Below are 66,014 nucleotides of genomic sequence, written 5' to 3'. Positions count from 1 at the left end.
GACAGGCAGCTCCCAGAAAAGAGGGGAAAAGGGACCTGAACACATTATGGTAAAATTGTAAATGTGGCAAGGCCCCGCCGCACCCTGGCTCAGCTCCCTGCATACTCTGCAAGCCGCTCTTGAACAGGTAACTCCATAATTCGGTCAAAACCACAACTGTTACGTATTCAAGGGCCGGGAAACGAGAGGTCTGGGCGCACGCTATAAATACCCCAGCTACAGAAATAGACAGCACTTGTGGGCAGCGAGCGGCAACCGAGCACAGGCTCTGAGGGAGCCCAAAAAGCAGGACTGGGGCTGAGCCCCTTGCCCAGGAGCGCGGCCCAGGCCAGGCCCCGGGCGGCCGTGCCCGCCGGTACGGTGCCGGCTGGGAAATGCAGCCTGGCCCGGGCACCGCGCCAACCCGCCGGGCTGCCTACAAATCCCAGCACGCCGGGGAGCGGAGCTGCACCCCAGTCTGGTTCCTGCCCGCTTCCTGCCAGCACGGGGCGGGGGAAGACATAAACAGCAGCATCTCGGGCAAGGTTTGGATGCTGCCGCTGGACAGGCTGCGCCGGGGAGCGGAGGAAGCACTCGTGGTGAGCTGGGGTTTTTCTCTCTAGCAAGATGCTGGCTGTGGGCGGCGGGGTTAATCGCTGCTCCGTGCTACGCAGCTGTAGGATGAGCTGCGGGTACCAGCCAGCATCCGTCTGAAACGCTTTCCTGCGTGTCCGGCGTTGCGTGCGTGGGGGGTGCTGGCAGCGGAGACGTGTGTATGTGCATATATGCATATCTGTATGTAAGCGATACTGCAGTTATTAGGGGCAGGTAGATGGAAAGGAGAAGTCAGGCTGGGTTTGCAGCACTTGGAACGGCAGAGTAGAAATTCAAGGTGGTGTTCTCCCCCCGGGAAGGGTTGCTCAGCTCCGTTGTCTCCTCTCATTTCATTTTCACTTTTAGAAAAGCGCTTGGCTGAAATTCGGTCAGAGGACAGCTTCTCCCTGCTCGGCAGACGTGGGCTGGTTGTTGCCACGCTCTGCCCTGCTCTGTGAGAGGAGACCCCTTCCCAGCACGCATTATGACTGGAAGAAGCAGAGGGGTGCTGAGCATCTCTAGGCTTTCCAGGCACCCCCTGGCTGGGGGGCAGCTGGGGAGTACATACGAAAGCATTGAACCCCCATGGCAAGGCTCAGGCTCTTGGGGCTGGCATCAACCAAGTGCATTTCCTACCAGCCCAGACAACACTTTGCACAGCCCCTGAATAATAAAAGTGAATTAAAGAAAACTGAGGCAAAAGGAAGGTCTCCCTGGTGACCCTGACTTCCCCTTCACTCTGCATGCTGGCTTTGGTCTATGCTTGCACAGCCCCTCAACCCAGTAATCAGGTAGGGTATGAACTGGTAAATGAGGTTTTAACCCCCCTGCCTGTCTGTGCAGAGACCTCATTGCTGCCTCTGCTCTCCAGAGAAACTCCACAGCATACTTGTAGGAGCTGCTGTGTGGAAACAACCCCCATGGGATGCCTCTCAGTGGGAATGGGAACAGTTCCCATCCCACAAGCTGAATCCCAAAAGTCCATTTCTAACACTGACTAGTGCATAGAAATGAAGTGTACAATGTGGTAGCTACAGAAACCACAGGACCTGGGGTACAAAAATAAATGTGATTTCTTATGCAGCTGCTGGGCACAGCAGCTGTGTAACCCCCTCAGACTTTCATCTGCCAGACCTAGGTAAGCACAGCCTACACCGAGACCTTTAGTGCAGGGTCTGTCTGGTTCATGGGGCTGTGGCGGAGCAGACCAGCCCCATCAGCAGGATCCTGTCCTGCACCCAAGCCTTCACCACATATCTCTACTTTTTCAGGCCTTTTGCAACCACAAATGAGCTGCTCACACAGTGAAACTGCTTACTTGTGGATACAAATTCACCATTCAAACAAAAAAAAAGTAGCAAGAAAAGCAATAAGGATGTGAACTGGAAGCCTACCCATAAGATCTTACCTATTTTGGCTTTTTAGCTCCAATCAATCTCCTAAGCCCTAGTTAAGATGTAAAAAGACAGACTTATTTGCTGGAAAGAGCTTCACAACTACTATCAGTAGTTCCCCCTGGAGAAAAATACTCTTTGGGGGAAAAAAAAAAAAAAAGCACCACTTCATCATATTTAATTGGAACTATTAAACAAGGCTTTCTCAGAGCAGAGCCATGGTCAGCAGAAGCAGGTTTACTTGGGTTGCTCCACTTGATGGGTAGGATGACCCCTTTCTTTTCCACTCTTCCTCCTCTCTAGATTGGCTGTATTATAACATATCAATTTAATTGTATATTTTCTCTTTGAGGCTGAAAGTGGAAGATGGCAGAGCCTGAAAGCACAATCATAAACACCGATGTGAAACAGGTAAAAAGTTGTTCATTACAAAACACGCATCCTGTATTTCCAAAGCAAGTTTTGAAATGCCACCACAGGAGAGGACACACCACAGCCCAGAGCTGTGGTGGCCTGAATTGCTTGTGCCTATGTTTCAGTAGAAGTGGCCTGTGCCAGGGCTGCTGGCGACCTGCTCGCAATGGGGTCCATGTGATTTCCACATGGGAAGAGGTTACAGGACTGAACCTTCAGTTGCATGGACAGGATGGGTGCATTTGCTTACACGAATTTTGGAGCAGCCAGAGAGAAAACAGCAGCTTCTGTACATATATAGAGACTTCATTAGACTCTCTGGAGCTGAAGGGTAAAACCACCAGTATGTGCAGAGAAACAGCAGTGCCCAGCTCAGCACGAACAGGCAACCATGGCTGTGCTGTGCCCACAAACACCAAGAGTATGAAGCAATCCCCTGTGGTATGTGCTGTCCTCAAAACATATGGCACTTAGCAGACAGGTTAGGGTTTCATAACTGCCTGCCTCATCCTTGATGGCCTGAAAAAGAAGATTGGGCTTGGTACCTCTCCTCCAAAGGCCCTCTGGCATCAGGAACCGTGACACACAGATCATGCCTCCAACACCCAATCTCACCACCCCAGTCAGTGGAGCCCCTCACCCTACCTTCCCTGTCTCCTTTGCTGGCCCCTAACCCCTCTTTCTTCCCTTTTCCTGCAGAAAGACCCCAGTGAGGCACTGGTCATTGCAGTGACCACCAGAGCCATCTTCAACCTGGAGAAGGAGCACAAGCTCTACCTGGAGAAGGGCAAGGAGGAGTACACAAGGCACCAGCAGGCCAACCAGGATAAGCCCCTGCCACCGGGCACGGCTTTTGCCTTCATCCAGGTGAGCCCCACACCTGGCCAGGGGCACATGCAGACACTCACAGGATGGGGTGAAAGCTCAGCTTCCCCAGATTTAGGTTTCAGCTCCCATCACAGGGTGCAGATATGCCTGTCCTGGCCTCTTGGCCTCGTTGCAAGGCATCAAGACCTGTGCTCCTCACCAGTCCCACATGTCCACCTTCTCCCTGGTGGATATCCTGCTCTCTGCCCTCCTGGTCATGGCTCTTATGGTATGGTTGCTCTGTCTGGCTCTTCATAACATGCTAGCCTTGCCATAGCTGACAGATGCAGCACAAACCTCTAACCTTAACTGCAAAAGAACCCCAGCAAAGCCATCACAATCATGCCCCTCTAGAAGAGTCTCATTTCTCGCAGGCCGTGCAGTATGTGAACAAGAAGATCTTGGAGTGCAACCCAGCAGAGAAGGACCTCTTCGACATCCTGGTGCTCTCCAACAACAGCCCAGAGAGTGGAATGCGCATCATCAACAGTGCCAAGCACTACGGTAAGGGGAACATCATCCCCAGAGGTGTCTGCTTCCCCCTGGGAGGCTGCAAAGCAGATAAGGCACCACAGTGGAGAATCACTGGCAAATACAGAGCCAGGGGACACAAGGGGAAGGGGTTATTTTGGAAACAAGCCCAATTCCTGCCCACCCAATGCTGTTTGCCCAGGGTGCTGGAGCATACTGAGCATACAGGCTCTTTGGCAGAGCCCAGCTCCCTTCAGCCATATCCTTTGCACCAGGGGGTCTGGCAGTATTTTGCACAGCTGAGGCATCCTTAGGCAGCTACTAAAGAAACAGAGTTCTTAAAAAAAAAAAAAAAAACACACCAAAAAAACACCCACCACCACCACAAACAAGCCACAAACTAAATCTGGGATTTAGCCTCATTTAAGGGAGGGATGAAGGGGATATTTAACTGCACTCTGCAGCTTTGTAGGAGCAACAGGGGAAGAAGATGCAGCAAGAACATGGGCAGGTTCCCCACACAGCACTGGGAAATGAAATGTCCCGAGCTCTGCAGCAAGGCACGCTGAGACCCTGGGGAGGGAAGGGGAGGCTGCGAGGAGGGTGTTGCCCCATAACAGACTTTGCTCACATTCCCTGACCCAAAGGCCTGGAGATCTCAAAGTTCTGCTTTGTCAGCGACGAGGACTCCACGCAGTACCTGAAGTCCCACAGGGTCAAGCTCTTCCTCTCGGCTGACAGGACAGATGTCTGCAATGCCCTCCGGAGAGGTGTGTTCTCCCCTCCATCCCACATCCCCAGACCCACCACACTTTTTCCAAGCAGCTCAGTACTAAGAGGCAATGCCAGAGCCGTGCTTTTACAGGGGCAAGGGGGTGAACGGCACATTGATTACTAGTACAGTCCTGGAAAGTTCAGTCTCCTCAACAGTAGTCTGCAAACACACCAGGATTTATCAGATGCCTTCACAAGTCACTGAGTGTTTTATGCGTAATTCTGGCCATAGGTCTGCCATGGGCTGGTCATTCCCTGCCTGACATTTAAACCTTTCTACCCAAGATGCTGCCCATTGCTGCTCCCTGGATCAATGAGAACACATTGCTGGTCCCCAGGGCTTTGTGAGGATGCTATAGAAATTTGCTTTTCTGGTACATGCAGAGTTACTATGTGCTCAGTGATAGATGTAAGCACATGCTTGACCTGGATCGGAGGGAATGCAGTCTCCCCAACAGCTCTAATGGGGTTAATCGCCTCCGTATTAATTTGCTTGGGTATGAGCACATCAGCTGGCCAAGGCCCTTCAAGGTCAGGAGCAAGCCATCTGCAGCCTGGGCTTTCCTTCGCTACACAGCACATTCCTTGAGCCTCCTTGAAGGGCATCGTCGCTCTGACAAGTCTCTCATCAGTGGGCATCTGTCCACAGATGAGGGCAGGCAGGGAGCAGCCCATCGGAAGAGACCTATAATTGAGCCAATTACCCCAATCAAGTGGAGATGCCAGTACCTATTACTCACAGCACAGAGTGCTAATCTGGGCATTAAAGCCAGGCTTAGCAGGGTGAGCAAGCACCAGGAGGAGGGCTGCTCATGCCTACACAACCACCCATCATCTCTTAGTAAACCGAGTGTCTCTCCTGATATCAGTGTCTGATCAGCAGTGCTGTCTTGTCCGTCTCCATGGGGGATAACACAGCCCTAGAAAGGCTGGGCTAACACACACCCCGAGAAAGCCCCCTGTTTTGGAGACCCCAATGTTTGTGGTGTGGGATGGGGCCGCAGCAGACGCACAGGGAGGAGCTGGCCATGCACGAGCTGCCCCCAGGAGAGGGTGGCCCTCCTGAGCCCCACCTTGCTCTCTGTCACAGGGGTCTCGTCAGCGCTCATCTTCCAGCAGGAGGTGCAGGCCCCCAGCACTCCACTCCGCGTGGTATTCGATGGGGACGCAGTGCTCTTCTCCGATGAGACAGACCAGGTCTTCCGGGAGCACGGGCTGGAGCGGGCAGTGCAGTATGAGCGGGCGATGGAGACCGTGCCCATGGGAGAGGTGAGCAAGCCACCCCACTTTGATGGGCATCCACAGACTCTGCATGCACCATGAGCATCTCTCCCACTAGGGCTTTGCCATGAGTAGCCAAAAAAGCACAAATGCTTACAGGATCCCTTTGCATCCACCGCTCGGTCCTTGGTGTGGGCCTGATCTGGAATCCCACTGGAGATGGATCTGGCCCGATATCTCCTGTTAAGTGAGCATCAGCTCCCAAATATCCAGGGTTGTGGATTTGTAGGCTGGGATCTCTTGCTGTGCAAGTCCCTGCAGGACTCAGGCCCAGAGGCACTGCTCACCAGGATGTACCTTCCTGGTCACTTTGGGATTAGGATGAGCACCACAATGCTCACCTTCCTCCCAAGCATGTGAGTGGACAGCACCAGTCCCAGCACTGCCCAGTCCTGCACCACACAGGTGTTCCCATGCTCTGCAGAGCCCTAAGAAACCCTGGAAGAGGAACAAGTGGCTTGTGCAGGCAGAGAAGATGTCTCCTTTTCACTTCCAAGTGTCTTGCTGTGCTTCCAGGGTCCCCTGAAGGCTTTTGCCATGCACCTTGGGAAGATGCGCAAGAAATTCAGCCAGGAAAAATCACCCATCCGCACCTACCTGGTAACTGCCCGCAGTGGCCGGGACATGGGCATCCGAGCCATCAAGACGCTCCGGGAGTGGGGTCTGGCCATTGATGAGGCTTTCTTCATGGACGGTGCTCCCAAGGGCCCCATCCTCTCCCAGATCCAGCCCCATATTTTCTTTGATGACGGCCTTGATAATATCCAGGGTGCTCAAGACATGGGCATACCCTCTGCCTGGGTCCCTTCCTGCTGCTGATGGGCTGCAGGCCGGCAGATCTCCCTCTCAGCAGTACAGAGGACTAGGCCAGTCAAAGACAAACCTTCTGGTGGAGAGGGAAGGATTCCCTAACCTGCAGCAAGCAAGCCTCAGGGAATGGGGGTAAGAGCATTGCATGAGAGCACAGGCAACCTGGCAAGACTTGATGCTCATTTCTGCTCCTGATATGAAGTCCTTTAGGTCTTAAGATAAAGCCAAAAAAATGCAACTACTCCAGAAAGAAAGGATACCTTTGCTGTGACTCTAATGGCTATCACCTGCATACCCAGGAGGACCTGGGGACTTTTCTCTTTTGCAGAGAAATAAATGAAGCTGTTGCTCCACACATGAGCTAAGGAAGCATGAAACCAAGCTCTAAAAGTGCTAGCTTTGGCTGTGCTCAGACAGTCTGCAAGATTTATTCCCAGGACCTCTGCCCAAAGGAAGCCCTCAAGACCCTGCCTCACCAGACACACTCAGCTTGGTTTCCTGAGAAAGACTGATGTGTTAGCAAGTCCTTCAGGTAGCCCCAGCCAAACTCAGCAGAGGGAGGAAGACTTCAAAGCTGTAAAGAACTTACAAACTTTTTAGAAATGGGTGACCAGGTTGAAGAAAGAAAGTCCAAGCTGTTCCCCTTAATAGAAAAGATTATAGCACAAGTCACCTTTCACTAGGCATGCAGGCAGCTCACCAAGTGCCCGTAGGAGACCCAGGCCTGTAGGACACTCAACTCCTGGAGCTGCAGGAGATGGGACAGGGACAAGGCTGCAAGCTAGGTCTGAGGTCCATCCAGGGGACAGAGCTGCCACATAGCTCCAAAGTCCCACCAGGAGAGGGCACTGGAGATGGGCTGCCTAAAGCACAAGCCGTGCAGGGATCAGGACTGCAGACCAGCACCCCAGGCACCAGAACAGAACTAGGTGCCCAGGCCTGAGCTTAAATGGGTCTCCCTCCAGTGCTGTGGGTGGAGGGAGTAGGTGGGTGTCCCAGGTGTGGCAGTTCAGGGCAGGTGGGGCCTGTGGGAGTGCTTGGGACCCTGCCTGGGACCAAGTAACCCGCTGCACAGGGATGCTTCTCCACCAGCAGTTTGGACTCTGCTCCTCATTTTCCCAGGGAGCAGGCAGCCCCCCAAGATTCATTTGCAGATTTCTTTCCCCAGGGCTGGATATGAGGAGTTGCCACTAGAGGCCACTGTGCTGCCTGGGTATATGGCACCCCAAAAACCCCAGGAGCTCCCCAAAGCCACCTCATAATAAAATGCAAACTGGCTGCTCAGGGCAGTGCCTGCCTGGTGGCAGTGGGATTATGGACGGAGGAGATAAAGATGATAGTGGCTTAGTTTTAGGTTTTTTAATCTCAATGTAATCAGAAAGTATTTTTTTTTTTAAAAGCATCACAAGCATCACTCTCACCGATGCCTTTTTCCCCCCAATAAAGAAATAAATGAGCATCCCAGTGTGAGCGCTTGTCCCTCATGCCCATGTTCAGTGGCATAGGAGGAGGGCTGGGATAATTCCATGTTCTTTTACAGGCTTTTGATTCTTTTATCCAGTCTTATATGTGCTCATTGAGTTGGGTTCAAGAAACCTTCAGTTGACTTTGTATTAGTCCTCTGCCAAACTTCTTGCATCCCCTATCCTGTGCCCTTCTGCTACCCTGGGCTTGGGGGCTCTGCAAATCTCGCCCTGACAAGGGGAGCTGCTGACCCCACTGTGCCACTGGCATGGGTCCTGGGCCTGCCAGGGCACAGCAGGGCAGCCTTGTTCACGTGCAGGGCTTTGCGAGGAAGCCACCTCCAAAGATACAACGCCCAGCAGGGTTTTAGCACCAGCAGTCTGTCCCCTGGCCTTTTCACTCAGTTCAGATGCTGAAATTAGATGTCTCGAGGTATCAACATCAACAACATCAGCTACTCATCACTCACTAATAAAGCTAAGCACCCGTCACCCTCAGTCACTGAGGAAACATTAATTACAGGATGCTCAAAACATGCCCAGTGAGCAGGTACAGATGCTCGTCCCACTTTTATGCAGGTCAGATACCACGAGGCTTGGTGTAGGGATCCAAGCACCCATCTCCAGCCCCCCTCACCGTGTACAGCCAGGTGCTTCGGTGGCAGCTGGCACTGGGGACCTGGACATGGCAGTGTTGGCAATGGAGGTGGTCCCGGATATCCTCCACCACTCTGACCCATCGCCTTTGCCAATGCCTGGACAGTGCCAGCCTGAGCTCGGTCAATGCCTTGGCCGAGGGGGAATTAGCTGAGTCACGGGTGGTGGGGACAGGCCCACGTGAGCCTTCGCAGGGTGCAAGCTGCTGAGGCAAGGGGAAAGCGCCACGTGCCTTCCTCCAGCTCTGTCAGCATGGTGGGGGATGACAGGGCGAAATGTGCCCAAAGTGGGAAAAAAGGAAGGAAACTCGGGGTTTGCAGGGTTGCATCATATGGGGCTAAGTGCAGCTGCTTCAGGCCATGGCTCAAAAGTGTACCATCAAAACTGCCCTTTATTGCTGTGCTCCAAAGATGGAGCATCAAAAGCACCCTGTGGCAAGGACTGCTGCAGCTTCACCCCCTGCTGCAAAGGCAAACTTCTTGCTTCTGTCTTAGAGGCATCTGTAACAAGTTCATTAATGCTTGGGATGTTCCTCAGGTCTTGGCTTTCAGAGGCATTTTAATCTCCTTCCTTCAAGGGGTTGCTGGTGCCCAGGGATCTCCTGCTGCTGCTACAGCCCAAAGGGGGTTTAGCCACTGGGGCTAGTTGCGGGATACTTCTCTGATACTTATCTCAGGTTTGGGGGGTCAGGGCAAGGAAGGAGGAGGTCACACAACCATGCCACCCACAGGGACAAGCTCTCTTTGAGCCCTGCTGGGTTTCACACTTTTCCACTCCAGGAAAAGAAATGAAGGGGCGCAAAGGGGGCTCCGAGGACCTGCACTTGATTCTGGCCATCCCTTATCAACAACCCCGTGCCATCCCAGCTGAAGCTGCCCAGTGTCAAGGTCCCCCCTGGCACTGACCCACCAGTGCTTGGGACACCCTCATGACACCATCCCAGTGCGGGGTGGGAAGCAGGCAATGCCCCAGCTCTGCTCAGCCACAGGCGGGCCAGCTGCCTCCTCTGCCGAGGCCAGCTCTGCCAGCGGTGCCGAACAAGCAGCCCTTGTTTTGGGGGGAGCGCGTGACCCCAGTTATTGGAGACTGTGGCCAGCTGGCCCCAAGGAGTTTGCAGGAGACCTTTGCCCAGGAGTGTGCCCTTAATCCCCCACTTACTGCACCAGTGAATTTAGGATTGCACTGCTAAAAAAAAATGCAATTTAGTGCTATGAGAGAAAAAGAGATTTTTTATGAAATGGTGGCACTGCAGGGAGGGAAGATTGGCAGGTGTTTAGCTGCTAACAGACATCTGCATAGGCAGTGTCCAAGCAGTTCAGCTTTATTGACTCCTGATTGCAGCAGGATTGGATGCTGGAGGCTGCAGGACCCAGGCGCAGCTGCAGTGTCTGCCAGGGATGGCCCCACACTTCCCTCCACCCACAACCTACAAGGACCCTTGACCACAAGCACAGGGCAATCATCTTCACATTTTTGACCTAACCCTAAGCCACACGGGTGACAGAGCTCCTTGGGAAACACTCAAGGGTTCCCAGCCACAGAGGCTGAGACGCCAAGTTCCACGCTGCAAATAATTATAAACAGGGTGTTTTCCGTGCAGAAGCTCAGAAAGAGGGTGTACAAAGCTGCAGACTGTGTTTGCCAAGGTGCTTAAACGTGGGTTCAAGATCTTAACCCCAGGCAGGCACGTTGGAAAATGCTGGCTGCGCAGCAGCAAGTGAAGCGGGTGCTTAGGAGAAAGGTGACAATAAACAGGAGGGAATTAAGAGCCTTCATGGGCCTATTCACACAGCAACACCCGCCCCAGGAGGTCAGGATTGATTCACCGAAGAGGAGCTGGGTGGTTGCTCCTACTCCAAAGAAACACATTGCAATTTTAAGCCGATCCTTGGGTTGCCATGGGGTGTTGACCCTCATCTTTCCGAGCCCACCCTCCTCCAGAAGGCTCAATTGCTTTGGTGCTTTGTCACACAGAGAAGATGTAATCGCATAAATGATGGTCTTCTTGAGGCAGCTTTGGCTGGAAATTAAAGGAAATAATTAAACAGCATCTAGTGCTGGCAAAGAAAATGAGATGGATGGCATGCTCGGATGAGGCTGGAGGCACATCTCTGCATCAAGCATGGAGATCCCACCTGTGAGCTGATACCCCCACCCCAAGCTGAGCTCACGTGGCCCCAGGGACCACAGCAGGGATTGCTCAAGGCAGGCGACGAGGTGAATCGGGTCCCAGTGCTCCCCATCACATCCTGGCGTGGGAGGCGATGAATGGATGCCATCATTGCCACTTACCACCTCATCCCATCAGCCGTGGGTCACGCTGCCTGCTGCCAGCACCTGCCAGGGTTGTTGTTGCCTGTCTCCAGCAATTTCAGCCTGCTGCAAAATAACTTGGATGAGGCAAACACCATGAGATCCCTGCCCCGAAGAGCAGACAGGGCCGGCAGGGGTGAGGCTGGTCCCCTCCTCCTCGAGATGGGTACCAGGTGTGTCCCCGGCTGTGGGGGAGGATGGGCCGGAGTAAGCGGAAGGACGTCCGATGCTGAGTGGGGTCAGGTGCAGGCAGGCGGAAAGGGGGCAGCAAGGATTTGGGCAGGGCCACAGAGAGTGTGGGATGCAGGGATGGGTGATACCAAGTTTGGCAGCAGTCTGGTGAGACACGGTGGTGTACGAGTAAATCCTAGTGAGGAGACACGAGCACATCTCATAGGCTTAAAGACCATAAGCATTTTGCTCTACAAGGCCTTTTTTTTTTTTAAATACCTAGGGGAAAGGCTGGAAGAGCAGGGTCTGATATAGAAGGTCCACTAGGGTGAAAGCACCCCATGTTCAAGGCCCTGATGGGGATGGAGCCACACTCAGGGTTCCTGCCCATCATGACACCCAGCCGTGACACCTAGCTGCTGGTGAGCCACTCTCACCTGCCACCGGGACCAGGGTTTGCGGTGTGAGAGACACCAAAGGAACAATTACCACCCAGCCTAAGTCTTTTGCAACTCCACTTAGCATCTCCCCAAGGTCACAGCAGCCCATGCTGGCAGCCAAAAATTGTTTAAGCAGGCTGCCTGTCAGCTCTGCCTCCAAACCAGCCCCAGCCAGCCGGCACCAACAGACCAGGGATTGCCACCACCCACGATGTCCAGGATATCTCCCTCAGCACCTGCAGTACTGAGATGTGGCAGCCAGAGCCCGTATGAGTCCCTTTGCTGTGCTCAGAGCAGCCCCTCCCCTGCTCCCATGTTTCCCATCAGCCAGAGCTGCTACTAAAGCACCTTCAGGTTTGCTTTTGCGGGTGTCACCCAGAAAGAGGGTGTAATTTGGGATGTGCCGGTGCCGCTGAAAAACGCGCCTTCACCTTGTGAATTGTACATCAGTTTAGGAAACGGCGTGGGGAGTGGGTGAGGTCCTGGCACCGCGCCGGGAAAAAGTTACCACTGCTTTGCTCCAGGGCTCGGGGCCGGTGAATCAGGCTCTGCTAATTAACTGCATCCAGCAGCTTCACACCGGCATTGTGAGCTTGAGTTGGAGTTAGGATGTTTGCAACCAGACCTGCCTGGACTTGTGTGCCTGTAGGCTCTGCTCGGCTCAGACAGAGGAATATTTTCCTTTTTTTCCTTTAGCAACAAGCTGCAAAATCCCAAACGCATTTTTCTGAATTTGAAGAACACATTCATCCTCTAAAAAACCCACCCACAGCTTTGTGTTTAACACCTCTTGGCCAAAAAGTAATCAGTGCTTCTGAACTGAAGTTTTCCTTGCCCCTTAGGTCATTGCAATTCAGGGCATTGGCTACCACTGCAATAAATAAATTTTTAAAAAAGTATCAAGGAAAGGGCGAAGGCAAATACATGGGCACACCACAGGGAGAAAGAGGCCACCATATCATCCCTGCCAGAGAAACTAAGCAGCATCAGGTCCCTGGCTGTATGGCAAAGGGCAGATGGGACACCCCCGTGTCACCTGCAGAGAGGACCCCAGCCTCCCAGGGCTGGGGCTGGTGCACCTCCCCGCAGGAGCCGCTGGGGCTGAGTCATTCCACCTCCCCTTGGGAATCCTCTCTGGCAGAGATCAAGGTTGCGAAAGTGTGTCCCGCTCCCAGGGGTGCGTCACCCCACGCCCACAGCCATAGCCGCTGGGGACAGTGCTCCGGCTCACCCCCAGAACCAGGGAGATGCGTGGGTCTGGGGAGACAGACCAGCAAGGAAAGGGCTTCATTCACCGTGCCGAAAATACGAGTGAGGAGAGACAGGTCCTTCAGCCATCTCTTGCACATCTCTGCCTGCTCTGGATGCCTTGGCCACAGCATTCCAGGTCTTGCTCCAAACACAGGGAAAAAATGCCTAAAAACCTCTGTGCCCAGGCTCATTCCAGCCTAGCTTTTGAAGATAACACCATGCAACTCTCATGGTGCCAGCCTACAAATACCCACACGTGCTCCCAGCTCCTGGTTAAACATCCTCGCTGCACCTCGCAAGGCTTTGACATCAGGGCAAATATCCCACAGGGGTGCTGAGGGAGCCCGAATGCAAAAATCCAGACTCCTTGCCAGGGCCACTGGTCCCCAGAACACAGGTGCAGCCATGGCAGCTCCAAGACCATCAGTACCAAGGGCTGGAGACAAATTAAATGCTCTGGGGATACCCCCCACCCCAGTCTCTTCCTATCCTGAGAGCACCCAGGAGAGGATCATTATCATAACGTTCCCCGACACGGTCCCATCCTCCCTTTTTTGCCATAAACCATTGGGCAGTGAATGGGCTCACCCATGCAGTGGACACCTAACTTGCTTAGAGAAGCACATCTAAAAGCAGCGACCCTCTCATGTTGGTAGGAGAGCAGCTCTGAACGCAGATGCAAGCCTTGCTACCACAAAGCCCAAGCAAAGGCTCGCTCATAACAGCTTTCCTAACAGCGAAATTTGCCCTTAATCCCTTGGGAATTAAAAAAACAGACACAGGCTGCGTCCAGACTGCCTGACCCTGCTGAAAGACTTTGCTCTGCAGTGCGTGATGGTACGGGGCTAGCACAGCATGCCGCCCTCACCAGCCCAGCTCAGCACACCGGAGCCCGCTCCAGACCCACGGGATGCTGGGAGAGACTGGCCAGACTGGAAATGCTTGTGGAGGAGCTGCTGTAGGTGCTCCAGCCTGGAGGGCACGGGCGCGTCGCCTGGCCTGCCATGGTTTCCCGACCACTTCAAAGAGGAGGGAGGAGGGCTGGTACCTCACCGGCTCCACCACTGGCTCTGTGAGAGCCTGCAAGGGTGTAAGGAAGCTCCGGGCCTGGCATCAGCACTATCCCTGTTTTTTGCAAAGCACATTTGCAAAGGGGTTTGGAGCCCTTGGGGAGGGTGGGTTTGCTTAAGGTGGGACAGCAGTTGTGGCAGGTTATGCCTGACGTGCAGAGCTCAGTGCTGGGGCAGGGGGGACAAGAGGAGGATACCCCCAAGATGGAGCCCAGGGCAACAGGGATGCCTCCGGGGCCAGGCTACAGATGCTGGGGACCTGCCATGCCTTGGCCAAAAAGAGCCGCATGGGGTTTTGCTGAGTCATGCAGTGCTGTGAGGCAGGATTTGCTGACTCAAGGTCAGTGGTGCTGGCCCTGACCAGGCGCCCGCAGGGCAGGAGGGAAGTGGGGGCTGGCCGGCCTCCAGGGAGGCACTGCCGAGCCTGGCTGAAGTAACGGGACCCGGCGGTCCCAGCCAATGCCTCCGGCCATCACTCCAGAAAACCTCTTCCCAGCGGGTGCCATGTCCCGTGGGGAAGCGGCATGTTTCCCCGTACCCCCAGCTCAACAGAGGCATGGAGATTTGGACAGCTGGTGGGACAAGGCACAGCCCGGAGCAGACGTAGCCCTAAAAACACTCGGCACAGAGCGCAGTCGGGGGGCGTCGGGCACAGACCCAGGGCAGCAGGAGGATGGAAGAGGCTCAGGGAGGGCAGGGAGGAGATGGTGTGAGCGAGGTGCCAGTGACATGGCCCAGTGATTTTCCAGAAGTTGCACGAACACGAAGGTGGCGAGACAGGAACCCCACCACGAAGCCAGGGGTCCCCCACTCCAGCAGTGCCCAGCTTGTCCCACCGGCCACTACTCTCCTATGCCCAAGGCTGGGCACAAGCAGGAGGAGAAAACAAACACACTGAGCCCTCAGGACTTGAAAGGGAAAGCATCTGTAAATCCGATTTTATTTGTATTTTTTTCTCCTCTGGTCTCGTGGCTCTGTAAGAGCTTGATCAGGGCAAACTGGGCAGAGATTAACTCCATCCCAAGCCAGCAGGGTGGCACCTCTGAGCCCTGTCGTGACACCTTGGGGTGGCAAAGAGCCCATCGTGGTGCTCCCCTATGCTCAGCCCTGTGGGGGAGGGCACCTCTCAGGATCTGCTGGTGGATGGTGCCCACCGGGGCTCTGCCCAGCACCAGCATCACCCTCGATGGCTGTAGGTGGCCTGATACCACCATGGTGGCACCCTGAGGGGGAGAACATTCTGCTTGGCACCCCCCACTCCCCTGCAAACAAGCTACGGTCCAGGATATGGCCATCCCCCAAAAAAACCCTCAGCTTGCAAGGATGGGTTCCCCCCAAACTGGGGTTGTCCTGGGCCCAGGGAGAAGCTGGGGGACTGCCGTGGCCGCCCTGCCTGTGGTGTGGTGACAGTGGGTGCGTGGCTGAGGTCCGTGGGCTTCTGGCAGGGATGGGGCGGGGGGAGGCTGGGGGGGGGGGGCGGGGCGGGACCCCCCTCGACCTTCGCAGGGAAGGGAGAAAAGCCAGAAAACCTGGAAAGAACAAAAAAAAAAAACACCAACAAAAGGAAGTTGAAGACACAACACAAGCAAGCACGCGCGGGCGGCCGGGCGCCTCGTGATCGATTTAATGGTGTTGATTCCCCTTTTCCCGGAGGCTGAGTCACGGGGCCCAGGGCCGGGGGTCAGGCCGGAGGGGAGGGGGGGGTACGTGGGGCGGCACCCCCGGCCCCGCACCCCACGCCGGTGCCCCCGCCCCGGCCCGGCCCGCCCTCACGTGACGCCGCCGGTTGCAATTTTAGCCCGTCAGCTGACTCGAAAAATCCCTGGAGAGGGGCCGCCGCGCCTACAAAAACAGGGAAGGCGGCCGGGCGCGGCGTCGCGGCCTCCCAGTGGCGGGACCCTCCGGCCTGTATCGTTCCCGCCATCGCCGCCATGGGGCTCCGCGGCCTCCTCCTACTGCTCGCCCTGGCGGGGCCCTGCGCGGCCCTCATCAGGTGAGCCCGTGGGGTGGGGGTGGGGGTCCCTCGGGGTCTGGGTGAGCCGCTCGGGAGGGGTGCGGGTGGCGGGGGGGAGGTGGGACATGCGCACCGGGTGCTGGTGCAGTGGTGGCCTCCGGGGTCTTCTCGCAGGCACACCACCGCCCCGCCCCCGGTGCTGCTCCCCCACCATTAAAGCAGAGGAGAGAAGGGCTGAGACCCTCCGTCAGGTGGAGGGATTGGGGCTGATCTGCTGCCTGTGGTGGGGGTCTCACCTCGGCTCCTTCTGTTCCCGGTGACCTTTGGCAGCCACCTGCCGTCCCTCCCCCCCCCCCCATCTTCCGTCTTTGGGAAAAGCAATGAGCATGGCAACACGGCAAGGGGGACTCAGCATGGGGTGCTGGTGGGATCCCAAACCTTGTCTGCCCTGTGCTGGTGGGTCCCCTGGTTTCAGTGGAGCTGTGCTGCCTCTCCCCTGTCTGCACTCCCCTCCATTAACAGGTGGGTATTCACCTTCCCCCTGCAGGATTCCCCTCACTAAGTTCCCTTCCATGCGGCGGGTCCTGAACGAGGTGGGCAGTGAGATTCCAGACATGAATGCCATCACCCAGCTCCTCAAGTTCAAGCTGGGCTTTGCTGACCTGGCTGAGCCCACACCGGAGATCCTGAAGAACTACATGGATGTGAGTAACCCCTCCTTGCTGACCACTCCCCCTCTGTGGCAGACCCCAGTGTTGGGGCGGAGGGGGGGTGGAGGGGTGTGGAATGGGACATGCCAGCCTTGCTGTCCCACCACAGCTGGGAAGGGGAAGGAGGGAGAGATGTTGATCCCATAGGAGAGATTCATGCACCCTCATGGCTTGGTGAGTCGTTGCCAAAAGTTGCTTCCCACCATTGAAAACTAAAAATACTAATACAATAATTATAATATTAAACAACCTGGTGCCACCCAAGTGGGAGCTTTGCAGCTTCTGTGACCTATTTCCTTTCCCCTTTGTCACTAGTTAACGATTGTAAATAGGGGCCTGCTGGCTTGCAGTCTTTCCTAACATCTTCTGGCCTGCTTGGGCTCGGCTTTCTGCAAGATAGGGTCATAAAAATTACGTTCCACTCCTTGGGGCGTTGAAGCATAAAAGAGCAAGCACAGGGCAGGAGGAGAGGGCTTGGACTGGGCACTGGTGTGCTATGGGACTGAGTATGTGGGATCCTTTCTCTTGCTGTCCTTCATCTTCTGCATGGCCTTGGGAAAAGCCACCCTACACCTCCACCTTCTTCTCGGCTTCTTAGGGAGCAAAAGGACCTTCATGGTGGGAACAGCAATAAAAGAAGTCAGACAAAGGACATGAGGTTTGCCCTTGCCCAGCTACCGGACACTTGTGGGGGTTTTGTATTTCTGGATTCCCCACTGGGTACCCTCGTGGCTCTTTGCTGGTGGGGGGAATATGCAAGTGCTGGCTGGAGGAATAAAGCTAGCACTGGATATTTGGGTGTTAATTCAGGATATTCTCCCCTGCTCCCCTTCCCAGGGGCTCTTGTCACCCAGCCAGTACCATCCTGCCAGGGCTGTGCTAAGAAGAGCCACCAGTGTTTTAATTGGTGGTGTTGAAAGCTAGGGTGCTGGCAGTTGCTTCACAGTGTTGCCTCTTGTGCCTGTGGCTTGGGCTGCTGCTTGGGGTAGGACTCTGCTCCCTTGTCACAAGGGGACCAGCCCAACCTGCAGCGGGAGATAAGGGACTGCTGGACCCTCCTAGCCTGGCCAAAGCTCTTGCTGTGGGAGGAGCTGTTGGGAGGAAAGGCACAACCTCCCCTAGACTCCCCTGTATGGTTCCCACCAGCCCCTGGCACCCCTCATCGGTCTATGTGTGTGATTTATGGGGCCTGTATACTGGGGATTAATTTTCAAGCCCCAGCAATAATTGCAGAATCACTGGAAGCAAGTGCTGCCTCCCCATTATAGCTAATTGCAATGGTTTATTAATTACTTGGCGAGCAACCCCTACAAACTAAGCTCACAGGAGGTAAGCAGCTTTGATAATCCTGTTTGGCTTTTTTTTTTATCCCCCCCCCTCTTAATTAAGTACATGTTGGGGTTTGGAAAGGCCACATGTTGACTTCCGTTGCTAGCAGCCTTGTCTCTGGGGCCCTGATCTAGCTGCTCACCAAGCATGACATGGCTGTGTGCCCCTTTGGGAGGGCTAGGGAAAAATGGGTCTGTTTGGGACCTGCCAAGCATTCCCCATTCATCCTCTCCCCCTCTGGGTAGAGGGATGCTCTCTAAACATTTCAGCTACCCATCTCATATTTCTTTCAGTCCCAGCAGAGATGCAGTCGCAGGGCAGGGGAGTATCCATTAGATACCTCCATACTTCTCCCAGACTCTCACCCTGCAGCCCTGAAACACCTATCTGGCAATGCTGCTGAAGCCCTTTCCTCTCTCCAGCTCCTCCAAAGTCTTCCAACACCTGACTGAGCATTTGTTTATTCCTCTCCACCCCAGGGCCTTACTAACCCGCACCAAAAGCACCCACACTTGCAGTGGGCAGAGCTGCTGCTCACTGCAACCCACAGTTCCCCTGCAAACCTACCAGCAAAGCAGCTTCCTGGCCAGTTTCAACTTTTCAGTAATGCAGGTGTTTTGCCTGGCTTCCTCCCATCTTTTTGGTCTTCCCTATAGTGAACCACATGCCAGCCTGTGGACCTTCCCCCTTCTGCCCTGTTTCCCTGCCCTGAAAGTCCTCCCCCACAAATGCCTATCCTGCTTCTCCTCCCCGATTTATCCTATTCCCACGCACTGTGAGGTGTGAACACCAAAGGGGAGCCTCCCTTCCAGAGGACAAAAGCTGGGAGCACACCACTGCCAAAAACAAAAGGAGGAGTGTCTAAATAAGAAGCTGGTCCCTTTTTCCAATCCTGAGAGATTTTTTTTAGTCTTTAATCCCTTCGTGTAGCCATCCACCTCTGCTCACAGCTCCTTTCTCCTCCTTTGTAGGCCCAGTATTACGGTGAGATCGGCATTGGAACCCCCCCCCAGAAGTTCACTGTAGTCTTCGACACTGGCTCCTCCAACCTCTGGGTGCCATCTGTGCACTGTCACCTCCTGGACATCGCCTGCTGTAAGTGTCACCAGTGCTGGCCGCAGCTTCTCCTTCCCTGTAAAATGCAGATCCTGGCATTGCAAGAGGGGAAACTGAGGCAGCAGCATGAAAGGGCTCACTAGAGGCTGATGAGCTCTTTAGGGTCAGAGCTGTAAATAGGATCCCAACTTCCCACATCTAGCCTTTATTACTCCCTCCCTGTCTTTCCCCCTCCATGTTACCCACACACAGCTTCAAACCTTCCCCAACAGCCTTTGGCCCTGCAGCTGGGGAGCAGCATCACAGGTTGTGATGTTTCTCCCCAAATTATAGACTGACGTTGCTGTTGCCCTGTTGTGCAAGGCTTGGTAGAAGAAAAAAAAAAATCAGCCTCTTGCCAGATCTGATACAAACTGTCCTAGTTTCTGGTTTATTGCTGCACAGAGCGTGTGAGTGCATGTTTATGGATTTATAATTAACAAGAGCCAGGTAGGCACAATGAGATGAGAATGTCTTAGGGACTACAAGTTTCTTTGCTTTGTGGGGTTCCTACGCAATAGACCTCCACGGTTAAAGGTGTCAAACCTGGTCATGGCTAAATGCCATTTAAAAGCCACTAGCTGTGCTGCTTAAGCAGAGCAGAGAAACCTGTGGACCCAACAAATGCAACCATGAAAGGCCCACAGTGCTCATTGGGGGTAGGGAGGAAATTTGGACTTTTTATACAGCCCAGAGAGGAGATGGACTTTCTACTTGCATATGTGAAATGAGCTTTAGGAGACTGGTAGTGTGATGAGGTACAGACCTGATCTATCCTGGAGGTCCCTGATCTCTAGCAAGGAGCTGGCTTTTCAAGGCAGCAGTGCAAGAGTTGCTGGGACTAAAGGGCTCATTTTATGAGTATGCAATGAGCCTAACCTGCCAGACTGGGATCCAGGCAGCCCAGCCAGGGAAATCACTGTATAGTGTGTTGGTTTCCATAGGGCTTGGCTGGTTTGTCCTCAGGTTCTGTCTGTCATGCTCAATGAGCAGCTGGGGAGCTGGGCTGGCTGAGCTCACCACACACCACTGCCCAACTCGTGACTTGGGAGGAATCTGCAGAGGAGGAATCTGCCCGGCCATAAAACCAGGGATATCTTGCAGTTCCCAAGCCTTCCAAGGGAAAAGGCAGCTTGAACTAGGGAAAAGCCCTTCTCCTCTGCAAATAACTGAATATTTTGAGCCCTCTCTGTGCAAAAAAACAATGACTGTATGAAAAAAAAGTTCCAGCTGTCTTAGTAAAAGAAACCGATAAACCCATAAAGTGAAAACAGTCATGCCTAGAGCAGGCTATATTTAAAGCCACCCTGGTTCTCCATGGCATGGGGGGAAGTTTAGCTCTGCTGTCTAACACACCCTGACACACCAGCCACGTAGCCTCTAGGCTCTTAATACCTAGTGGTCAAATCCAGTTTAACAGCCAAATTGGATCTGCCCACCTAATTCCCCAGATGATGGACATGCTTTGTTAAGCAGTCCAGGCTTGGCAAATGCCAGGTTCAGACCCACCTTTGTGTTGTTGTGTATCTTTCTGGATGAGCTGGGCAGTTTGGCGTTAGGTATTGGGGAGCCCTAGGTATCGAGGAGCACTAACGTGTGTCCCTCTGTGTCCCCCTTCCCGGCTGCAGTGCTACACCACAAGTATGATGCCTCCAAATCCAGCACCTACGTGGAGAATGGCACTGAGTTCGCCATCCACTACGGCACAGGAAGCCTCTCTGGGTTCCTCAGCCAGGACACTGTCACAGTGAGTAACAGCTGCCCTTGCCCCAATCAGGCCCAGCCTGCTTTTGGCAAAGCACTCAAAGCCATTTGATTTCAATGGGTCTCCCTTCTTGAATGTCCTACTCGTATCGATCATGCTTCAGCACCATGTTTCCAAGTGCTTTGAAATGAGGTGATGATGATGACTCGGGAGGTGATGATGACCAAAGCAGGCAGAGAAGGGGGAGGGTATTAATCAGCAGGTCAGCAGGCTAGAAGTGTGGACTGCACCCGTGGTGTTCTGCAAACATGGTCTCTGGCCATCCCTCCAGTCCCCTTCCTCCTGACCCTAGAACTTTCCCAGCTCAAGCGCATGCCAGCACCACTGCACAGGCTGCTGGTCGTGCCTGGCTTGTTATTTGCCAATATCCATGCGGTAGTGGATGTCCACATAAGCAGCTGCCCAGTCACTGGTCACAAATGGGCTCTTTGAAGCCCCATGCTAGTCTGGTGTTGAGGATGGTGCTTATGTCTGTAAAAGCCATGTAACACCTGGGGGAGGGGTTCCCCAGCAGCTTTCAGGGCCCAGCTTGAGGTACCTGGGTTGCTGGTGGTGGTTTCCCGTCGTTTCTGTTTCAGTGAGCAAAGGCTGAGCTTTCTGCCCTGTGAAGGGTGGGTGCCTGTCACCACTGCCTCACAGGTACAGATGCTCATGAGAGTTTGCCAGCTGCTGAATGTCAACATGCTTCCAGATTATTTGGCCTCCTGGCAGGGATAAGAGCATATGTTTGCTTTGTGGAGTGGGGGAAACAAAACAAAAGTTTCAAAAAAGCATGTGAATCCAGGGATTTGGGGTTTTCCACGGTAGGTTCAGCTGAAAAGTATTGGTTTACCAATTTCATTTGGATCAAAAGAAAAATATCTAAGAGGAGCCTGAAGTGGATGGCTCATCTGAGGAGCACACTTTAGCATGTCCCTAATAGCAGGAAAATTTCAGGCAGGCCTTGAAGCACCAGCCATTACCTCTGTGCTGCATCCAAAGATGCCAGCAGCTCAGGCTGGGTGCAGGACCCTCTTCAGGGGAGAGAGCTTTTGATGGGCTCAATGAACCCTGAAAACCAGTATAGAAATGAGGGAGAGCTGTGGAGAACACCAGCAGCTTTGCACCTCTGGTTTTGTTCTCCGCTTCCTGCAGCCCACCAAGCTTCAGGACTGTTTCAGTTTTGTTTCATGCCATTTATTTCCTGCATCCCTTGGTTTGCTTAGAAACACCCCACCACAAAAAAGAGCTGCACATCTGAGTCTTCCCGCAGCTCTCACCAAATGAAGGCACCCTGCACGTAGCATTAATGGATTCTTTTACATTAGGTTTGCAAAATACAGACAGAGCAGGCGAAGGCATCTGCCTTCGTCCCAGTAATGGAGTGGGGCAGTGAGGGAAACAGCAAACTTTATTGTCTTGTGAAAGTGTGGGCTGTTCTTAGGCACTTTCCAGCTTAATGCAGGGTGTGAAGTGAGTCAGAAGGAAAATTGTAGCTTTTTCTTTTCCTTTTTTTTTGTTTTGTTTGTAATTATCACCCTAATGCCTGCTTGCTAATTAGCTTTCCACTTCCAGGCAGCTCAGAGGAAGGATTTTGTGCCTGAGCTTGTTTTGGAAGTGGGGATGGATCTTGGTAGCTAGCACACCTTGTACCATTTGGTTTCTGTCTGGGCAGAAGCAAGAGAAGCCTCTTGCATGGAGCCTGAGTAGTGTCACACTTGCAGTGCGCAGGAGTAGGGGTGACTCAGAGGGTCAGGAACCTTCAGCTTAGACATCAAGATGCTGCTTCTGATGCACAGCATCCCCTAGGCAAGCTCCCAGTCAGGTGTAGTCTGGAAATACAGACATTGAAATAGTCTTCGGGGTGACCATCTCAGCCTCAGCCATCCTGATGGGTGGAAGCAGCCACAACAGCCTGTGGTAACACTGACATCTGACAGAAAGGCACTGGTTGGCAGGTGATCCAGAGTCCCTCAGCCCTGTATTTTTTTATTATTTTTTTTTTTTGTGGAGAGGGTGATGAGCTCATGTTGAGCATCCTCTCTCCTTCTGTGGAGCAATGATGCCCTGTAGCTGCACTCACCAGTGCTGCTCTCCGAAGAGCAGCAGGCTCAGACAGCCCCCTGCTGCTTGAGCATCTCATCCCTTTATCACAGCCCGACCTTGGGATATCTTTCAAGGACAGCAGAAGAAACATCTGGCCATGGGGCACAAGGTCTCTCCTAGGGCTGCAGTGCAGATATGCCACACAGGAGATGCCCCTCCTTGCCTCTTCCCTGTGCCTCTGCAGAGGGGGAGCCCTGAGCCCAGATGCCAAACTGTGCCACAGTGGCTCTTGTCTCTAGTCTGCCTTCGCCATCCAGCACTTGCCCACTTTGCTGGGGCTGCTAACAAGGAGGTCAGGTGAGCTGCAGGGTGCTGACACCTATCTGCAAAGCACTGGAGGGTGGCCACCGCACAACCATCCACTGGTAATGATTTTTCAGTCGCTCCATGTCTGGGTGAAGGCCAGCTGAGGGACAGAGATGAAGGATCTGTCACCTGGTGCCAGCGGTCTGCTAAAGATGCTCTTCTGTTTCAGTCCTGCTGAGGACCGAGGATGGGCAGGGTCTGCTGAGACCCTGCCACCAGGCAGATATCTGCCTCCCTCTTGAGATGTGCAAGGTTGGCAAAATTTAAAGAAACCTGGCACTCAGTTTATTCAGTCCATTGCATTTTACTTTTTTGGAGTGGAAGCTTTATTGAACTTCCTGAGCTTCTGCAGGACCAGCTGTGCTGAGTGGTGGAGTGGTGGCTTTTGTAAACCTGGAGCGCTTGCCATGTGCTGGCGAGCGGATGCGTTGCTGCGAGCTGTTTGCCCCACATCCTGCCCTGTGGCTTTTAGCTTTTGCAAGGCTCGATCGCCCTTTCCTAGCACAAGCCTCCAATACCATTAAAGCCAGAACTGCCTATCGCAGCCTTGCACTAACCCTGGGGGAATATTAGTAATTTGCAGGGATCGTTATCTGCCATCAGGTAGCAGAGGCCAGCCTGGTTCACTACAGGGCTGCTAGCTGGAAGCTGAGAGGCTGAAATTGTCCTAACATGGATACTAAAATTTCCCGTGGTCAGCCAAAAGCTTGGAAACCTCCTGAACTGCTAGAGTCAGGAGCTAGCAGGCATGTCCTGCTCCCCATCAGCAGAGATATCCTGTTTTCTGTAATCTTCTTTTCAGGCATCTGCCCTTGCAGGGTGTTTCAGCTTTCCAGCAGGGAATGCCAGTCCTTCTTACGGCTGGCAAGAGGTGACCTTTGCATTCGCAGTACTCTGCTTGCTATTTTCATGCTTTGGGCTCAACCTCGCTTTCCCGGCTGGGTCTTCTCCCCTCCCACGGGAGGTCTCTGCAGGCTGGTGGCTCTTCTGGGAACACAGCAGTATCCTGGGGATGTTTCTTATATAGGGGATATCATAGGCGTCATTAGCAGAAGTGAGAGGGATTTGTGCTCCCAACCCAGGACAAGTGCAGCACCCGAGGAGGTAGGACACAGAGGTGACTTAGAAGATGTGCAGGGTGGGAAAGAGAATTAAAGGCACAGCACAAGAGCTGCTCGGACTGGGAGGAAAGGATGAAGTAGGCAGTAGGGGAAGGGATGTAGCAGGGGGGAAAAGTGATATAGGGCCCTCTGTGCAAAAAGGAGGAGCCGCAAAATAGCGTGGCAAGTGCCAGGGCCCAGCAAAAGGCTGAAAGGGCTGAGGTGGGCAAAGAGGGGCGCTTTGCAGGGACTCGGGAGGTGCCGCTGTGCAGCTAGCGTGGCCTGTCCACCCTCTCCCCGCCCCCCGCCCTGGCCCCAAGGAGAGTGGCACCAGGATATCTGGTTTCTGCAGCTGCTTACGAATGCAAGAGTGAAAGCAGGCAGGAGTGTGGCAGCACGTTGAGGGATGCATTACAGCCTATGTTCAGCGAGATCCTGTTTCCACCTTGGTCCCCTGAGTCAGTTTTCTTTACAATACTTTTCTCTTCCCTCCTCATCTCCTGTCAGCTTGGTAACTTAAAAATCAAGAACCAGATCTTCGGGGAGGCTGTGAAGCAGCCAGGCATCACGTTCATCGCTGCCAAGTTCGATGGCATCCTGGGCATGGCGTTCCCGAGGATCTCTGTGGACAAGGTCACCCCTTTCTTTGATAACATCATGCAACAGAAGCTGATCGAGAAAAACATCTTCTCCTTCTACCTGAACAGGTAGTGTTGGGTTTGGTGGTGCACCTCTCATTGCAAGGACAAGCCCAGCTGGATATTTCTCTGTGTCTTCCCGTAGCACTTCTTGCCATGTGTCAGTTTACACCCTGGCCTGCACCACTGGGGAGGTCTCAGCAAGGTCTCCTTGCTGGAGCAGTCAGGCCAAAATCTTTCTTGTTTACTGCTTTGAAGGAAGAAGGGAAGTAGAAATGCAGCCATTTTACTGATAAAAAGCTGGGTAGATCTGCTACTGGATTTCTTAACTGATGAAGAGACAGAGGATTCCGGCCCAGAGGATTCTATGATGTTTCCAGAGGAAAGAGAAACAAAAATAAACAGGGCTGTTATCAGGAGATTGCACGCTGCTAGTGCGGTCCCTGTTAGGGACACAGCCCCAGTCTGTTGCCAAAATCTACAAGCCACGTGGGCACCACTGTGTCATCTCTCAGGCAAGCATACCCCCCACCAGCCATCATGAATGATGGGGCTAACACTCCCTCGCTCCCTGGGAAACCCTCCTGGGTGGCTCCCAGTGCCTTCCTACCCACTGCTGCTTGCCCCAGGACACCCCATCATCCTCCAGGCACCACAGTGGGGACTCTGAACTACTTCAGCTCAAAAAAGTAGCACACTGGGAGTGGGGAGGGCAGAGAAGGCTGCTGCTGGCTGTTCAAGCACCAGCCCTCCCCCATCACCATATTTCTTCCCATCTGCTCAACAGCAAGCTTTTATCTGACTGTAACCTTGAGGATTCATCTCCGAGGCTGCTGGCTGGCACAGGGTCGGGTGTAGATAACCTAACTCTGCATCAGCCATGTCCAGCCTGCACAGGTGCATGTTACAAGCTGATTATTCAGGGGGTCCCTACACCAGTGTTCAGTTCCCCTTTGCTGTTCCCCTTCTCTGCAGCAAGTTTCTCCAGGTGGCTGTGTGAAAGCACAAGGTGAAAATCTGCAGGATGCTTCGACTGGGCCAAAATATTCCCATTTCCCCACCCCAGCCTATCTCACAGTATCTGTCCTTACATTGACATTATAGCATGACATAGGTTGTCTGTCTCTAATGCTACTAATGCCATGCTTCACCCTCAAGCACCCTGGTGTGTGACTTAGGGGCACACAGAGGGGGTTATTCTTACCCTGCCCCTGACGATGGGTTTGGGTTATTTTTCAGAGACCCCACTGCTCAGCCTGGCGGTGAGCTGCTCCTGGGAGGGACTGACCCCAAGTATTACAGCGGTGACTTCAGCTGGGTCAACGTCACACGCAAGGCCTACTGGCAGGTCCACATGGATGCGTAAGTTTACCTTCTGCCCAACTACATGCATGGAGACAAGTGTGCAGACAGCTTATACCCAGGGTTCAGCTGAGACCCTCCCCAAAAAGAAATCATCTGCTATCCCTGCAACACATCCATACCAAAAAAAAGCAGATTCAAATCCCACCCTAAGGCTGGGTCATTTGTTTCTGGAAGGGAGGAGAATCAGAGGACAGCAGGAGATGTTCTGCAAAATGCTTTCCTCTTGTTTACAGTTTGGCCCCTGAAAACACCTGCTATGCCCTTGCAAAGCAGGGAAGATAGCCGGTGTGTCCTCCTTACAGGCAGGACAAGCATCATAGGTTAAACCCCGGCTTTGCTCAGCTCTCAGCAATGTCCGAGCTGTGTGGCTCACTTGCACACAGCTCCAGAGGAGCGGGATGAGGCCCCAGGAAGCTAGCCCTTGACTGAAGGGCACAGCACAGTAATCAGTGTGCATTGTTGGAGGCAGAGGGGAGGAGAGCAGGCTGAGCTGCCGGCCTGCCAGCCCCGTGGTCTATTCTGAGCTCTTTCACGTGATGGGAACTTAAAACCGACCTGTGATCAGAACGTTTCCTTTTCCTGGGGTTTGCATCCCTCCCCAGTGCAGAGGTTAGTTCTTATCTTCCCCAGCCCTGCCGTGTTGGCAAAGTGTGGCAGACCCTTGGCTGGAAGGCTTTATCTGTCTGCACTGTTGTGAAATGCAGGTGAGAAAGCTGAGCAGCTCCTCTCTTACCTCTTCATCTCTTCCCTTGCCCATGACCCCTTCAGCCATCACACCACCCCTTTAAGCCTTTGCGTTTTGCAGTAGCACGGATCATACGAGTCCCTAATGTGTTGCCTTTAACTTGCTCACATGCCTGTTAGTCATGGTGTTCAGCAGGCAGGGTATGCAGGCAGCAGTCAACTCTTTGCCTGCTGCTCCCTGCAGCCTTTGCTGGGAGGCCTCTAAGAGTTGTCTTCTCTCTGGGCATCTCTCCTCAGAGTGGATGTTGCCAATGGGCTGACTCTGTGCAAAGGGGGCTGCGAGGCCATCGTAGACACAGGAACGTCACTCATCACAGGCCCCACCAAGGAAGTGAAGGAGCTGCAGACAGCCATCGGTGCAAAACCACTCATCAAAGGCCAGGTGAGACCAGGCTGGGAAAGTGGGAGTCCATGGCCATTGTGGTATCCATGCTGATGCCCTGCTTTACACTCAGATGCTTCTAGAGACCCTGATCTCCTGCTCCCTTTGATCTCCATTCGCAGTCTGTGCTCCTGGAAAAGCCTGCAGCATAGCAGGGACCCTCTGTCTTTTGACCCCGGGTAGCATTCAATGCCCTGCTCATGTTCTTGATAGAGAGCTCAGTCCCATGAACTTCAGGTTTTGGGTTACCTCTGCCATCTGGGAGGCAGAGGAGAAGGGGTGTGAGTTGCAGCTGAGGCCAAGGACTCATGTTAAAGTGAATTAATATATTTAATGCAAATGACAGCCCTTCCCTGCCAAGTTTTTAACCATTTTAGTTAATCTCACAAGGTCATCTCTCCTCCCTGAAATTGCGGAGGAACAGAGATTATGAAGACCCTCTAGGAAGGATGCTTTGCTCTGAAACCCCTCCCAAATCACGGAGCTCTGAGCACTCATAGGGCTTTTCTATCTTAGACCTGCCACCCTCCCTAAGACTCACCAGTGTTAATTAAATCGGCTTTGTCTGTTCATCACACTATGAGTCCCTATCTGTGTGTCTAGGCTGTATCAAGCCACATCTTCTCCTCCTATGGCAGAGGGAAGACCCCGGCCCTGCTATGTCTGGTGCTGTGCTCTGGGGCTCAACAGAGCCAAAAGCTGAACCCAGCATCCTTTGGCTCTAAAACCCTCAAACGCTCTGGCCCCTCAGCTTGCAGCCCTGGGCAGGGAGCAGCCTACTTAGCTCAGCTCCAGCCTCTTCCGCACCCTGAGATAAGTGGTTCTTGGGGAAAACCACAGCAAAGACATGGTTGTGCCCTTTCCTGAGGGTGTGGTAGTTGCCATCTAAAGCCTTCACTGTTTCTCTTTCAGTATGTGATCCCCTGTGATAAGGTGTCATCTCTGCCTGTTGTCACACTAACACTAGGAGGGAAGCCCTACCAGCTCACTGGAGAACAATACGTCTTCAAGGTGAGTCCAGGCAGCTTTTGCCAGCCCTAGGCTTTTCCCCCAAGGCCTAACTTTTGCTGTCTCTACACAAACCTCAACCATGAAGTCCAAAATGCAAGAGCAGCAAAAGCAAGGCTGGAGCTAGCACTTGGTGGGGAAAAGTCTGAAAGGTTAGGGTGATGGGGTGGTGGTGTCGGCTGATGGACCCAGGCAACCTCACCAAAGTTCTGCAGGATCAAAAAAACCCTGCCTGATGCTCATGAGGGGTAGCAGGATGGGAGAGAAAGGGCAGGCAGGCTGTTGCATCGCTTTCTACAAACATCTTGCCCTTTTCTGCTGGATTCTGATGCCATGAGGCTGGCCTTGTCATAGCAGAGGCCACCAGCCTGGCATTTAAGCCATCAGAGTGAATTTGCAGGGACCATCTTGTACAGAATTTCAAAGACAACTCTAATTCAGAGCTATGCGGGCTGGGAGATTTATGGGCACATGCAGCTCTACTTGATGTCTTGCTGTGTAAGGGCTCTTGGAGGGGGAGCTCGGTTTGGAGCCATGGGAGTGGTGGGTTGGGAGCTACCTTTGCAAGCTGTGGATTGCAGGCGGGAAGAGACTGAGGTGCAGCTGGTGTCAGCAGGTGTTATTGCCAGGCCTGCAAGTTTGAGAGAAGGGGAGGACCACCTCGGACTGAAGCTCTTGCTCTTTTCTTTAGGTTTCTGTACAAGGAGAGACCATCTGCCTGAGCGGCTTTTCAGGCCTAGATGTTCCACCCCCTGGGGGCCCACTCTGGATCCTGGGAGATGTCTTCATCGGTCCCTACTACACCGTCTTTGACCGTGATAATGACTCTGTTGGCTTTGCCAAATGTGTTTAAGCGCCTGATCCCCACTGCCTCTGCCACACACACACTTACACACATGCACGGGAGCCATACTGAAGGATTAGAAATCCAGTGAGTGGAAAGGAAAAAAAAAAAAAAAAAAAGAAAAAAGAAAGAAATGGAACTAGATTTAAAATTACATGGAAAATAGTCATTAGTGCCCTGCTAGCTACTTCTTCCCTTCCGTTGAGTAAGTGGTGCTGGGATGTCTCTAGTTGACAACTCCAGCTGGTGTAGCCCCTTGCTTTACTGCTAGGTCTTCCAGTGTTTGTTTTTAAGAATGTTTCTCAGAGCTGAACAAGGCCCTCTCATGTCTCCCAGCTCTGGTCTCCTTCCTGGGGGGCAGCTGGCTGGAGCCAGCGCCTCTATTCCTGCAAGGAGGCTGTGCGGCTGCTCTTGGGTTTGGGCTTCTGCGCTGGAGAAGAGGGAGGGGGAGGGCTGTCCAGCGTGTTATTTACTACTTCTTGCTTTTTCACTGATGAAGTGGGGGAATGGGAGGCGGGGGAGAGCCTGTCTTCGTCACCCCTTTGTAATGGGTTGAGGCAGTGACCACTAGGTCATTTCTCAGTGGGTTTGTGCTGGCTTGGTACTAAGAGAGCACATCCTGGGCTGGAGTGACAGGGGGTCACAGTAGCATGCCCAAGGGTTGAGTTTCAGAGCCTGAGAGCTCTAGTGGTGTGTTTTTGTGTACTGATGGCACTAGTGAGAGAGCCGGAGGCATGATGCCCCTGTGCCTGACCTAACAGGGCAGTGATTGGGGGGGGGCAGGGTGGGGCTCCAGCCAGTGGGACTCTTTGGAGAGTATGAATATAAAGGGGGTCAAGATAGGATGTAATAGAGGTCACTTGAATTCATGGCCATGAAGGCCTGGCTTTCTGCTGGGCAAAGTCACTTGGTACAGGTTCTCTTGAGTTTGGTGAACTTCTGCTGAGTTCCCCAAACCACGGATCTTCCCAGCTTCATCTGCAGCTAGAGAGTTGAGAATAATGCTTCCTAAAGCAACTAAGTGATCTGCAAGGTGAAATCACACTGATAAAATCCATAGATGTTTCTCAGCAACATAAGACCTTTCGGAAACATTATTCACAGCATTTGAACTGCCCAAAACTCAACAGACAGTTGGCAGAGCCAGCAAGCCCCTCAGGCAGGAGGGTGCCGTGGCAGCTGCTGGACTTGCATTGCTTTCCGGGCTGCCCCATCCTGAAACCCAACTAACTTTAGCACCCTCCTCACCTCCTTCCCACCTTAGTAACGCTGGTGAGAGCTCTGTTCATGTCTACTCTGTTGCAGACTGAGTGAGGCACAATCCTGCTTTGGAGAGGTTGTAGCTGTTTTAGCTGCATTTGCAGATCCGCCCAGAGAGCTGAGATCTGCACATAAGGAGCTGCTTGCTTCACTGGGCTGGCGTCAGTAGGCAAACACTGGTGGAGCTAGGAGGACCATCAAGTGAGTTTTAAGCAGTACTGGAAAGCAGAAGAGAGTTTGCCAAGAATCCCAGCCTTTGCTGGGAGTAAGAGACTCCGTTCACTTTCCCAGTGCGCTGGATCAGGTCCTGAAGTTAGGGAGTGGCAGCAGGTGAGGGGCAAAACTGAGGGTGGCAAGAGGACCAGATCAGCACTGGCCGTGCCCCCAGACCAGGCAAAACAGATGGCAAAATCCTGGCTCCCCAAAACTCACTAATAACCCTGTCAGCAGTACTAGTGGGGCCAAGGAAGTTCCCAAGAAAGGTCCTTGGGCAGTAGGTGAATAGATGGGTATGCCCAGTGAAATGCATATACATCATTCCCAATATTGACTTCACCACTACCGTGAGAGGCAAGGGTGGGGAAGAGGTCCCGAGGTGAACTGTAGGAGGACAGCGAGCATGTAGCCTGCAGATGTCCCCTGTCCCCACCTGCTGGAGCTGATCAGTTTGGCTTTATAACCATGCCTTAGAGTCTGGCATGGGCAGTGGGGACAGGCCTGGATGTACTTCTGATGTGTGTATTGTCCCCTGCGACCCTGGATGCAACAAATGCTTCTCCCAAAGCTTGCTTCTGCCTGCTCATAGTCTTCACTGCAACGCTGCGTCTGGATGCCTAAGGACATTTGTTGCAGACCGGCTAGAGAACAGTAGCGTGTTACAAAAAAAAAAAAAAAAAAAAATCACCTCTCCTGAGAGCCCTGGTTTCACAATTAAGTGACCAGAGCTTCTCCAAGTCCTGCTACATCATCTTCCAGCTGCAGGATTTCTCCAGTGCAGCAAGACAGAGCCAGCCTCTCAGGCACCTGCTAATCAGACCTGGTGCAGGGAGGGAAGCCTGACATGGAGCTGGTGGTGGGTTTTGAACATCTTTGGCATCGGATTTAAACAGGATGTGCAGTGCAGCCCCAGAACAAGCTGTCGGGCTACAGTTCTGCTGGGCATGCAGTGCCTTACGTCGTCTGTGTTTTAGCCTCTTCAGTAGCCCAAGGCTGGGCTGATGTCTGTCCTCAGGCAGGCAGGAGGCTACTTCCTGGGGAAAGGGCATAGCCCAGGATGATGCCCTGAGTGACATACCCTAGAGTAGGCTGGAGGAGTGGTTCATTGTAGTCTTCCGAGAATGGGTCTCCTCCCCTTGTTCTTTTAGTTGCATTTTTAAACCAAACTCTAACCATGTGACTGTTGGGTTTTTTTAATCTAATTTGCTGTCAGAATTACTGTCTCTTCATAGAAAATTGAAAAGAAAATACAGTATTTCCCCCCTTAATTCTGAGAGTAGTCTTTCATTTGAGATGCTAAACTATTTCTGAGCGTCCAGAGACTCTGTCTCCCTGACCTGTTGGTCCAGTACGTCTGGTCACCCACTTGGGTGAACTCACGTGTTTCAGAAGGGTTCCTTCCCCTCTCTCTGATAAGGAAACATGCTGGGAGCAGTTGGATTTGGCTTTTTCAATGTATTCAAACATAACCCAGCTTCTGCAGGATGACATGACAGTGTCACCTGCCTGACCCAGCACTAACAGGGTGGCAAGCACTCCCGGCATTTCTCCTAGGCTGCAGCCTTCTGCTGGGGCCTCATCTTCCTGGCTCAGTATTGTCAAGGGTAGTCCTCCAGCAGGGTACTCGGGCTGTCCTCTGGGCCAGCTAGAACAAGTTCCTGCTGTATTTGGCCTGTAGCAGCCAAAGTGGGACTCCAGTTTCCAAGTCCAGGCTAAAACTCACTAGGGCATGCAGTTTATACTTCCAGAGTGTGGTGACAAAGAAAATGTGGTGGGTTTTTTTTTTTCAAAATGTAGGAAAAATCCATCCCTCTTGCCTGGTTGTGTGATTTTTAGTCTTAGCACTGCTGTCCAGGAGTTGGAGACTTCAATGCAAAATGAAGGCGCCATGTGCCAGGTGGAAGATAAGAGCTAATCCCTGCTTTGAAAAAAGCATCATCTACATAAGCAAGACAGATGCAGCCAAGTCCCATCCCATTTTCTGAGTGCAGATCTAAGCACACAGGGCTTAACTGATTTCCCCACTGGCACATCCCAAGTCTCAGTTCCCCTAGGATGCCTTAATACCCCAATCAGCTGTTCTACGTTAAAGAGATGGATTTAACCCAAAAGGCCTGGCTGGGTCCTGAAAACCAATCGTGCAGCCCACCGTTCCTCAATAGCCCAAGGGGAGAACAAGTCATCCACTGCCAAATATTTATTGATGGGAATAAGAGGGCGTTGTTTCTTCTGGGGGCATTGTGCCTAAGCCTTTAATCGTGCTATGAGTACTGAATGTTACATCTCAGCAGGAACAATCACAGGCTTGGTGTTGGCCAAGAGCTGGAGGAGCCAAGAGCCGGGATTGTCCACCTATGCTTTTCCAGTAGGGAGCAGAGCACACCCCACCCTGTGAGCACCCTGCGCTCAGCCCCACGTCATCCTGCCTAGCAAATCCTCAGGTTTACACTAGCCCCCTTATTTACCCCACCATCTCTACAGAATTCCATGTACATGACAATTTGATAGCTCACTTTTTATTAAATGTCTCCACTGCTGTAAAGAAGATAAAATTTTTTATCACATCCCCTTGAGTATTAGGATGCTTGGCCCTGACCCTCAGGGCTGACTTCATGGCCTTGAGCCTTCTCCAACCAACTCTGCTCCAGGCTTTGCCAAAAGCCCACTCAGACAAGGACCTGCACAAGGAGAGGGAGGACAAGACCCCTCCTTTATGGAGATGACTTGCTCATCTCGTTGGTTCAGCAATTTGTTGATTGGGGAAACTATTTTTACTCATCATGAATGACTAAGCATATTGTTTTGGGGGCTGGTGGCTTTTTCTTTTTCTAGTCTTTCTTGGATTTATTTATTTTTAGGTTCCTTTGGGAGGGAAGAGAAGCGGAGTGCAGACTGAAGGCTTAGAGCACAGGAAATGGAGATCAAGGGCGAGTGGGGAGATGGGATTTACCCCTCCAAGCCTCAGGCCACCTTACCACTTATGTGGCTTAGCAACCCATTGAGGAATTTCACAGGGGGAATAGGAAAGAGCATTCAGGAGGGATAGGTTCTACTAATGGTTTTCCAGAGTGCTGGAGTAGGATTTGAGAAGGAAGACTTTCTCACAGGTCTTAAAGCGCTTGATTATGCTACGGCCCACATGTCTCTAACATGATTACAGGAGAATTGCCTTTGGGGCAGGAAGCATCTTTCTGTTCTGTTTGTCCCATGCTTATGACAAGGAGATGCAGGCCTTGATTCCACAGTAATACAGGCAATTATTCATACTCACCCCAGCTTTTATTTGAAAGGAAAATGGTCCTAAACCTTATTATTGAGGGCTTGCAAGCATGACCTTTAAAAACCCCGAGAAAATAGGAGTGTTAAAATAATGCAGAATATTGAGGGGTTTTATTCCTTGTGTCATTATTTTTTAAGCCAGTTCCCTAATTTTGAAGGGTCACAGGAATAGTTTTCGAACTGGAGATGCTGCATATATGCCGTTGTGGTCCACAGTAATCAACGTCTCACCGCTCACACTTAGCATCAAGAAAGATGATGAATTACCAACTCAAAGATGCAAAACTGCTCTGCAAACTGTAGGGTTGACCTGGTACACAGAGAAGCAAAAAAGCAGCCATCCAACCTCCCTGACTTTTCAGTCCTAATCACACTAGGGAATGTGCCCGCCTCTGTTGATCTCGCGTACCCGTAGACCACCCTGCTGCTTCCTCTTGCCTCCTCCAGACCCCCTCTGATTTTTTTCTCTGCTCACTCTCCATCCTTGCCTGATGTTAGAAGAGGAGCAGCCCTACCTACATAACTTTCCCCAGACAAATGAACAGCAGGCTCGTCAGTAGCTCCTATGGCAGGCAGCAATCTGTATCCAAGGGGTTTTGTTGCTCCTCCTGTGCCTGCGGGAAGGATGCTCTGCACGGCTGTGGGTTGCCTGGGTTTGTCCAAGCCATCCAGAAAAGTTGATGACAGCTGGCCATGGCTCTGCCTCTCCTACAAACCTCTTAATCTCACGGGAACATCATAGCTGCTTCTGCTTCTTGGCAGCTTCTTGGAGAGAGACCTGGGTCTCATCACATGCAACCATAGCACTAATAAAAACCTCTCTACTTTGGCAGGACCCAACACCCCTCAAGCAGCAATAGATCACAAACCAGAGGGCAATTTGTCCTGTTTTAACCAGCGCAGGTGCCTTCAGAGGGATTAAACCAGCCTCATGGAAACTGGACCCCCTCCAGCCTGGGAGCGCTGTGGACACACAAGAAGTCCCCTCACATCACACCAATCCATGGGGATGAACACAGGGTGGGTGCCCCTACACATGAGTCAAACCTGCCTGTGAGCAGCCGAGTGAATTACCATCCTTATTTCTTAGCTCAGCATTTTGTGGTTATGCTTAAGGCATTTCCAGAGGATTTCCCTTCCCCTGCAGGTACCGCTTACACAAACTGTTGTTTTACTCAGCCTTTTTCCAGTACTCCGGGATTTCTCTGCTCCCCTTTTCCAGCACCCCAGCCGAACTGGCTGCTACCTCAAGGCCACCTGTGCCAGGCCGGGCTCTGCTGCTGCGGGGTGACATGGTGTGTCCTCATGTCCTCACCCTCCCTGTGCCATGGCTGTGTCCTCCCAAATGACCTGCACACTATCCCTGCACAGCACCAGCTGCTCTCTGGCATCATGTCCCTGGGGGGATGCTACCACAGCGCTCCACAATCAGGTTTTCCAGGGCAGCTGGCAATGGGAGGCAGCAAGCATTTCTCTGATTTTGTGCCAAGCCCAGGCACAGTCAGATCCTCCCTGGCTTGTCCATCCTTCATGACATCCCCACCTCCCTCCCCTAAAGCAGCCGCATGCCCTGCGTCCTGCTCCCAGGATGCTCCCACCCCTGCCTGCACTGGGATTTGCTCAGTGCCGGCAGGATTTGTCTCCCTGAATGCAGGATTTATCCCCTTTCCATCCATCCTCCATGACTGGAGCTCGTTTTTCCCCATGGCTCTGCATCACCACCACCTCGCCTCACCATGCTGTTCCCATTGTCCCCACACGTCCCTGCCACACTTGCTTTAGGCTTTCACCCAGGCCCATGGGAGTGAACCCGTAACCCAGGATGCAGCAAGTGCCCACTTCAAAGGTCTCTGTGGGTGATGCTAGGAACAGTTGGGCTGAGGATCCCCTCCGGACAGCCGGGGAAGCTGCTCGGCTGGGGCCCAGAAGATGCCCTTCTCCAGCAGGGTGCTACCAGGACGCTCCAAGCAGGAGGTGATGTCCCCGTGGGGAGGACACGAGGAGAAGCGCTGAGACACGGAGGAGCTCTCCTGCGTGGAGCACGTTCGGGGTGGATGTGAGGGGGCTTCAAGTAGACCTTCCCAGTCCCTAACTCCCCCCCTGGCGAGCTCCAACCCATGGGTGCCCCCCCCTCCTCTCCTCCCCTCCTCCCGCAACTCCAGCGCCGAGGAAGCCGAGCCGGAGGCAGTGCTGAGCCGGATATGCAGCGACTCCCCGCATCCCTCCTTGTGAGTATCCCTCGCTCCTCCTGATGCCTTCGGAGGAGACGGATGGACGGACGGACAGGCAGCCAGAGGTGGACTAGTCTCTCCTATTTGCAAAGCTGGGGTGGGGGGGAACCTCTTCCCACATCCCCTTCCCCATCCTCTGTCTTCATTCCCTCTTCCCCATCCTCCTTCTCCTCCTCTCCGGCCACGATATTCTCCCCAAAAAGAATCGGGGGGGGGAGGGGGGGGGGGGGGGGGGGGGGGGGGGGGAGGGAACCTGCTGGTAGGTGGAAGAAATCGGGAAATGCAATCCCATCTGGAATCCCGCAGAGATGAGGACTCAGCCAAAAGAAAAAAAAAAAAGAAAAAAGCCCCCCCCCCCCCCAAATAAAACCTCCAGGAGGGAGGGCGGGCGAGGGGCCGGGCTGCTCTGCCGCACCGGGAGACCCGCTTCGTCCGCAGCCGAGCGACCCGCTCCCATCCCGGCATGGGACAGAAAGCAGAAGGCCCCGGCAGACAGACAGACAGACAGACAGACCTACAGGCCGGCGGGAAGGGCTCCGGGAGGAGGGGCAGCGCGGCTAGTTGGCAACTTCCCGGGAGCCCCCCGGCTCCTCCCAAGTGTTTCTTTCTGCTTTTATTTGTTTCCTTTTTTTTTTTTTTTTTAATTTATTTCCCCACTCGTGACTCGAGCGCGGGTCACGCAGGACAACGGGCAGCGGGGCGGGCGGGGAGGACGAGGGAGAGGGGGAGGGATGCTGCCCACTGCTGCCCGCTGCTGCCCGCTCCTCTGCCCCTCGCCGGGGCCGGGGCCGGCGGCAGCTCCGCGCCGAGGCGGCGGCTTTGTGGTCCCCGGGTGTAGCGGTGCTCCCTCCTCCCCCTCCTGCCTGCCCTCCTCTCCTCTCCTCCCTCTCTCCTCTGCTCACTCCCTTGCTCCTCTTCCCACTTGCTCCTCTGTCTCCCGGCCCCTCTCTCTCTCCTGCCTTCCCCCCAGGTCTCCCCTTTTCTGCTCCTTCCCCCCCCTTTTTCTTCTCCCCTCTCCCCCCCACCTCTCCATCCCCTCACCCCCGTTTTTCAAGGGGGGGCTTTTGCTTTGCCAGGGCAGAGTGCGGTGACGCCGCAGCAGCCACCACGGAGAGGACACAGGACCCCCCCCTGGGCCCACCGTGCCCCTTCGAGGGGGTCGCCTGGACCCCAAGACCCCCGCAAGGCCCCCCGCAGGGCTGCTTCGCCTGCATCGCCAAGCCCCCAGCTCTCCGACAAGCTTCGCCTGTCCTGTCTCCTTCTTCTGCCGTTTATCTCATGGAGAGCAAGAGCTGCAAAGGGGACAGCCTGCGGCCAGCGGTCCCATGCAAGCACTCGGTGGAGAAGAAGACAATGACCAACCCCACCACTGTCATCGAAATCTACCCTGACACCACCGAGGTGAATGACTACTATCTCTGGTCCATCTTCAACTTCGTATACCTCAACTTCTGCTGCCTCGGCTTCATCGCCTTGGCCTATTCGTTGAAAGTGAGTACTGAGCGTGAAGCTCAGGGTAAGGGTTGGATGGAGAGGGAGGGAGCATTTGGGGTTTGCATCTGATGTAAATCATGTCTTTGACACCCAAATGAAAGGTTGCACCCACTGGGGATGCGGATGGGGAGAGCCGAGGTGTGTTTTGGAGCTGGGGATGTTGCTTCGGGTGGGGAAGAGGTGCTTTGACTTGCTCTGGTACCCTCAGAGGCTCCTCTACCACAGCGGCAGGGTGATGGGCCGGCAACACAGGGCTGCCTCGGCTTATGCTGTGCCCACAGGCACCCCAGCACTCAGTCCCATCTTTGGCATCTTGTTGGATAGAGATCTTGTCAGGGTAGGATCCGGCAGCATCGGGTGGTTGGGCAGAAGCAATGAGAAGCAGCCGGCTAGGATCAGCCGGCGCCTGGCAAGTTGCAGGGGGGAGAGGAGGCTGCTGAGGTGCAGGGCTATCCTGCTTGTTTCCCTCTGGCCCTCGCCCTAATTAAAACACCAGAGCTGGTGCTCATGTTCCCGCCCCCCTCCCTGAGCCCTGTAAATCCCAAGGTGAGCACTATAAATCCCAAGGCAAGCCCTGGAACCTGCCAGCATCATGGGAATGATACCCAGGTAGCTGAGGAGGGGGAAGAGAGTGCAGGGGGGCGTTGCACAGCATCAGGGCTCAGGGGAAATAGAGCCACGTTGATGGAGAGGGAGATGACATGGAGCACAGCCATCGAACAGGACAGGACTGGGTTACTCCCAGTAGCTGCAGGGGAGAACAGCCCGGGAGGGATGGTGCCCAGCAAATGAGCAGCCCCTCAGCAGCTGCCGGAAGAGAGGAGCCTGGGCTGCCCTCCTCTTCCCTGCCTGCCAGCCTCAAAACTAACTGAATGGATGTGCAGAGAGCCTGGGGCGGCTGGGTGGCCCTGGAGAGGAGCTGGCTGATTTGTTTTGGCAGGCAGCGTTTAGAGGAAGGCCAGGGTGCAGACGGGCTTCATCACAGAAGCAGATCAATTAACCCCATCCAGCTCCCACGAGCTGGACTGTGAGAGCCCAGCACTGCAAGGAGCTGGGCTCCTGAGCCCGTCAGGGTATCCAGCAGAAAGGCTCAGGGTCAAGCCCATGGACCTGTGCCCTAGGCTTGCTCAGCACTGGCACCAGGTGCCGGCCTCAGTTTCCCCTTCCCTGAGATGGGCAATGAGCACCCATCTGCCACCAACGCAGCAGGCTCCACTGCTGCCTGGGCAAGGCGTTTAATAGCTTAAATCATGCCACGGCTGAGTATCACCACAAACAGGATTGACCCAAGGGCAAATCCAGGCAGCAGCAGCCTAAACTGAGTTGGGGAGAAGGAGTCCCTTAACACCTGCACTCATTCAGCCAGAGAGGGAAGAAACTGGCTGCCTCATTTTTTTGTGTGTGTCTTCGCTTATCTGAATTTGCCTTTAATGATCAGCATCTTTCCCTTGCAAGAGACATGGTCACAGCGGGCTAAGAAGTGGTTTCACATCATGGGGACATGGCAGTAGCTACAGCAGGTATCTGGGTAGATGTGGTCCTTCAGCTGCAGGCAGCAGTGGGGACAGGACAGCCTGAGTACCGGGCTGACCCATCCCCAGGGGACAGGGTGGAGTAGGTCTGCCACCTATAAAGGATGGACCCTTCACTATCCTTGACACGAGGTGGAAGGAAGGGCAAAGCCCAGAAATAATCCAGGGCCAGAGCCTCGTGCCAGGGCAGAGGCGTGGGCTCAGCATCTGGCTGCAAAGGTCTAGAGGACATAAACTCTGGTGTGAAGAAAAGAAGTAGTGGTGAGGGAAGGCAAATGGGCAAATATGCTCCAAATCAGGTAAAGGAATATAGAAGATGGGTGTCAAAAATCAGCCATGGGTTTTGGGCTGCAGAGACAGGTAGCTGATCGGATACAACAATGGTACTTGGATGGACGGGGAGCTGAGCATGTAGAAATAAACCTGCTCTGGTCTTGGAGCTCCCCAGTGGCTGGGGAGGGGGAAAATAGAAACAAAAGGTCCCTCAAAGGCACAGGACAGAGCTAGCAAGTGGCCAAAGGGATGGTGAATGCCCCTGTGGGCTGCTGTTGGGATGGGTGGTGGGAGGCAATGGGGATGCTGTGGTAGTAACAGAAGGTATGTCCTGGGGAAAACCACTGGGGTGTTAAGAACGACAGGATCCTTTCTGACTCACAGCTACTGCAGAGACCTTCACAACGTCCCAGCCAGGCTGGATGTTAGGGTCATTTCTCCAGAAGCCTATTTTCATCTCTTTTATAGTCAATAAGGCTTCTCCCAGAAGTTCAGAGAAAGCAGAAGCAAGGAATGCCCTGGGGACAGATGTCCCTTTAAACAGACTTCTCTTGTTCCTCTGCAATTAAACGTAAGGGCAATTTAGCAGCAGATAACTTAACATCCTTTCTGGGATGTCTGTGCTCTGCAGAGACCAAGTAGGGTGCTGTGGGAGGGAGAGGAGGGGAGCAGCACCTTCCCCTCCCTGAGCCCATTCTGGGACCTCTGACAGCAGAGCCCATGGCCAGTGGAGCACGAGTTTCCTGGCTGAAGGGCCATCAGGGCACTGATGGCATTAAATAGTTCCCAGGTTATGTTTTTTTCCATTTCCTTTAAATAACTGAAACATTTAGCAAATCGGGAATCATCATTTTCATTATCAGAAATAGCATTTTCAATACCCTGCCATAACCATCATCTGCTTTTGCCAGATTCACTCTGTTAATAAAGCAGTAGCTCCTTTGTGCCCCAGGTCCACGAGATGTTTCATTATGGACCTTAGCACACCCTAGAATTTCCACCAGTTTCAGCAGCACAATGCCTACACTGGAAGCCAGATGCATCCTTAGGTACACTTGAATATTACCATGAAGCTGTCTCCTTGCCCATGCCCGCTTTTACTGATTTCACCTGCAGCTGGGAAAACAGTACCTCCATGTCTGCCTGGGCTTTTGAACGTGAGCTGCAGCCTTCTAGATGTCTTTCTGCAGGGAAATGCTATTTCACGGTGACCGCCATTTATTAAAAAATGCCAAAAACCCACCCCAGCACCAAAGAATTTATGCTCTTACTGAAAGAATCACATGAAGTCAGGTGAGGGCAAAGACTGTGACATCCAAGCCAAGTACTCTGTGTGACAGACACCCCAGCCAAGCACTCTGAATAACAGTGTTACAGCACGCCTTGTCTTTATTTACACCCATAGCGGGTCAGATCCTCAGCAGATACAGCTTGCTGGGCTACAACAGAGTTGCACCGACTCACATATCCCTCTGGGTGTTATTTCTAGCATCTCAGGCTTCTCAAGGTCAGCCTTCTGGAGCGCAAGCAAGGCGCTTGCATGTAAGCGTGCATTGGTGCTGGGAAAGAAGAGATAAACAGCAGGACAAGGGCAGTTAGAAACCCTAAAGTAGCCTTAACCCCAGCCCATCACAGCTGTGAGGATCGCTCCAACGGCAACACTTTGGATTCAGTTGGTTTTCATCAGGAGCAAATGTCATGGCCCAATATTCGGCAGCTCCCTCCCCTCCTCTTCCCCAGCTTCAAGTGTTGTTAATGAACGATGCATCAGTGGCTTGTGGCAGGAGATCTTGCTTCAGTCATTAGGAGGTCTGTCTCCGGAGACTGCCGGGGTGAGCCAAGCCCTTCTCAGTACCCGTCACACCATGAGGCAGTAGAACAGAGGAGCTGGGATCTGAGAGGAGCAGCAGTACGGGTGCCATGTTGTGGTTGTATAAAGATGAACATGGCAAGAGACCTTGCTGGCCTTTTAAGCCCCACCAGCAGCCCCACCAGCAGTCCAACTCTGCGGTTGCTTGCAGAGTTTTCCTGCCCCTCGAGGCCACCAAAATTTGCAGTGTGGTAGTACCCCAGGAGAGCTGAGCTCTCCTGCCCTCTCTCTGCCCAGCCCTTAGCATGCAGCTCTGGGCACAGCTGTTTACCTTCCCCTCTCACCACGTGTTGACCTTCCCCATTTCAAGTGGAAGGTGACTGGCACAAATCCATAGCTATTTATTAACCCCAAGGAGCAGAGAGGCTGCGGCACCCAACCTCTCAGGCAGGCTCTCAGCCTGGTTTTTGGGAGGAGCAATGGTTTATGGAGGTGGGTGAAACACAGGGGCGACAGCCCTGTGACGCCGGTGACGACATAGTGGAGTTACGCAGGCTGGAGAGCTCTTGACCAATTCACAGAACAAATAAGTCCAAGGATCCCCTCCAGAGCTCCTTATGTGTAGGGATGCAGAGCTCTGCACGGAAATGGGTTTACAGACAACCAGCTGTGGGCTGCATGCTAAAAGCTGGGCTGCCTTAAATACTGCCTCATTAGGCTCATTATCAACAAACCATTTGTCTCCTCCTGCAAGCTGAGGCAGCACTTCGTACCCACACAGCAAGTTCCTTATTCCCAAAAACAAGAGGGCCTGAACCCTAGAGCAGAGGGAGAGGAGGTGGCTGCTGGCAAAGGGACCAGGAAGGAGTGGGATGGTAGGAATCAGAGAAGTCGAGGGGAGCACTTGGAGAGGAAGCTGAAAGCAAAGCCCCAAGGGCAGGAAGGGCAGGAGATGGTGGTCAGAGGAAGGAGAGAAAGAGCCCTCAGGCACTGGCACACTGGAGATGCCGGAGGACAAGGTGAGGTGGAGATGGTGGAGGACAAGGTGAGCAGCAGGGAGGTGACAGACAACCAGGAACAGAGGGAGAGGACACCACTACCTTTTGGTAGTGGGAGAGGGGAGAAGGAATGTTTGCATGCTAAACCACAAAAGCAGGCTGTGTTTTGTGAAAAGCCAGGCATGGAAATGTATAAGTTGTAAAGCTGAATGAGAGATGAGCTACGCCTTGTCCAGGGTGGGATCTCCAAAAGGGCCACCACACAGCTTTGGGGTGCCTGGGGAAACCCCACAGTCAGCAGATGCAGGATATAATGCAAGATAATTAATCTTACACACCAGTCATCTCAGTGCAAAGTGGGGCTAAAAATCCCCAAATAATTTTAGGCAAAGTGAGAAGGGTCAAAGTGATGATGAGAAAAGAGTCTGTGACCAAGGAAACGCCATGCTTTGGTTTTGGGGGGTTCAACTGTGTGACCTTGGGGACATATCTACATGTCTTGCCCATGCCTCACCTCCTCAGCTGTGGAAGGAAGCAGCTTCCAGAGCTCCCAGATGCTCAGGCACCAGCTGCCAGCACATTATGGTGATGGTGGCCACAGGAGCATGAAAATAGGAAAAGCTGAGGCTAGGTTATGAAAAAAAGACTGGCATCTCCTTACGGACAGAGCAGGGAAGGAAGCGAAATGCGTATCTGCTCTCTGGAAGAGCTCCTCCTCCAGACCCTGGCTCCAATGCTGCAGCTGGACATTGAAGGAAGACTTCTACAAGCATCTGGAGGTGCAAGGCCAGGCGGGAGGAAGTGAGGTCACCCTGGAGATATTGGGAGGCTGGGCCTGCAAGTGGTTTGGAAGGAGAAACGCCTTTTCATTGCACTTGTGTGCCTCAGAGGCCCTGGTACTTGTCTTGTGCTCAGAGGCTCCACTGCAATATAAATTATAATGGACAATAAGGGATGATTTGCATGAGGGTGACTGCTGAAGCCATAGGGTGTATGGGGAAATAATAAGGGAGGAGAGGAAGGGGACCAAGGACTCCACAGAGACATTGGATCCAGGCAACCAGGGGCAGAGCACCTGGAGGAGAGCTAGGGAAAGGAAAGGATAGGGAAAGGGCAGGGGGCTGCTGAAGACAGGCGATGCAGTAGAGCACCATGTGCTGCAGGGATGGCAGGAGCAGGCAGATGGGACCAGCCAGAGGGGCAGGGAGAAGAGGCAGCTGGGTGCCCTGTAGCAGGAGTCAAAGGTGGCCCTCCATACCTTTATTTGGGCCTAAACAGCAGGAAAGACAAGAGATGGGACGGACAAAAATGGAACTTGGAGAAAATGGTGGCACTGGGGAGAGGGCAGCCCCAGGTGCCCCTTGCTAGAGGTGCTGAGGAGCAGCTGACAGGAGCAGGGCCAGAGGGAGAGCCACGGGAAAGTCAAGGGCAGGGGCTGCTGAAGCGCACCATGGGAAAGAGCTAAAGCGCCAGTCATGAGTGCAAGCTGGTGTCAGGTGGGAGAGGCTGCTGGGAGCACTGGGAGAGGGCTGGGCACAGAAATGAGGGTGGCAGGGTGCCCCAGGGACAGGAGGAGCAGGAGACAGAACCAGGGAGAGCTCCTGAGGCCAAGATGCACTGGCCCTACAAAGGCAAAGCAAGCAGCTCGGAAGCAGGAGGGTTGCAGAGCTTGGTGTGCTGGCCATGCCGGTCTGCTGCAGAAACGTCTGTCTGCCTGGCAAACACTGATGGCAAACACCAGTTTGCCTGCAGCAGAGAGTGGCCTCTTCCAGCCACAGCTGGGTTACAGAGGAGAAGGGGCAAAAGACTTTTGCTCTGCGCAGGGCTGGCTTCCAGCAGCCCTGCCACCAGGAAGAGGAAAGCACATGAGAGCATCAAAGAGCCTGCCAGAAGCCCTGGGTGGGATTTCTGGCCCAAATCCGGTGCCCTTGGGGCTCTGGTTGCAGGGAGCTCCCAGCTTCTCACCACTGAGTGAGAAGGTGCCAGCTGCTGCACCCAGGGGGTTTGGGAAGATGCTAAACCTACCGAATAATTTCAGAGGTAAGTCATCCTGAACACGGAGCTGACACCAAAAGGCATGCAGGCTCCCAGGCTGCTGGCTCGCTGCCTTCCCAGAGGTCATCTCCGCTGCTGGGAGCATCAGTCAAGCATGCCACAGACCCATGCGTGGTTTGTGACTGTCCCTGCTCCCAGAAGGATGCCCTGAAGCTGCCAAGCACTCAGCAGCAGGGTGACGGGCCAATGGCCCCAGCTCCAGCTGCAGGCTCCTGGGAGCGGGGCACAACAGAGGCTGAGGACACGGAACTGCAGGATTTAATACAAGGAGAAGAGAGCTCTCATTCTTGCCCTTGTGCCAGCAGTAGCCTCTCTCCCCATAGTCCAGGATTAGTGAAAAGCAGGGAGTGCTTGTGCAGAGAGGTTCTTACTGGTGTGACAGAGGGGGGGACATTGCTTGAGGGTCTGAGACGTGGTTTTGGAGGCCCTTGTGAACCAGCATGGCTCAGTGGGAACAAGGCGTTTAGCAACCCTTTGCTGCATCCAGCAAGTCATAGAAAGCTTTCAGGACAGCTCCGTGGGTAAGCACTGCAGGAGGGAGAGAAAAAAAGTCACTAAGATGTGGTCTGAATCCATCGCAGAGTCTTTTCAGAAAGCTCCTGGTCGATAAAAGCCTTTTAATATTTCTAGGTAGGACTCTGGGGCTGGTTTTCGCAGCCTGCCACCGACATCTAGTGTTCAGCCGGCAGTGCCTTCAAGGTGCTCAATGCTGCGGGCAGCGAAGGCAGGCTGCAAAGGACACGGCAGCCCCACAGTCTGCAACCCTCCGGCCACAAAGCGGGCAGTGAAGCAGGCACTGTCATGCCATGCTGGCCCCTGGATGCCCCACTCAGGAAAGGGAAGAGGGGTAAAGTCTCCTGGTCCTTTCATCCCACATCCTCATGGCTCCAGCTGCCTGAGTCTGCTGAGTGCCGGCTGGTGGGCAGTTTGGGAATGGGAACACATCCCTACTAGGAAGGGATGGAACTGACTGCTCATCTGCTGGACTCAAACTGCAGAGCTACTGCTGGCAGGCAGTGCCATCGGCTGCCTGGCTGTGCCATCTGCTGCCTGACGATGCTATTGCTGTCTGGCAGTGCCATCACTGCCTGCCAATGCCATGCACTGCCTGGTAGTGCCATGCACTGCCTGGTTGTGTCATCCACGGACTCGTAGTGCCATCCTTGCCTGCTAGTGGCATCACTGCCTGGCTGTGCCATCTGCTGCCTTGCAATGCCATCTGCTGCCTGCTAATGCCATCGCTGCCTGGTAATGCCATTGCTGCCTGCTAGTGGAATTGCAGTGCCATCCTTGCCTGCTAGTGGCATCGCTGCCTGCTAGTGCCATTGCTGCCTTGCAGTGCCATCTGCTGCCTGCTAATGCCATCGCTGCCTGGTAATGTCATTGCTGCCTGCTAGTGGAATTGCTGCCTTGCAGTGGCATCCGCTGCCTAGGTGTGCCATCCACTGCCTGCTGGTGCCATCGCTGCCTGGCAGTGCCATGCCCTGCCTGGCAGCCCGAAGGAGGTGGAGGCAAGCCAGTGACATGGACATGCACAGTCCTTACCCACTGTAGAGTTGCCCCAAGGCAAGCCCATGAAAGCCCCAGCCCACAGGATAATGAAGAGAGCTGACTGTTCTGTCAGGATTGAAAACTGCCAGTGGCAGAGATGCTACATGAGCTGCATAAGACCTGCAAAAGGAGCTCATTAACCCAGGACTGCTTAATATGCTGGAGGCTCATGCACAGCCCTGGAGCTGCAGTAGGATGCTGTGCCAGGTTTCGCCTGCTCAGCCCCTCAGCGCAGATGAAGGCAAGGGGATGCACACCAAAACCACAGCCAGCCTTCTCTCTCACAGGCCAGGCAAGCTGAAGCCCGGCGCTGCAGTGCCAGGAAGCTGTGACATGGTGGGAAGGATGCTTTTGTGCCCACCTGCATGGGTTGCACAATGGCACCTCAGTTCCCTTGTGCACCCTTGGGCTCAAAATGGCACTGCCCCACTCCAGTGGCCATGGGGACCTGGTTTGCCTAGTTGGTAACAGCAACGGGTCTCTCTTCCAGGTCTTCTCTGCTCCCAGGGGTTTCCAGCCCAAAGGCATTACAGTGCTTGGCTTCACAAGGTCAACCCATAGCAGAGCTGAGGGTTGTTTTATGGCACCCCAAGCATTCAAATGCAAAGAGGCCCAGCCCAGCCCTTGTCCACTGCGCAGGTACCCTACAGCATGGGTATTGCTTGAAACAAGTTATGTCTTTTTATACATTTCCCAATTATTTTTTATTATTTTTTTTTGTCTCAGGTCCGGGATAAGAAACTCCTCAATGACTTAAATGGAGCAGTCGAAGATGCCAAGACAGCCCGGCTTTTTAACATCACCAGCTCAGCCCTTGCCACCTTCTGTATCATTCTTATCTTCATCTTTCTGCGATACCCCCTCACTGACTACTAGAGTGAGGCCAACAGCAGCAGCTGCCGCCAAAATGCCTCTATGCCAGAAGTGTCTGCAGTTGTTTCTTGTAGCAAGGATGCAAAAAAAACCAACCAAACAACCACACTCCACCTTGATTGCAAAAAAAAAAAAGCCAATTAAATACATAAATAAAAAATAAATGAATTGATCAGCCCAGCTGAGCATACCCTACCTGTCCCCAAACAGTTTGTGAACTGCTGTAGGAAAGGGTCTCTTACACATGTACAGGGAGAAAAATAGACCAAGAAATATTTATTTTATGGCCAACAAGCCGTGTGACAAGAGCATGCCAAGTCGAGAGCGACGCATGCCTGGTGGCAGAAAGCTGAGCTCTGGGGAGCAGCGGGGTCCTGCTGAGCAGGAGGTGTGTGCAGTGATGGATGGTGTCCATGGCAGGGCTGGCTCACAACATATCAGATGTGTTCAGACCATCCCACCACCCCAGATATACTGCAGTTTCTTTTCCTCTCTTGAGTTTCAGCCACTGGTTCAAACAACTCCCAAACCCTGGAGAGCTGAGGGTGTTAGGAAGTTCATGCTAGGGAGCCCCAAAGCTCCAGAGAAACCCCAAAGCATTAAAGGGCAGGTTTCTTTTCAGGAGCTCCTGGCAATGCTGAGAAGGAAGGCACCTTCTGAAGAACTCGCCTAAGCCCTCTAAACCGAGTGCTACTGTACTTCTGTAAATGGTCAATAAAGATACCTCTGATATCTGGTGCTGCAGGGTTAATTCCTTCCTTAGGAGGGCCAGGCTCCTGGTCCCTACAGGCTGGCAAAAGAAAATGCTAATGTCACCAGTAGCTGCTTGGGAGAGATTTCAAGCAGGTGTGAGGGATGCTGCTGCAGGTCGGGGCTGCATGCAGTCATAAAAGAGAGCGCAGATCCAGATTTAAGATCAGAGACCTCAGTGACTCCCGTGATGGTCGATCAATCACAAGCAAGCAAACACAACCAAGTGGGCAGGTCCCCCCTCCCCTGCTAGGACCAACGCTGAAGACAGAAATAAATCACTGCAGTATGAACCTGCAGCACTTTCCAGGGTTGTTACCGAGCGCCAGATTTCGGAGACATCGCACGTTTGCTGCTGAATGAGGCAGGTGCTCAGAGCTCTTCCTGACTGCTGCCTGCGGCTGCTTGCAGTGCTGCAAATCAACACACCCTGCCTTGAAAACACTGCAAATGAATGGCAAGACCAGGAGTAAAACGCAGCTTTTCAGCCCCCCTGACCCTTCATCCCTTCTCATGTGCCCCAGCTGCCTCATTTTTTTCCAATTGTAAGATGACCTCGCATTGAGGGAGATGGGTCGCCACAAATCAGCCATGGAGCCAGGAGGAGGCGACAGCATCCACCTTTGTGCCCACCGTGAAAACAATGGTGCAGCAAGAGATGAGGGCTGCAGACAGGCTGGCAGATCAGCCATGGAGCCAGGAGGAGGCGACAGCGTCCACCTCTGTACCCACCACTAAAGCAATGGTGCAGCAAGAGATGGGGAATGCACACAGGCCGTTGCAGGACTTCATTCTCTGCTGAGTGTGTGGTTAAATCAACACGCTGTCTGTGGGCTGTGCTCAGTGAGGCCTGTGCCATGGTGGACCGTGGGGACACACCATGAGGATGCTTTCCTGAAAGCCTCATGAGATGTCACCTCCTTCCTGCCCAGGTCTCCAAGCCTTAACCCCGGCCTGGGCTTCATTTATGAGGGAAGCTACATGGAGAAGGACCTGCAGTCCTACCTGCTCCCCACTCACTGGAGAGCATTCCCATACCAGGCCAGATCAGAGGGCTGCTTTGGACTGAAGTTTCTGCCAGCACTGCAGTATATGGTGCCCTGGGAAGTATCTCAGCCATGAACCGCTCTATGATCACTCATCCAGAGGTTAAGACTCTTCCCAACCTCCCTGGGTTACCTCTTGCTCCTTTCCCTGAAGCAAGATCTGAGGGATCATAGCCATTGGCATTTCCATCCTAACATATCTAGGGGGTGTATCCAGTCCTTGTTCCTGGCAGAGGAAGGAGGAGGCCTGTCACAATGGTAGTGCCTCCAAAGAGGGTGCAGCCAAAATGACTTGCGTTGCAGTCACCCTGAGGTAGCACCTGATAATTGGAGAAAATTAAAGCCCGCTAGGACAATGCTAGTTTAGGCAAGACCTGGACTACTCACCCCAAAATGCTCCGAGGGTTAGGAGGAGCACAGAGGTAAGGTTGTACCACCTTTTCCCTATCCCTGTACCTGTGCTGAGCTCACGTTGGCCGTTCCCAAGGTCTTGGCTCAATATCCTGCACCATCTGGGTGCCCACTGTACCTCTCAAGCTCTGCAGCTCAAGCACAAGCCTGGCAATATGGGCTTGGGGGATAATTCATGCAGTGCTGGTGGCTCAAAGACGCAGGTTTAGGTCCCTGCAGGACCAACATGCCTGGTGCCTCTTGCGATAACAAGTGCATTCCTCTATGAGCTGGGACTCGTTGGAGCCATGTTACCAGTGCTTTTGCACTTGGAGACACAGACACACATACCTCCCTGACGCTGTGAAATCTTGCAAGGACGGTGCCACCATCCCCATCTCCTGTGCCACACAGGAGAGAGCTGCTCTGCTTGGCATGCAGGCATGGGGCTTCTCAGATAAAGGCAGAGCTGACACAAAATTGGAAGTGACCCAAATCCAGCCTTTACTACGTTTAACAAGTGTGACAAATTACTTACCATCATCCCTTCCCCTGACGGATCGTCTTATCTGCAGGAAAATGGATGCTGGTTTAATGAACTGGGGGGAATATTGAACTGACTCTGCAGCATTTTTGCATGCATAAACCATCAGGGGTGGAGAGGGTGGGGTATTATTAGTAACCATCATATTTATTATTTGTTGCCCACATTGTAGGAGGTGTGAACGCTGAAATTGCTGTGCTGCAGCAGGTTGGAAGTCCACCCAGACCTGCCTTGGACAAGAATAGGGTAGCGGAGGAGGATGCAGTAACCCCATGACTGGAGGATGGGATAATTGACCCCAGGCTGATGCTCAGCTCCACCAGAGCCCTTGCCTTAGCTCCACCTGCGGCTCTGGGCTGGGAGCAGCAAAGCACCTGCACTCTCCCCTCCTCTCTCTTAGTGCCCCCCATCCATTTTAATGGAGCCCCTCCAAACTCATGACAGTAGGAAAGCACCCCCAAATGGGGAAAATGAGGGAGGGGACATAGATTTCCAAGATTGCTTAGAAAAAAAAATAAGGCATTTATTCATGCAAAGGTCTTTCAAGTGCGGTACCATCAAGGTGCTTAGCATTCATTTCATTGTGCCAAGGTTGGAGAACCTCGAATTGAGATGGCAAAACTGTGTCCCCATACACTGGCAGGCAGGTACATCCCAGATTGTGCCGACTGTGCTGTTAAGCAAAAGAAAGAAGGTTTTTTTCATTTTGAGGAAACAAGGGAAAGAAAAGCAGCAGCCAAATCTGACAGGTCCTCTAATTGCTTTTTTTTTTTTTTTTTTTTATTTTGCAAGAAAATTCTGGAAGCTCAGGTTTTGCCAAGGCTGACACCCAATGCAGCAGAAGGCAGGCTTCTGAGGGTTGCTTCTCTGCCTTTTCACTTCTGCCACTCACAACGTCGCACCGCACTCTCCAAATCGCACCTTTTTTTGGCTGTGAAGCCGCAGCCTCTGTTGCACTCAGCAGCGGATAAGGAAAACTGAGAGGAGGGGGTGGAAGAGAGGAACAGCCGAACGCTGCTTGAGAGGCATCTTTTGAGATGGGGAAGAACTGACGGTCATGTTGCCATGTAGAGATTTAATTGTATTCCTTCAGGAAACCGAGCTTGACAGCTTGATGAGGATTTCTTTTTGCTTTTTCTCTAGCTCGAGGGGAGAAGGGGGAAAGGGGGGGGAGGGGGAAGGGGGGGAATGAGGAGTGATTGTTCAATTTTAGTTGGCATTATGAGATTGTGCCTAAAATACTGCTGCTGGTTTTGTGGCCCTGGTACGTGAAAGGCGTTTGGGGTAAGCATGGGGACAGGCCACCAAGACTGGTGAGGGGTGCGCTTGCCCGGGGAGGAGATGCTGTGAGGAGGGGGCTCGTTCACTCAGCGACGCGATGGCTTCGGGGGGGGGGGCCTCACGGCAGCCCCAGCATCTGGGAGGAGGTCACGGCTCCGTGGGAGGGAGCCGGCTGCCGGAGCCGAGCTGGAGGTGCCCTGCGAGGAGCCGTGCTGCGGGAGGCAGGCAGAGGGCCCCCTTACACCGCTCCGCCGCAGCCGCCAGCCCGCCGCCGGGCCGCCCACCTCCGCGGCCTCTGGGCAGGCCAGGAGGCTTCAGGCCCCTTGCCCCTTGCAGGGAGCAGGGTTCCATCCCCGCTCATCCCGACCAGCCGGGACACCCTCCCACAAGCCCCACGGCCGGGGAGATACAAGCCTCCACGCGGGGCGAGCGCTGGTTTGTGCAAGAAGCATTATGTGGGGTGAGGGTGGCTCCTGTGCCCTAAAACCAGCCGGGAGCGGGTGGGAGCGAGGTGACAGCCCCAGCCCCACGCAGGGACGTGTCCCTTCAGCAAGCAGGACACATACGTCACGCTGGTACCCGGGCTCTGTTACACATTTACCCTCCACGCCGGCAGGGAGAGGCGGCCGGGGGCCAAGCAGCACCAGGGGCGGGTGTCGGGCCTGCCTGTGAGCAAACCCCGCTGCGCTTACGCAAGCCTCAGCGCTGGCCCGTGGCTCTGCCCCGGCTGCCACGCAGGGCTCGATGATGCAAATGCCCTATGCAAATGCCACCGAGCCAGTTTGCAGGCAGCGGCACATCGAATCCCGGCTGGGATGAACTGGTTTGGGTTTGGTCAGTAAAGGTGACCCTGCCAGCTCTTCTGTTTAGGGGCTGGCGGTAATAGACCTGGAGAGCTGGAGCTAATTCAGGTAACAACCTTCCGGCCCAGCGCCGGCATCCACCGGTTCCCACGCAGGGGGTAAGCTGCCAGGTGTGCAGGCAACACATGGTGAGTCAAGGCTGGAGCAGCCCTCAGCCCGGATACCCAAATTAATAGTCAGAGAGAGATGCAAATGGCAACCTCTATTCTTCTGCAGGGTGTGTAAGCCACCAGCAAAACCCAACATTGAGCTGTAGCATCATAACCCTGCTTCACAGGAGCTCCGTGGGCCAGGAGGCAGTCACAGTGCCAGCAAGAAGCAGCTCTGGTCTCTCTTCCCAGCCATGCGCTGATGTACTGGGTGACTTCACCAACGTCTCCTCACCTCTGTGTTTTCCCCTCCAACACTGTCTCATCGGTTGGTGGCTTCTCAGAGGAGGAACTGCAGCCTTGCTTAGTGCCACCAGATCCTGGGCTTGCTTGAGACCTTGGCACGGTGGGCGTCCTGCAACCAGTGCAATCGCAGCAGTGCCCAGATGTGGTCAGCAGATACAGGGGAAGAGCAGGGCACTGACAGAGCTGTCTCTTCCTTCCTCTCCATCCCTGGATGCTGGCAGGCCTGTGCAGGATATGTGCAGCAGGTTGGACAGTGAGGACCGCCTGGCTCTGCAGGCAGACCGTGGCAGTGCGCAGCCCTGCTGGGGGGAGGAGGGGGAGGCACAGATGGCAGCAGATGCTCTCATCAGTGAAAATGATTGAAGCAAAACACAAAACAAAAAAAACCCTAGCAACTGGTGAGCAGCCTAACAAAAAGCAGCACAGGAGTAGAGAAAAAGGGTCTAGATGGGTCTGATGGACTCTTGCACAGAGTCTAGCTCCGTGCTGCCTTCTGGCCAGGGGTAATGTTTGTCCCATCCCCAGTTCACATACAGAGAAGAAAGACCATGCCTTCTCCTGGAACACCGAACAGTGATTATCTTTTGAGACTGGGATATACTGAAATGAAAGTGTTATCGAACATTGGAACAGGCTGCCCAGGGAAGCGGTTGAATCAAAGGTATTTAAAAAGATGGTGGTGCTTAGGGACATGTTTAGTGGTGGTTTTGGCAGCGTTTGGAAGATGGTTGGACTCAATGATCTTAAAGGTCCCTTCCAACCTAGACAATTCTGTGATTCTATGAAACCGTACAGTGTCGCTCCCCTTCCCCTGTCCCTGTCCTCTCTCTCGTCCCCTTCACACTGCCTTCAGAAAAGCGAATGTGACTCCAGACAGCTTCTAGGTGCATGAAAGCCACTTGCCTACCCTTGTTGCCCAGGGCAAACCCACATGCGTGCCAGCATGGCACGCTGTTACAGCACTGGGGGCAAAGGAGCAGGCATGCTTCCTGCACCTGGGGGGTATTCCTGCAAAGCCTCTGCGTGACTTAGCTGCTGCCACCAGCCTCAGCTCCTCCGGCGTGATTGCTTCATGCCAGTGCAAAGGTTCTGTTACTCCACCCCTCCCATCCCCTGACTTTGACCCATCATGCTGGTACTCAGCAACTATGCCCAGCGTTTGGCAGATCTCTATGCTCCTGCCCAGCTTTTCTCAGACACGTCCAGGGCAGAGAGAATCAGAGGGAATTTATTCAATGTATGATTTTTTTTTTCCTTTTTCTCTTTGGCAGGAGCGCCTCGCAGCACAGTCAGAACCACAGAATGAATGCTTCTGCAGCATGCACTGAGCTTAATGGCACAGCACGCAGCCCTCCAGCCTGCTACTTCTGCAATTAATTGCACAGTAGCTGCTTTTGCGAGGTGCACATGCAGCTCTGCACCCTGCAAGTGCTGAGCCACACTGTGCACGGGTAGATATTTCTATCAGGAAAATGGAGACAGATCCAGGGCAGTCCCCTGTGTCAGAAACACAGCTGCCTGGGGGTGCTGCAAGTGCCTTTTGCCTGCTCAAGCACATCATCTCTCTTCGCTAATGGAGACACCATTTTGGGCTTTGCAGGAGGAAGGTGGCATGCTGGGATTCACTGGGAATCTGCTGGGCTCCATCCCTGCCATGTGATGGGAGAGCTGGAGACCTGGCTCCCAGGGAGCACCTGGGCAGGAGCCAAAGAGGGGATCAATGCCCTTCCCACCGTGGGATGCACAGTTCACCGCAGTCAAAACGTTTCTTTACAAAATGGGGCAATACGGAGCCTGGCAAACCCTTTCCTCCAGCATTTTGCTGTCGCCCTCTCCAGGATGCCACGGCGAGGGTGACAGGCACGTGCGTGGCGGAAACAACCACACTTGGTAGAAGCGGAGCCACGTCAGCCTGAAGGTCGACTCTGGCTCCAGCCATCAACACAGTTTCAAGGTGCCAATAACCCCTGCAGTGGGAATACAGCACCCTGTACTGCAGCCAGCGCTGCCGGCTCAAGGGCGACAGGAGGCTGGCTCGGCCAATGGTGCAAGGAGCTGCATCTGAACACCAGGCAGGCAAGGTTAAAAAAAAAAATTACTCAACCATTTAAAGTAATTGCAGGTTGGCAAAAAGTCTCTCTTTTTTGATGGATAAGAAAGTTGGTTTGGCAGCAGTTTCTTTCTCGTAGTTTTAGTTTCCTTCATGATCAGGTTCTGATTTTAATCCCTGTAGGATGCAGGAGGCTCTGCTGTGCTCTTCTGCACTTGGCCTGCCATGGCAATTAAGGGGCCTGGAAAACGTTTTAGCAAGAACTATTACGTGTACAAGCGTAACTCACATTCGAAACACGTAGCTGGGATGCAATCCATCTTCGATGCACCCGAAATCTGGGAAAGAGGAAAAAACAGAGTGGGGCAAATTATTTTCTAAGTGTTTTACCTGAAATAAAGCACTTCCCTTTAGCAATAAGCAAGTTGCTGCATAATTTTTGCTCGACTCATGATGGTTGTGATGGGGGGAGGGGGGAATGCTGGCCCTGGGGCCGAGACAATAGATTCACATCTGGTAGATGGGAGCTTAGAGCATGAGGCTGCTTTGTTCTGCCTGCCTGACCATAACAGCATTGCCCCGGCTCTCCCTGCTTAATTTCCCCTGGGGAAAATAGGGATGCTGCTTGCCTGATCTGCCCACATGAGCCACCCAGAGCTGACCGGGTGTGCTCGCAGTGCTGCTCTCGCTCGGGCTGGCTGCCCTCTTCCATGTAGCCATGGCTGCGCACCCAAATGCCAGAATTTCAGGTTGAACGGGATTGGGATCTAAATGGGCTTAGCTCCCGGCTTCAGGAAGCAGGTGAGGTTTTGCAAGCTTCTGTCGCCGCCTGCTACCCAGCCCCTGTGATCCCAGGAGCAGTTTAACAGCAGTGAATCATTTGTTTTGGTTTCTCCCCACCAGGCGCTTGGCTGCAGTGCTTCATGCAGAAGCAGTGGGCGTGGGAGAGATGCACGGCTCATGGGCTGGAGCCTCTCCCGCCAGCCATGAGAACTGGCATGCCACTGGTCCCTGGCCCCACCGGAGCATCTCCTCCCGTTTACTGCCATTAGGGATTTTGTACGGATCAAATCTCCTGTGTCTCCATCACTCAGGGATATACCAGGGGATCTGTGGGATGGCTGAGGAGAGGTTGCCAGAGATGAAGACTCAAGAGGGAGCTCAGCTCGGCCTCTTCCTGGAACGAACATTCCAAGGCAGGTGTCTGGCAGTCCCTCAGGACACCTCATCCTCTGCGTCTTCTTCACCACGTTGCCTACCACCAGCGCAGCATCCTTCTCCCATCTCCTTCCTCCCATTCCTCCCTTGCACCATGCCACCAGCCAGTCGGGGAGCAATCTTCCCAACAGCCTATCTGGGGTGCTCATCTGGCAGCAGCGTGCCAGGCACAGGGTTGGAAACATTGATTTTAACTGGGGTTTGGAAAGAAAATGCTGAAATCCTCTTCCTTCAGCAGGGTTTGTGAGCTCGTGGCTCTCTGCCTAGATAATAGCTTTTACAAGGAAGCTTTGGGATTTTCAGACTCATTCCTTTCCCCTTATTTTTTTCTGTTTTACCCCTGAAAAGGGGCGTTGGGCAGGGGAGGAAATAGCCCTAAGCTGAAGCAAGAGAATACTCTCTTGGCTTTTTCTTGGTCAGGGCACTTTGCAAAGCGGTAAAGAGGGAGCTGGGCAGGAAAACCAGTGGGAAAGGCAGAATGGAAGAAAGACCCCAGTTTCATCCCAGCCATGCTGGACATGCTCCTGCTCCGGCTCCCACCAAGACCAAGTGCTCCAGAGATGCTAGAGGAGCAAGTGCCCATGCTACCCCAGCACCTTGCCACTGATTCCAGTAACTAGGCCGAAATCCGTGCCTTGCAGGTGGAGTAGCCCTGGTTTTGCAAGTTTCCTTGCTAACAGCTTTGGTAGGAGGAGGGTATGAACTCAGCAGTGCTTGTGCGATGGGGGGAGTGAGACTTTTAGTACCCCAAGATTTTACATCTCTTGGTCCTTTATGAGAAATGACCTTTTGGGGGAAAATTTTGCCACCAGTAACCACAGCAGCTCAACACCCTTCTTGAGTAAGCTGCCGGCTGCATGTCTGGAGAGATGAGAATTAATTTTAAAACACCCAGCATCCATATTGGCAGCAGGGAAGAAGGTTCCCTTGATTTCCTAAGCGCCAGCAAAACCTAAGCTTCTAAACCCTAATCCCTTTCTAAGCTGGAGCTGCCAGGCCAGGGCCAAGGACAGAGAAAAACCCCTGCTGTGTTAGCCAAACCAGCCGCACAGCTCTTCGCTGCCACCGCGGCGGCATGGAGGTGAGCCCACCCCATCCAGTCAGTAGCCGAGGCGTGGGCTGGACCCACCCTGAACCACCCAGCCGTTGGGCCACTCTTTGCCATGCCATCATCGGAGACCACAAGGCGTTTAGATCTGTCCCTCCCTGGCTTGGGTGCTTCAGAGTGAGCGAGTGCTGCGGGGCCGTCCTGGCAGCCACCCCACTGCTCCACATCCAGCAATGGGGTGTTTGAGGTGGGTAGAGCCAGCGCGTGAACTGCAGGCAGGGTGCAGTGACAGGCAGGAGGGGTGGCCCTGCCTGCGGGACACCTCCAGGCTCAGCGTCACCAGGCCAGGTGGGCAGCCCGGGAACCATCTATGAACCAAAAATACGTGAAAGCACGGTTTTGCCGGGAGCAGTGCGGCACTGGAGGTGCCTCCCAGGAACCTCAGCGGCCAGGAGGGTCACCCCAAAAAAAGCTCTTTGCTGCTCAGGCCACTGTCACCGCGGGGTAACCCATCTCCCTAGGAAAGGGCATCACCCAACGCCACCAGGCGTGAGAGCCCCCCCCCCCGCAGCCCAGCGGCCGGGCAGGAACGGGGCTGCCGGGGATGCGCGCAGGCAGCGCTGCGCGGGGCTGCGCCGGGGCCGCGCAATTCTCGCGCAGCTCCGCACGGCCGGGCCGGGAAGCAGGGGGGAGCAATGCCCTCTCCCTCCGCGCCGCTCCGCGCCCGCGGGGCTGACGTCACCCTGCTCCTGCGCCGCCCGCGCTGATTGGCTGCGGGTGACGTCAACGCTGTCTTTTTTTTTTCTTTTTTTTTTTTTCCTTCCCCCCCCCCTCCCCCCCCCGCTCCGTTCCCGAGGCATGACCTCATCGCCGGCGCATTCCCGGCGGCGCGCGGAGCGGCGCGGAGCGGCGCGGAGGAGCGCGGAGCGGGCACTCCCCCCCCACACCCCCCTCCGCGGCATGCGGGCCCTGCGGCGCCGGCAGCGGCCGCGCCAGCGGACAGCCCGCGGAGCGGCGCGGCCGTCCGCGCCCGCCGCGCCGGGTCAGTGCATCCCCCTATAGATGTCTATAGGCGCCGGGTCTGCGCGCAACGCGGGGGGGAGAGGAACGGGCGGGGTGGGAGGGTGGGGGGGCGGCGCGGTGCAGCGCGTCCGCATGTGCGGAGCGGAGCCGGCATCGCTCCCAGCGCCGGTGGACAGCGCGAAAACATATGTGTACGTGTATATGTGTATGTGTAGATACAGGGCTTTGGGTTTTTAAGGGGAAGGTAGAATTATTCTGGCGCTAGGAAAAAAAGGCAGGGGGGGATGCTGGGGCTGGGGAGGGAGCAGCCCTGCAGCGGGCTGCGCCGCGGGGATGGGGATAGGGAGGGGGGGCTAGCGCTCCGCGGCCGCGCATGTCGGGGGCGCCGCGCTGGTGTTCGGGGAGAGGTTGAAAATCCCACCCTTGCCTCCGCGGTGCGCGTTTGCCGGGCGGTGGTGGTGCAGGTGAGGAGGGGGTTTGGGAAGCTCCGGGGAATACCCGCCGTCCTGCTGGGCCGGGGGTCGCTTGTGGAGGGGTTGTCTCTTGGGGGCTGAGGGCTGGTGTTTGAGGAACCGGTGTTAACAGCGCTGTGGTTTTTCTGATGATGAAAGAGGTTGGAGTGTCGCCCTGTGTCCTTGGCGTTTAAACGAAGCCAGCATGTGTTCAGCAGCGGGGGTTTTCATGCAACACTTCACTGCTGCGGCTCCAAAGGCGCTGCTAGCAGTTAATGAGTTAAGCTGCCCGTTTAAAATAATCCCCTCCACCTCCCCTTATGTGCACGGACCGATTGATCACCCCCCCCGGATTATTATTTAGTAGTAAATGTTGCTTTCTGTGCTGAGCGTTGGTTGTTTTTAAAGATTCCTGGTTATTTCCCTTATTGATAAATAAGTTCCTTCTCCTTCCTGCTCCCCCCTCCCTTTTCTCCTCCCCCAGAATTAAATTCCTGAGCAACAGCAAAAGCTGATGTCAGTGCTTCAGCTTGCATTGGGGGAGCTCTGTGCACAGGTCAGTAATTTGCGGTTTCGTTAGAAGGCAGGACGCGGTGCAGTACTGTTCTGTTAGGGATATTTGGATTTTTCTGGGCACAGATGTGTTTATCCTTCGTGTTGCGGTAGTTATCAACAGCTTCCTGGTGGGCGCTGCATAAGCATGTGTGGAAGAGACCATCCCCATCCCAAGCAGCTAGCGATGACAAACACATTGGGAATAGTTGCCAGAGGTTCCCATCTCCCTCTAATTTGGGGTATAAAGGCAGAACCCTCCCAGGAGACGGTCGGGATGCCCAAGAAGCCCTGAACAGGTAGCGCTGAGGATTGCGCCTGGTAGTCCAGGGGCCATATTAACCTTGAAAGCAGCTTGCCTGTGGAGTGGTAGTTAACGTTCGTGTGCATTGTCTCGTCCTCCTGCGCTAAGGAGAAGGGCTGGGGGCACGGCTGCCTACGCACCCAAATGCGGCTGCAGGGAGCTTTGTTTTCAGAAGGGCTGGATGCACGGGAATTGGCGCTTATGGGTTTGGCCTTACCTCTGTCAGATGGGGTTTGCTTGTGCTGTTGGAGGGCGTCTGTGCTGGGAGGACTCTCTGCAGAAGAGGTCTGTTGGGGTTTTGGGTCTAGCTGGGGGTTCCTGCACTTGCTTTGGTTTTGCTTGTAACCGTTCCCAAAACAAAATAAGCTGCAGCACAGAGAAAACCCTCCTGGCCATAGCTGGAGGTATTTGGGATTTTAAAATGCCTGCAAGGGCTTTGCAGGTGCCTTGTCGCCAATTTTGCCTGGCACAGCCATGCTGGCAGAGCCTGGATGTATAGGACTGTTGGAATGGCTGGGACCAGAGAGCACAGTTGGGTGCATGAACAGCAGAAGGATGCCCAAATGCCTCTTTGCGATGGAGTCGGCAGAAATTCCTGCCCTCAGCCCATCGGCAACACACTTGAGCAGCACAAACCTTGGGCTGGAGGGTTTCTGAGCTTAGATGGCAGCATCTCACACCAAAAGGCTTTTAACCCAACAGATTTGCCCCCCATGGCTTTCAGTTGTCTCTGCCTTGACACAAGGTAGGGAGTAGGGAAGGAAAACCTGGATCTGGCATTGCTGTTAAAAATCTAGCCTCAGCTAGGTTTGGGAGAGCTTAGCAAAGTGTCCAGATTCCTTAGGAGTGTTCAATGGGGGCTCTGCAAGGAGATTATTCTTGCAAATACTGCACTGTGTTTGTCTGCGTAGTGTGTTTTTGCTGGGTACCAGGCACCTTGCTGAGAAAGCCACTAGGGTGCCTGTCTTTGGAGAGCTTGAATTCACCTAAAATTAAATGCAACACCACTATTACTACCAAAACACCCCCAAGGGCTGGGTAGGACTTTGCAGTAGTGTCTGTCCCAAATTGGATCTTGGGAGGTGGGAGAAAACTAGCTTCTCCCCCTGCAGCCATGTTCCCCCAAAAAGACTTCCCTAAAGGCTGGAAACCCATTATCGTTCTGGATTTCTGAAATTACTTCCCTTGGCATGAATATGAGCCAATCCCCACGCCATCCCTACCCCAGCTGCTTTAATCTACATAAGAGATAGGGACCGTGTTATAGGTCCTTTTCCTCTTTGGATTTGCTTCGTTGACTTTAAGTGAGGCTGTTCTTAGGGATCAGAGGTTAGTTTCTCCAGTGCGCAGCTCGGCTCCCAAAGCCCTGGGCGCAGGCAGGTGCAGAACATGTTAACACTATCAGGGATGTAAGGAGGAAAAGGAGGTGTTCCAGTGCTTGGCAGCCTTGATTTATGGTGCGGGCTTGAAGGACACTGCCGTCATACTGAAACAGCTCCAGCAAACTGAATCTTGTAGGGAAGAAGGTGATAAAGAGAAGGAGCTTGCAGATGCTGACTCCTCTCTGCCTGGTAAGACAGCTAGGAGGTTGCACTAGCAGAGTTTGTAGACCTTTTTGCTCTCCACCATGGGTTTAATGGCAGTGTTAAGGGAGAGATGGCTGCAGAAACACCCAGGAGCTCCTAGTCCTCCAAGCACAGCCGCTGGGTCTCACCCCGCTCTTTTTCTTGCTGCTATGCAGAGAAACTCCTGCAGCCCGAGCGACAATGCTGACATCCTGTGGGGAAAGCTTAAACATGCGTCCCCATGCCCTCTGGGTTTTAAAACCTGTTTTTCAAGCTTTACATTTCTTCTCTGAAGATACACCTGTCCCATCTGATGCCGAGTGGGAAGGAGACACCTGACGTAATTATGGCCAGGCTTGGGGAGGGTAGGTGAGTGGCCTGGGAGCATTTATCAGATAAGCAGCTAAATGAGCTCTCCGCTCAATATTTTCTCAGGCTTGCTCAGGAGACCTGGGCATACTTTGTGTGCAGGGCTATAACACAGCCAGGGGAATGTGAGGGATGTAAAAACTGACTGTGCCAAGATGCTCTGCACTAATGGTATCAGGGGCTGCCCTCAAAGCCAGGCAGAGCTTGCATTGTGATTAGTGGCAGTGCAGGTTCCTGTGGGGACAGCGGGTGGTGTATTACACCCTGGTGATGGCCTGATGACTTTCCTTGCTCCTCTGATGGAGGGGGAGACCATGCATGTGAATGTGTCACATCCCAATGGGAGAGATGCTCTGCCAGAAGTAGAACCAGCAGGTGAGACCATGCTGGGACATACCCAGCTTTGGCCACGGCAGGTCCCTTGATCACCCCTTCTCCCCTTTAGCATGAGTTCATGGAAAGGAAAACAAGCTCTTATCTCTTGTTCTTCCAAGAGCAATTTGTAGACTTTCTCCCCAAAGCGTTTGGGTCAATGCTGTCCAAGAGGCTCCTTTGGCTCTCAACCGTCTCTGCTTCAAGCAAGGAGAGTAAGATAAAGGGAGGGCCATGTTGGAGAGCCATGGCCAGCACAGACCGCTGCCCAGTGTATGCTTCAGACTGCCGTGGCTCCTGTAGGATGGCTTGCTCCATCTCTGCTGTTTCTCTCTTCCTCTGAGGTTTTATAGACCCAGCCGAACAAGGTAATCTCGGCTGGTGTGCAGGGGGCTACTTCCTGTGCTTACCCAGAGCTTCTGTGGTTTTTTTGCTGCTCTGTACCTCCAGTTTCCAAAAGTGACAGGTGGTGCTTGTTTGCATGATGCCTTGAAAGGATCAGTATTTCAGAAGGTAGGTGAAGTGGTAGCACAGGCTTGGGTCAAGAGGACAACCTGGAGGTGCTCACTGGAAACTGGAAAGTCTTCTAGTGCAGACAGGGGGCAATAACAGCACAGAATTTCAGGGACTGTGTTGCATGAAGGTGAAATAAGTGATGCATTTTGCACTGGCTTAAATTAAGAGCATCCCAGCAACCTGTCTGGGGCTGAAAATCCTTCCTAGATTCTCTTTTTTCTTCCCACTCGTCTTATGCCTTTTTCCATGTTGTTTACTGTGCCTGGAAAGCCCTTCTGTTCCTGTTTGGCCACCACAGTGTGTGCATGCGTGACTTGTCTGCCTTCATAGTACCTTAATTAAACCAGGCCTTCACGTCTCTTGGGGCAGAGACCTTATGTTCTTGAGGAATTTCTCCAGAGCCCTTCAGGGTGCTCTAGCAGTTCACAAAAGAGGCTCTCCATGTAGCATTTCTGCATGCTGAGTTATGGGGAGCATAATTTCTGAGCCTAGTGATGACTGGGAGCAATTTGGTGACCAGAAGGAGAAGCCAACGTGTTCTGATGTTGATGTTAGCTCTCCTTTAAGGGAGAGAGGGGTTGGATGAGATGAACTCCTTAGGTCCCTTTCAACCTAAATTATTCCATGACTATTCCATAAATACCCACCACCCAGGCTTTTGTAAAATACCTGTTATTAGGCAGTGATGGTGAGGGGACATGAAATGAGGTGGACCGCTGCTTTGATCCTGTATGGAGATTCCAATGACAGCATGACCCTGGCATCTTCCCCTCCACAGCACATGTCCTCCAGCCCTGTAATGATGCAGTGCGTCTTTCCGGTTCGTCTCTGCCTACCCACGTTACTCATCCGGCATGTAGGTGTGCGGTGTGCCCGCATCCACGGCTTTTCATCTCGCCTTTTTTCTTCTTTTTAATAAGGGATTTAGTTCTTTGAGGAGTGCTGCTGTCTACAGCTAGCACATGGTAATTCAGCTGATGCAGCAGAAGCACTGGTAGAGATTTCAGTCCATTTATTAGGAAATTGCAGGGGTTTTTTTTTGTCAAGCAAGTCAAGCCCTTCCCACACATTAAACCTGCCTCTGCTTAAATCACACATCTCCCATTGAAATCCAGCCCCTCCTTCATAAAGCCAGGCAATCTTTTCTCCAAACAAAGAGGGTCCATCAGTCTCTGAGGCTGTTGAAAAGAAGCAACCAAGAAGCATCTACAGCATCCGATTGTTTTTTCTTGTCCTCTATCGACCCTCATTTCCAAGCTTTCCATGGCAGCCTGGTCCTCCTTGAGCCATAGCTTGAGTGGAGTTATTCATGCCATCTTCATCTGCCTTGGCCGGCAGCCCTGCGTGGGGAGCGGATGGGCACAGCCTGAGCCTCGCTTGGCACTTGAGGCTGCTGAGTAGAGGGCTGGTGCGGAGAGGGTGCCAGCACTGCTGACTTGTGAGCTAGCCTGTGAAAAACTGCATTAACCGCTTTGCTGCTGTCGGTGCACCTTGTAGAGATGTCCCTGGCAGCCTTGCCAGCTCAGCGGGTCTGAGACCCAGAAGCCAAGTAAACCAGGAGTTCTTCTTTACATCTTATTGCTTACCGCAGGTTCAGCTCTTCCCGTGGAAAGTCAGAAGGACACAGCAGGGCAGGAAGGTGACCCAGAGGGACAAGCCTCCAGCCGAAACCGAGCCAGGGCTGTCTGAATTATTCTATGGGGTGGTGAAGGGACAAAATGCTTCCCGCGCACTGAGTGAAGTTGACTGCTGCAAAAAACCCGAATACAAATCTCTGACTGGGCAGAATCTCCCCAGACACATCCTTTTGTAAAGCACTTGCATTGTACCATTAAAAATAGATCGGCGTGTTCTCCGCTTGCTTTCTGAATGCTGATGCCTGTAATTCTGTGTCATCCTCGCAATCCCTTCTGCTTTGAGCTTGGCTGCCTCTTTGTCTGGCACCTGAGCAAGGTTCATTCAGCAGTAACTCATAAAGATAAGTGTGAGTTTTGTTGGAGTCTAGCAGGACAGGCAGGAAGGGGAGGAGGACCAAACTGGTCATACTTAGCTGAGGGTCAACCAGCAGCCCTGATGGGGCAAAGCTTGGAGTGATCAACCATGCTTTCTGTTGCATGATGCAGAAGCAGGGATGAGTGAGACCTGCTGGCATGGAAACGAGTTGGTGGATGCTGAAGCTCTGGGTGGATGTCACGATGTATCTCTGGGGTATTTTTAAACTGGGGTTAAAAATATATATATATATATCATGCTTTAGTGTCTGCCTGGAGTTGGTGAGGAGAATATTGCTGCTTGTTTCCCCCCGTGAATGAGTTCATCTAGTTTACCACCCACAATAGCAGTGTTGGTAGGGGTTAATAGTGAAGGCCCATGTTACAAAAAGATGCAATGCCCAGTCTCAGGGAAGAGGCTAGGCTGTAGGATTTGATACACGAAGGGCTATGGCATCTGACCAGCAAGCCATGGCTTAGCATGATCAATGGGAACGTGCTTGTCTGGGGTGGGGGGAATGGAGGAAGACCTGCAAAACATTTTGTTTGACCCTTGTATCACCTCAGATTAACTGAACAAAACCATCTGGTAATGAATTACAGCCCCCAAGGGAAAAGGAGAGAGTCGGGCAGGAACATTACCTTTGCCTGTCTTGTGTGTTTTTTCTAGATAAAGGTAACCCCTCTAAACCCAGAATTGCCTCCTCCTCGTGGCTGTCATCAGAGGTAGAGCCTGAGCTGACAAGTGCTAATTCATCCCAAACCTACAAGCAATTTAGCTATTGTGTGCATATAGGAAACTTAGCAAGCCTTGAACCAGGTGAGAAAAGCCTTGCAAAGCCTGTTACTGCCCTGGGGGATGTCTCATCCCGTGGAAAAGCAGCATAGCCCCTTGCATTTTAGTTGAATTCTGGGTCTCCTAAGGAGGGCCAGAGTTTCAGCATGCATAGGGTGGCGTAACTGTGGACATTGGCCTCTGCTGACTGGGAGACCTGTGCTGGGATCTGCACCTGCACCTCAGTTTGCACTTATTATCACCAGAAACTGTGTAAAACCTGGCAGGAGGCAGTGATATTGTTGTTCTTCAGTGAGGCCAGTGGTCCTATTTGTCATTTGAACACGGGGGACTAATGATGCTGCTCTGGACAGGTGCCAGCAGACTGCCCCTGTGTTTGTTAGGTGCTTGCTTCACCAGCCTTGGCCTCATCCATGACTGTCCCTGGCGCTCTGCTGAGATGGGCAAACTCATGTCACTTGGGATTGTCCCTAAGAAGTGAAATGCTGGCGTATTTATCTGCAGCCTTGAAAAATCACAGCTTAATCCTGTGTTTTCTTTCACTTAGCATGTAGGTGTTGTGGGAAAATAGTACACAGGTCCTGGAGCCCCTTTCTCCAGGAGATTGCAGATGCACCTAGCAGGTATTTATGGTGTTTGGTACCCTAGGAGAGAGAGCTAGACCAGCCCTGCTGAAGTATCTAACTGCATGTTTTTCTGGGCTGCCTCTGTCTTCTCTTGTTGCTAAATGGCAAACAACCTGCTGGAGATCCCCAAGATAAGCCTGCTGGCGCCGTGGGGGTCATGCAGCAAATGATGGGGATATCAGGCAGTGGGCAGCATCAGTAGGACTAGACTTCCCTTCTCCAGTGTGACATGTCCTCTGTGATGTATGCCAAGGTGATCAGAGCAGAAGGTGCTTTCAGCTCTGAGATGAGAGGCTGGCCAGCTCTCAGCTTGGCAGGGTGAGGATGGAAATGGGGTAGCTTTGGTATTAGAAAGCAGCGTGTTTGGGAGCTCCATCCTCAGCATGGGCAAAGGCAGCAATTAAATGGATGGCTGGTCATGGATAACCTTTGGTCTTGGCTTTTGTAGGCTTTAAAATGAAAGCTTTTGTTTATACTAAAGGGGAAAACCATACAAATCATGTTAAAAGCACAAGTCTAAGAGGAGGAGATACTGGCCTCATCATCTAGACTCCAGTTAAATTCCCTTCCTTGCTGTCCCTGTTGGCTTTTCCTGACCAATCTCCAGACTGACCACCATGGCTGCAGTCAGAAATTTTTCTGGGGATGGCCACTTTGCAAATCCTTAAATGCACCTGGGTCGCTTTAGTGGAAGCAGGCTAGGAGGTGATTGCATTTGCAGTCATAGCCCATCCAAAGCTGCTGGCACAACATCAAGTGGTGGGAGGGGATGCATGACCTCTTCACTTGGCTAAACTGCAACCAGAAGAGCCAGTCTGCCTTGTTGGGATGAGGGATGCATGAGAAAGACCCCCTTGCAGCTGGGTACAACTTGTCTCCTTTCCTTTAATCCCTGTGTTCCTGTCTGCAGCTTGATCGTGAGCAGCCCCTGAGCTGCCCCATGCCGCCAGCCACGTCGCCGAGGCTGACCACCCCCATGCCAGGGCTGCTACGTGCCTCCATGCCATGTCCCTCATC

The 66,014-nt window shown here is 53.4% G+C and overlaps 3 protein-coding genes across 4 annotated transcripts; all 3 read left to right on the top strand.

The window, feature by feature from the left end:
- The first annotated feature begins 257 nt into the window (after positions 1-257).
- LOC141465740 (cytosolic 5'-nucleotidase 1A-like) lies at positions 258-8,195 on the top strand. The gene is made up of 7 exons (XM_074149335.1): positions 258-578; positions 2,320-2,378; positions 3,081-3,248; positions 3,623-3,752; positions 4,367-4,489; positions 5,584-5,762; positions 6,291-8,195. The coding sequence occupies exons 2-7, from the start codon at positions 2,334-2,336 to the stop codon at positions 6,591-6,593; spliced, it is 948 nt and encodes a 315-aa protein (XP_074005436.1). The 5' UTR covers positions 258-578; positions 2,320-2,333; the 3' UTR covers positions 6,594-8,195.
- Positions 8,196-15,763: 7,568 nt separating this feature from the next.
- Positions 15,764-31,413, top strand: CTSD (cathepsin D). Of its 2 annotated transcripts, none has more exons than XM_074148409.1 (9): positions 15,764-15,942; positions 16,451-16,607; positions 18,914-19,037; positions 20,666-20,784; positions 24,801-25,000; positions 26,171-26,293; positions 27,278-27,422; positions 28,335-28,433; positions 29,122-31,413. In XM_074148409.1, exons 1-9 carry the CDS (start codon positions 15,881-15,883, stop codon positions 29,281-29,283), a joined length of 1,191 nt encoding a protein of 396 aa, XP_074004510.1. In that variant the 5' UTR covers positions 15,764-15,880; the 3' UTR covers positions 29,284-31,413. The 2 variants fall into 2 exon arrangements, with proteins under 2 accessions (XP_074004510.1, XP_074004509.1); XM_074148408.1 differs by having other exon boundaries at positions 15,830-15,942; positions 20,666-20,823.
- Positions 31,414-36,299: 4,886 nt separating this feature from the next.
- On the top strand, positions 36,300-46,849 carry IFITM10 (interferon induced transmembrane protein 10). The gene is made up of 3 exons (XM_074149842.1): positions 36,300-36,325; positions 37,337-37,751; positions 46,700-46,849. Exons 1-3 carry the CDS (start codon positions 36,300-36,302, stop codon positions 46,847-46,849), a joined length of 591 nt encoding a protein of 196 aa, XP_074005943.1.
- Positions 46,850-66,014: the final 19,165 nt, after the last annotated feature.

This window comes from Numenius arquata, chromosome 6 (genome assembly GCF_964106895.1).
Source record: "Numenius arquata chromosome 6, bNumArq3.hap1.1, whole genome shotgun sequence".
Lineage (NCBI taxonomy): Eukaryota > Metazoa > Chordata > Aves > Charadriiformes > Scolopacidae > Numenius > Numenius arquata.
The sequence above is the reverse complement of the archived record's forward strand: the minus strand, read 5'-3'. Positions and strand labels throughout refer to the sequence as shown.

Coding starts and splice junctions, on each gene's coding strand:
- IFITM10 (XM_074149842.1), top strand. CDS start 36,300: ATGGACGGACGGACAGGCAGCCAGAG. Junction 36,326..37,336: donor GGACGGACAGGCAGCCAGAG/GTGGACTAGTCT, acceptor TTGCTTTGCCAG/GGCAGAGTGCGGTGACGCCG. Junction 37,752..46,699: donor CCTTGGCCTATTCGTTGAAA/GTGAGTACTGAG, acceptor TTTTTGTCTCAG/GTCCGGGATAAGAAACTCCT.
- CTSD (XM_074148408.1), top strand. CDS start 15,881: ATGGGGCTCCGCGGCCTCCTCCTACTGCTCGCCCTGGCGGGGCCCTGC. Junction 15,943..16,450: donor CCCTGCGCGGCCCTCATCAG/GTGAGCCCGTGG, acceptor TTCCCCCTGCAG/GATTCCCCTCACTAAGTTCC. Junction 25,001..26,170: donor TTCTCCTTCTACCTGAACAG/GTAGTGTTGGGT, acceptor GTTATTTTTCAG/AGACCCCACTGCTCAGCCTG.
- LOC141465740 (XM_074149335.1), top strand. CDS start 2,334: ATGGCAGAGCCTGAAAGCACAATCATAAACACCGATGTGAAACAG. Junction 4,490..5,583: donor CTGCAATGCCCTCCGGAGAG/GTGTGTTCTCCC, acceptor TCTCTGTCACAG/GGGTCTCGTCAGCGCTCATC. Junction 5,763..6,290: donor AGACCGTGCCCATGGGAGAG/GTGAGCAAGCCA, acceptor CTGTGCTTCCAG/GGTCCCCTGAAGGCTTTTGC.